This window comes from Pararge aegeria, chromosome 10, assembly GCF_905163445.1.
Source record: "Pararge aegeria chromosome 10, ilParAegt1.1, whole genome shotgun sequence".
NCBI classification, from domain to species: domain Eukaryota; kingdom Metazoa; phylum Arthropoda; class Insecta; order Lepidoptera; family Nymphalidae; genus Pararge; species Pararge aegeria.
The window spans coordinates 1542614-1614702 of NC_053189.1; the positions used below are offsets into that span (position 1 = coordinate 1542614).

At 36.1% G+C, this 72089-nt stretch overlaps 4 protein-coding genes across 4 annotated transcripts; 2 read left to right on the plus strand and 2 right to left on the minus strand.

The window, feature by feature from the left end:
• Positions 1-5130: 5130 nt before the first annotated feature.
• On the minus strand, positions 5131-21048 carry LOC120627087 (ras-related protein Rab-11A). The gene is made up of 6 exons (XM_039894932.1): positions 20724-21048; positions 20187-20308; positions 9842-10074; positions 8755-8870; positions 7626-7762; positions 5131-6949 (listed from the first exon to the last, which is right to left on the minus strand). The coding sequence occupies exons 1-5, from the start codon at positions 20761-20763 to the stop codon at positions 7632-7634; spliced, it is 642 nt and encodes a 213-aa protein (XP_039750866.1). The 5' UTR covers positions 20764-21048; the 3' UTR covers positions 5131-6949; positions 7626-7631.
• A 358-nt stretch (positions 21049-21406) lies between these two features.
• LOC120626798 (50S ribosomal protein L1) lies at positions 21407-27436 on the minus strand. Its single transcript, XM_039894546.1, has 8 exons — positions 27314-27436; positions 27188-27240; positions 26936-27066; positions 26188-26401; positions 24757-24924; positions 24021-24254; positions 22113-22210; positions 21407-21600 (listed from the first exon to the last, which is right to left on the minus strand). Exons 1-8 carry the CDS (start codon positions 27330-27332, stop codon positions 21468-21470), a joined length of 1050 nt encoding a protein of 349 aa, XP_039750480.1. The 5' UTR covers positions 27333-27436; the 3' UTR covers positions 21407-21467.
• Positions 27437-27758: 322 nt separating this feature from the next.
• Positions 27759-37458, plus strand: LOC120626926. The gene is made up of 11 exons (XM_039894733.1): positions 27759-28686; positions 29888-30021; positions 31207-31336; positions 31656-31821; positions 31921-32101; positions 32811-32928; positions 33619-33739; positions 34120-34239; positions 34853-35141; positions 35357-35474; positions 36284-37458. The coding sequence occupies exons 1-11, from the start codon at positions 27913-27915 to the stop codon at positions 36536-36538; spliced, it is 2406 nt and encodes an 801-aa protein (XP_039750667.1). The 5' UTR covers positions 27759-27912; the 3' UTR covers positions 36539-37458.
• Positions 37459-42309: 4851 nt separating this feature from the next.
• Positions 42310-50069, plus strand: LOC120626882 (mitochondrial pyruvate carrier 1). The gene is made up of 4 exons (XM_039894666.1): positions 42310-42422; positions 42840-42914; positions 43961-44061; positions 49218-50069. The coding sequence occupies exons 2-4, from the start codon at positions 42847-42849 to the stop codon at positions 49403-49405; spliced, it is 357 nt and encodes a 118-aa protein (XP_039750600.1). The 5' UTR covers positions 42310-42422; positions 42840-42846; the 3' UTR covers positions 49406-50069.
• Positions 50070-72089: the final 22020 nt, after the last annotated feature.

Here is a 72089-nt window from a genome sequence, read left to right on the forward strand (position 1 = left end):
TTGGAGCTGGATCTAGATATCCCAGGGACCTGGAATTTTCAGTCGAAGGAATCGTGCCACGGTTACGTTCAGATGCTCACTATGTTCGAAATTCAAAGTCCCGGCATACCATACTATCTGCCTATTTTGTAAAAGAGTATTTTATATAAGTTTAAATGAAAATCGAAATAATACTTCACAAGCTTGAGACGTACACAATGTACTGTCTCTGAGACTTATCTTTGAAACCGAAAACTTAGTTTTTGAGTAAACCTAAAGAAAGAAATCAGATACAGCCCTAACATCATATGCAAAATTAAAATCATGTGACTCCTGTCACTTTATCATAAGTAAACACTTAAAATGTTTTGAATTCGTTTGTATTAATATTTAAATAAGCTTCCTTTAATTTAATATTTTTACGGGGCGATTCCTTATGAAATATATTTTTTCGTAATTCTGTAACACGTTGTATAGATTAATTTTTCCTATAATGGATTACCAAAGTTTATTAATGAATTATGAATAAAAACACAAAGAAATTTACATTATATTTTATTATCTTTGTCTTTAATAAAGTAATTACAGATAGGCACTAAAAAAATAACCATGCATATGTAAGACCATAATACAAATAACATATTTCTTACGATACAACGAACAACGCGGTACATAACCTATGTCAGGAGTGATCAGTGATGCGATGAGACCAGGCTGAGTATTGCTTATTCTCGGCACAAGGCTCTTAGCTCTCCGAAACTAGCACTTATTAATATAACGCTTAAGGTTATTTTTACAATAAAGCAAAAAGGTGCGGTTTGTATTGGCATCCCATTTTATATCAAATCTGTCAGTAACTCCCAAACAAATATAGTTATAATTTATTTACTACCATAAATTGTATTCGTCCTAGGACGAACGTATGCATAATATTGTCCAGAAAATCAATATAATTGTTTTTTATTCATGATTTTGATATATAAGTAAAGCTTGGCATGTTAGATTTTATTAGTCTTTTGAAGTTACTGACGCTTTATTCCAGATCATTCACGATATACATACAAGACTTTCCTATCCCGACATTTCTCAAACTTGAACATGGACAAAAATTAAACGTTAAAAGCTCTAATAAAACGTACACGTGTGTTTTGTGTCACAATGTACGAAGGCACGTAATATCCGTAAAGAAAAAAATGTTTTTAAAAAAGCTATCCCTCTTTTACTTAACTCGTAACTACCAGCTAGTGTTATGCGAAAACAATTAATATTAATATTAGTTAGCGTAAGATCACAATAGAGACATTGCGCAGTTATTTTTTTACTACAAGGATTTGTAAACATTTTTATATGAACATGTGTTATTTAGCACTATGTTAATTAAACCTGACTTCGCATGGTGGACTTAATACATTTTGATGTAATAATTTTGTTCGTGCTGAAAAATATAGGGTTGTCACCGACCAGTCCCGAATTTTGCGTGCAAGTGACTCTAGCAAGTGTCGATAATTTTTAATACTGATGCAAGGCACATACGTTTCCATAGTGTCCGTCCACTTGTACAAGTTTTCAACAGTGTTGCAATCTAATACAAATAGGCCAGTCACCTACATTGGCTCTATTGAAACTTCAAATCTACCTGTTTTAGTGTGACAACACCAGTTCAAACTCTTTTTATTACAATCATTATAGTATTCTGTGTATAGAATAACGCACTCTATATATTTAAATATAAATAATGTAGGGCGATCAACACCAATCGAAAACGGTCGACGTGCCTCTGGGACATGCCTCTACACATTTTGTATGGAAATAATGTCTCTTCTGTGACCTTACGATTTTATGAAGCTGATTGATTTTTTTATATCTTACTTTTAAAACAGAATTATTGCTTTAGAATATGACTTTTTACAAATGCCATTGATAAATCCGTGGTGGATTTTTAAAAGTAAGTTTTACATAAGGTACCTAGAAGTAAAGTTAGTTTGTTTTTTTTTTAATTTTCGGCCCACATCCGTGCGCCTGCACCTTTTTTCACCAAACTTTGATGATAGCAATCATAATTGAATCACTTCAGATCAAGTACTACAACTTTCATAAGTTTAACAGAGTACATTTAATTAACGCTTACATATCCTTCTGTTATTCATTGATGCTGATAGCGTAAGCTTTTAAGCTTTCTTTTTATTGATGGACCAACACAGTCGCCTATAAACAGAGCAAACCTTCGCAGAGTATCCAAGGAACAATTCTGCAACGTGTAGCCGTGTTCACCAAACTGAGGCGTAGATGTTAAGCTTTGTGCCTTCATTCCGGAACACAACTATGCTACTTAAGAAAAATAGCGGCAGAAATAAGCAAGCCGGAACTTCCCCGGAAGAGCTGTCACAATAAGCTCTAATAAAACTAAAATTATTAGCATCGACTTACAGTATTTTTAGTCTTAACGTAAAGCAATAAAACTTAAATTTCATTGATGCGTTTATGGTCAGCATTAGATTACTCATTTCTGCGCTAACAAATCTTAATTTTGACAATGCAACTTATGAAAGTAGAAGTGCTGTATCGTAAAAGCAGCCAAACACAATTGCGTCACAAAGTTCGTTACGATTCCCAACAAGCACTAATAGTTATAACGCGATGGTAGCTCTATAATGACTACAGCGCCCTCCTGTAGGACGTTATTTCCATTATATAGTTGTAGCTTTATTGTTGATATTTGTGCTAGCGGGGATTGTTGGTCAATTGGTACAAATAATAATTACTTGATCCAATGCAATAATTTATTACTATTTGTAAAAAAAAAACAACATCTATATTGTCTGGCGTACTTTCTTTAGACCCACATTATAACATCGATCGATAACATAATATTCTCACGAACTGGCTAGTTTTAATTTAAACACTTTAATTAACTAAATAAATAGATATTATATATTGAATTATTCACTAAGTCGAAACAAAATATTTTTCTCTTAAATAACAAAAAAAAAATGTCATACATCCAACCTATTTTAATAGTGCCGATAAGGTGTCTTCGGGTTTCCAAATAATTAAGATATACGGTCTAATTACGTGTTCACTTTGTTATCATGACTTAACTTGATACACGAAAAAGTTTTTAACAGCTAAGAAAGATTCAAAGCACTTTTCCGTATACTAAAGGGAGGCGTCGATGGTAGGTGTACAGTTGATACTATTCCTAGCGAGGTGTTATGACAACAATTCTTTGTTAAGTTGTAGAAATAAAAACAAATAACGCACTATCAGTTTTAGCGGATGACGCCATTCGCATTTTATTGGCTGGTCCAGTGCGGTTGATATTATTCGGAAACACGTAGACACTTGTACTTTTAGTACGAAATTGCGATTCTCGTAAGGGAATGGTTTTCGAGTATCTAAACTGGCCTTAATGACTGTGCCATAACGGCGGGATAGAGTGTTTTTCATGTGCTTTCATTTAAAAGGTGATGTCGATTGGAATGTGACAAAACACTGCTTGCGTGAATTCCGACGTTTTGCCACCTTTATTTATAAGGGGTTTAATATTAGAGTAAAATTGACCGAACGCTAGACTATATCTGACATAATAAAGTTTAACTAATTAATGTTCAACTGTTGAGCATAGTTCTCCTCTACTCTGCAACAATGTCGATTGGAGGAGTTGAGAGTTCTATAACTCAACAGAAATCGAGTGACCCACTCTAAAACCAACATAAAAATAAGGCAATTAAGTGCATTTCACTTTGAACTATAATTGTCTTGATACTTGTAAACCTTAACCACTTACGAGTGCAAGATAAATAGCGCCATTAAAGAATAGATTAAGAAAAGGCGACCGGTGTATAGCTGTCTCTTTCACACGGTATGCGTGCGAATATTGTGCGAATGAGTTAGTAAGACATCGGCAGCCTTTAATAAATCTATTATTTGATGGTGCGGGTAATACTAGAGTACAAATAGGCATTATTAATCTAGATCGACTAGTAAAGGATATAGTTACACGGCTGTGTACAATAATTTCATCTGAAGCGTCGAAATAAATCAAGTGCATTGTTTTAGCTTCGATTCCGAACTACGTAAATTGCCTCTCCATATATAAATACAGATTTTATATTCTTGAGGAGAATTGGCTTTAAGATACTCTATACAAAGTTAAGGTTAACAGATTCCACAATCTTACGTACTTTAACGTGTATCGAAACACTAACATCGGAGTGAAATGGAATTTATATACTTTGTCTTAACATTCAAATTCGTGTACACCACAGCACACCATTTGCAACTCTAATACAATTATTATTAGGGCCATTTTACTTCGACGTTATATAAGTGTTTCAATATACGAAAAATACTTTAGAATAGTGAGTGTGGAAGTCCTAAAGAAATGGTATGATTTGTGGGTAATTTATGTTATTCTTTGATAAGTTTATAGTTTCTAGACCTTAATTTAAAGATCTTCACCAGATACTGACCAATTAAATACAATTTTTTTTTCTAAATCTTGTTAGTTTGCAATTAATTAACATTGTATAGAGTGCCTCATAACGTTCACCTTAAAGCCAGATTCACATTAGACTTACGTGTCGTGCCGTGACGCGTGGCTAGGTACAGTCGGTGTCAGCTCGCATAATTAAGTCTAATGTGCACGCTTCTTTACAAAATGTGTGAATAAATACGCCTTGGTACGAGATAAATTAACTCGCATCCGTAGGAATGGAACTTCTGACTATTGTTTTAAAGCTCAAGCTTGTCCACATTGCAAGCAAGTGCTTTTTGCACACGTTTATAAAATGTAATCTATAGTATACGAATTGCGACTCATATACTTGTGAAATTGAGTCCATTTTGCTATGTGGCATGTTTCAGTACGTGAAAGCGCCTCCGTGACGTTTGCGAGGATGCAAATCTATAACGTACCAGCACTACACGTAAGTTTTAGTCTGAATCCGACTTAACACAATCGTTTCGATACTAAACATTAATAATTACACAAAGCTATCTACATGAGCCACTCTTTACTGCTGCAGTGTTGCCAGCCAAACGTTGGAAATGTTTTATATTTATTATCTCCGGTAATACTGTCCCAACATCCGTGTAAATTTTTGGGTAATTATAACGCGTCACTGGAATACGTTCCACACAAGTCGAGCGTACGTAGCAAAGGCAGTATTGACCAATCAGATTATGGCGTTTTGACGCGATATTTTTATCACGATATATATATACTCTTTACTACTAAACAATATTTGAGTCTTAGATTTTAAAATAACTGCCTGTTATTGTTTAAAAAGTTAACAAGTTTTTATCGCAGGAAAAACTAAACCGAATTTACTGTTTTTTTTTTAGTTAGGCATCTACTTTATAAACCCGAAACTGAGTGCCTGTGGGTGAGATTTTTGCCTACGTTATCTTATTCGATCGTGTGTAAGTTAACTACACACGATCCCAGTATTGTAAGTAGATGGCGATCTTTTGATACCATTTAAATCGTAGTTAACATTCATGTGATAGAATTAGTAAACTTAGGTAAAAATTTCACACTAGGCACTCTCACAGATATTCAGTTGCCAACATTTGTATGCTTGCAATCGAGAAGTCGTTTTCGAGTATTAAACTCTGTATCGTCAAAGAAAAATGGACCTTATTTTGCAGGCATCTTTAGAGCTTTAGCACAATAGAAATAAGATCCATTTTACTCCGATGTTCAAGTATTCCATACTCCAAAACGACTCCTCGATTACTAGTTAGCAAATATTGTTCTAAGAGGCGTAAAATTTCGCGCCGCGTCGAATTTCCGCGTAAACGAATGGTAACTACTGGTATTTTAATAGTTCTGATTGGTTTTTTCCTGCAAGCTTTCGCTTCGTTGGTTCTGAAGTTTTATCGCAAAGTGCGATTTAAGACGAGTTATCACACAAAAAATTACACTCGAACCTGATTTTATAGAAGTTTCCAAGTTAAAAAAAAGTATGACATCTTAAAAAAGGCTTTCTTTTCGTCTGGAATCCAAGGCTACCTATATTGGATGAATATTCATAGAATATCAATATTCTATGAAATAAGATTACCGATATTGGGTTTGATAGAGGAAAATTTTGAAAAGAATTTATATTTTGGGGTGCGTGTACGTCTTCTTTGTTTTTTCGGATTTAAGTTGTTAGATCAGCACTTCAGATATATATATCATTAGGGCAATCCGACCGTATCAAGACTTGTATATTATTACAAAGATCCTTAATACAAGAACATAAAGTTTATAAACGCGTGTGAACTTAGCGTAGGATCTAACGTGTTTGTTTATCGCAAAAGGTACCTAGCATGCAAAAATGTAATTCCAGGAATAGACGAGCTTCGAAAAGTTTCTAGATATTTCCTTTTGTTCACATGTTTACGATTTCCAGGAAAATAATGTTCTAAGCGATATACATTGTTAGAAAAAGAGCATTAACCCCGAGCCCCTAATGGGACTCCGAGGACGACTTCGAAGTGAAGTAACAATACTGTATCCCAGTACAGTTTAATGTCCAGATATGCAATCACGATACGGTTACAGCGATAGAATCGGGCAGATGACACATATCTGGACCTGGCGTGGGATACAAACTACGTAACAGTTGTTAAGGAGGTTCGGTGTTAAAAAGGTGACTTTAGGACAGATGCTTTAGGGGATCATAAGTGGCAGATTGGTGAGGGCGGCAATTCCCCGCGGTCGCACTAGCTAGTGCCTCAGAAACTAACAAAAAGCCCCGGAAACGTTAATTTCCTTGTATAACAATATAAAACTGTGTAAATCTAGAAACTTCCATAAAACGAAACAGTACATTAGCGAATTCGTAACAAATGGTGGTACTCTCCGAGCCGGCAACGTGATATTTTTAGAGATTAGACCTTGTTTGTCTTGGGAATGATTCATTAACTTGCGTTTTGTATTCCGTTCATTTCTCCCTTGCGCTCCAAAATTAACTGGACTCTCTGGAAAAAAAAATTGATTTCATCAAAACAAAAAAAAACGTCAATATTATCATTTTAAACTATTGCCGGGTCTGCTCTCAGAATGAGAAGGGTTTTGGGCGGTAGTCCACCACGCTGTCCCAGTGCGGATTGGTGGACTCCACACACCTTTGACAGCATTATGGAAACTCTCAGGCATTGGGTTTCCTCATGATATTTTCCTTCAGCATAGAAGCAAGTGATATTTACACAGTTCAACGGGTTCATACCACGATAATATCATGGGATTTGTCGATATTTCGACCCAGTTGCATGGATCGTGGTCACGACGGGACTGCGGAGGTGCGAGATGTCGAGTTGGCTGTTACGGGCTGAATCTGACTACTCTTTCGTGTTATTTTTGTTGGTATTTCACGAACCGTTCGACACTTTTAAATTGAGAAGCTGTACGATACTTTCTTGTTTGGTGATATTTTAATTGCTTAAAACGCACATAACTTGGAAAAGTTGGAGGAACGCGCTGGGATTGGAACTCATCCCCCCGTGAGTGAAACCGAAGTCCTATACGCTGGCTATCATCGCTTCATTGGGCTAGTTTTCAAATAGTGCTATAGACTCGGTGACTCGAGCTGTCGAGTCGGCTGGGTGGGGGAGAGCACCTGCGTCACCCGTGGCGTCCGGCGGCGCGTACGCACCTGGCGCTACTGGCAGCACTGCTTGCGCACGGAGTCGGCGCCCGACGGCCGCACGTCGGCCGGCTCGGCGTCGGGCCGGATCACGTCGCCCTCGGGCGGGTCGCGCATCTGCTTCTGGGAGACGATCCTGTAGATCTCTGCGGACACGTGTTGGTTCAAGTTACAAATTAATACAAAAACTAATCTTAATTTATAATTATATTTGAGAAGGTCATTTGATTGAATGTTACAAGTTATAAAAGTAAACACAATTTTAAAAAACTGATTTCAAAACAAAAACAAACGCGGACGAAGTCGTGGGCAACAGCTAGTAGTAAATACAATTGACGGACAAAGCAGATTGCCCACCTGTTTAAAACCGGACATCTACAAACAGAGCGGCATTTCGGACGCAAAGAACACGTCTTGTAACGTGCCGCTCTGTGACCATCAGCCTGCTGGCTGCGGCCTAGGTGTTAAGGCGCAGGTGCCTGTATTTACACCGGCAATCACGCCGGAACGCCGTTTCAGACCGGAACAATGCTGCTTAGCGGCAGAAATAAGCATGATGGCAGTACTTCAACGGACGAGCTCTAAATAAAAACTGCATTTCGCTATTTTGAGGTGGTAACTTAGATTTGAAATTCAACATAGTGATTGGTATCCATATTGGGGCAATAGTGAAAAAGATGTAATCCACAATTTTGTGGGGGCTGCCATAGCTAAGAATACGCCCGAGTAATTCACCTTCCAATGAATAAAACATAATCAAAATCAGTCAATCCGTTAGGGACCTACGTTACAACAGACACATACGCACACACCCGCACACCCCCACACACGCGTACATGCACACACGCTCACACGTACGCACGCACGCACCCATATTATGTCTATTCTTAGACAATCTCAGACATACAGCCTCACGATGTTTTCTTTCACCGTTAGAGCAAGTGATATTTGAGAAATTAAATGCTTGAGGCGCACATAACTCCGAAAAGTTAAGACACGCTTTACGGGGATAGAGGGCCAAAGTTGTAGGCCATACAAAGTAGGTGTGGCTCCAAATTGGATCAATTACTTAAGCAACAAGGATAAAATGCGAGAGCTAACTATAGAGAGTACGGCAAGTACATAATAATATAATTACCGGTTAATATGTTCTGGAATGCCGGCTCCACGTTGGTGGAGTCGAGGGCGGACGTTTCAATAAAACTTAGCCCGTTCCGTTCCGCGAATGCCTTCGCCTCTTCTGTTGGGATTGACCTGCAACATTTACATACGTTCTAAGAAAGAAAATAGTTTTTTTCAAATTATGGGTGGAATTATATTCTTTTAGAAATTTAGTTATTAGTATAGTTATTATTGTAAACCTAAATATATTTTAACTTGGCCCGAAAGGGAAGCCTTGCTAAACACAGTGTGTATATTATTATTATTATACGTTTTATAGTCTAGTTTTCGTGTAAGTTACGGTATCATTGCCGGAGATTCTGAATACCCCGGAGCCAGAAAAAGCGGGGTCGCCGGGTACTAGACTAACTGACATTTTTACTCCCCATAAAAAGTTTTGTATGACCACCCTGGGCGGTCGGTGTCTGGCTACTGCTTGACACCGGTCTGCGCTATGCGTGCAATCTAGCTAGTTTGACGTGGTTTTTACTGGTCCGTCGCCAGAGGGTCGGGTACACCACGGGAAGTTGAAGTTGCTAATTTGGGAGGCTGAGTTGTACTAGCCTCTCCTTACGACCCTATCCTTTCCCTTACACCCTTTCACTCCCTAGGACACCCTTATTTTTAAATTCCACTGCAAGTTAGCCCTTGACTGCAATTTCACCTTGTGGTAAGTTATGACGCAGTCTAAGATGGCAGCGGGCTAACCTGTTAGGGAGTACGGTAACACACCCCTAATCGGTTTCAACGCGACATCACACCGAAACACTAAATCGCTTGGCGGCACGTCTTCGGCGGTACGGTGGTGACTAGCTTCGGGCCCAAATCCTCGCACCAGGCCATACCAAAGAAAATACAGAAATTTTCAATTTCCTAATAGCCTCTGCCGGTAATCAGAACCCGGACAGCTTACTTCAATTCGCAGCGCTGACCGTTGCGCCAGGGAGGAGAGAGTCAAAATCCCTACACCCCGCGACTATAGTCAAAGTCGAAGTCAAAAATATTTTTATTCAAGAAGGCCCATAGGTGGCACTTTTGATGCGTACGCAAGATAAGACCGTCACCTAAGGTGCCTGAGATCGCTCTTGTTGCCCACGAGCATGATGAGGATGTTCTGGTCGGCGTGGTCGCGCAGCTCGCGCAGCCAGCGCTCCACGTTCTCGTAGGAGAGGTGCTTGGCGATGTCGTACACCAGCAGCGCGCCCACCGCGCCGCGGTAGTACGCCGACGTGATGGCGCGGTAGCGCTCCTGCCCCGCCGTGTCCCATATCTGCGCCTTTATGGTTTTGCCGTCCACCTGCCGACAACAGAACGGTGCTTAAAAACCGAAAGATTTCGTACCAAGGTCCCGATATGACACACTACATACACATTTAGATCGATTATGAAAATTAAGCTTAATTTGCTATACTCGCGAACACACAGTCAGTCTTCACACTCCACAGCAACATCTTCGGCAATGTACGTACGTACGTACGTACGTACGTACAAACGCACGTTTCTTTCCAAAACCGGAGCATCCTCAGGAGATGTTGACTTTTCAATTATTAATTGTTAAGTTACTTAACAATTATTCATTGTAATGTCAACAATTGTAAAGTTAAGAAACCCCTTTTAAAATTAAAATTAGTACATTTGAAAACAGTCCTAGCACCATTATGTCATAATCATCATAACGCCAACCAGCGGACATCCACTGCAGGACCAGGTCTTTTGTAGGGATTTTCAAGTTCCATAATCTTGTGCAGATTGCGTCGAGCGGTCCCCTACGAAACAATAACGTAATAACCTTAATTTTCTTTTATTGTATTCTCTTTTCTATTATGTCTTGTCATTTGTGTATACTGTATTAGCAATAGTTTATGTTCTAGTTATTTAGTCTAGGTTAGTTGCGGAAATATTGTGTTAGTTCTCTGGTGTGAAAACTAACTGTTCGTTTCGATACCCATGGAAGAAAATTTCAAACAAATTTTGTCTTTTTTCATTTTCCATTGTTTAATGAAAACAATGAAAAAAAACAAAAATGAAAAGGTTTCTTTTTATATATGAAAATTACTGTATTCTCTCTTTGTGTAATATTTAAGTGTTGCGTTTCGCCCACAATCACGGCTTTAGACGACTGAAATTCATCGAGAATATTGCATGTGTCTATTTATAGGAATCTCGGTACTCTGTATCAATTAAACCTATTCTAATGCAAGCAAAAACAAACAGCGTGTTGTAGCTGTACTACCTATACTGCGAAAATATCGATCGATTTATCGTTCCTCGCCAAAGTCCAAATTAATGTAAGAGTATTCGCTAATGTAACAAATCATATCAACCCGTTACTGGCCCATTACAGAGCACGGGTCTCCTCCCACAATGAGAAGGGGTTAAGGCCGTAGTCCACCACCACGCTTGGCACTGCGGGTTGGTGGACAACGTAACAAATACAACTAATTAAAAATCCCGTCTTTTGAAGTCGGTGCGCAGAATCAAGCATAGGATACCCTCATTCTATTGTATAAAAGGAAAGCCTGGCCTGGTGGTAGTGAGGACTTCGGCCTCCCTTACGGGGTTACCGAGCACGCACCTCCAACTTTTCGAAGCTATGTGCTTTTTTAATTTAAGGAACTAACAATTATACCTTACCTTAGCGGTAAAGGAAATCGTGTCGAATTTAAATGAGTCGTGAGAAAATCTGAATGCCTGAGAGTTCTCTATAACTTTCTCAAAAAACGTGTTCGAAGTCTACCATCCCGCACTTGGCCAGCGTGGTGGACTACGGCCTAAATACCTCCTCATTCTGAGAGAAGACCCATGCCGTAGTGGGCCGGTTAATGGGTTTGATAATAATGATGATTCTTTCGTATTAATTGACGTTTCTCGTGTCGAAGTAGTGACGATATGAAAAAATCGAACTCTACAGGGTCATACGAATAATTTGGGGTCATTGCCACGCGCCATCCGCTATTTGTAGGTGCGATTTGAATTTTTGATCGGCAGGACTTACGTTTGATACCGCGTAGGTTTGTGTGGTCTTATACTCATGTTTGATGTTACGAATCTTTACTATGATGACACGGTTTAGTTCATCAATATCATTATCGGTCCAATACAAGGCATAGGTCTTGTTTGAAGGTTGAAGGGTTCAGGCCGTAGTCCACCACGTCGGCCAAGTACGGATTGGCCGACTTAACTCGCCTTTGACAACATTATGGAACTCTCCTAAGGTTGATTGCGAGCGAGCGAAGGTACCAAGCATAAAGGTTTTTACAAGATTACTACCATCACACAAAGCAGTATTAAATTAAAAACAGTTTTATATGACACTAGCGGACCCCAGCGCCATCTGTCGGGCTGATTTGGGAATCTAAACCATCCAGGGTGCCAGCTAAACGCATACCAAAAAATTCATTCAAAACGGTCCAGTCGTTTAGGAGGAGTTCAGTGACATACACACGCACACAAGAAAAATATATATATAAAGATTACGTGTTATCCTTGAAATAGGGATCATAATTCGCAAACAGGAACGTCAACTATAATAATATTGCTTTAAGCGATGATAGTAAGCCTTCAGTAATGATTCTATAAATTGTTAAAAAATCTAGTTCTTCTTGAATATTTGTATTCATGACTTATGTTACAATAAATTTAGAAAGTGGGTATTTAGGTAATTAAACTTTTGGTAACTATAACTTGACATGTTGCAGATATCTTATTAAATTGATTAGCAGTTTAACAAATGTGCTGATAGTTCTTATTCAACTAATAAATGGTTTCAAGAAATAATTAAAATTATATTTGATTCACAGGGTATTTTGATATCTATATATTTTTGGCCCGGTGCGGATTAGTGGACTCCAAACACCTTTGAGAACATTATGGAGCACTTTCAGGGATGCAGGTTTCCTCACGATGTTTTCCATCGCCGTCAGAATAATAAGTCACTACTAAAAGTTAGAAAATTTAATAAGTCTATTATAATATTAAAGAATTGCTAGGTCAATTTTAATGATAAATTATAACGGCAAGTTGTTAACAATTGCTACAGCAGAGCTCCGCGGCTTGGCACTACAAGTAACGGTCTCGCGATGCAAGGAAAGTTTGATCGATTACTAATATCATATTCATAAACTGTTGCGTTCAGTTATTGAGTTGTTTCCAACTATTGAAATACATACACACACAAAATTATTTCTGTGATCGAGTTGTCTTATAATATTTTGTTTGCATTGTACCGGGGCACTGAATCGCTTACACGACAAAATTGTCATCACCGTTATGTCGCTAGAGTGGTGACCAGCCCCGGCCGAAGCCTCCGGCCAGATCAGAACCCGGAACCTACAACGTAAAATTCACTGCTGCTCTAGGGAGGTCGAACTTGTAGAGGAATAAAATAGAAAAAAAAAGTCTTGGGTCCGGCGAGCGGCGTGCTGGATGCCGGACGTACTCATAAGTATCACATATGAAATATTATAAGCTTCACAGAGAAAAGTTTTTGCACTGAGAAATATTGTGAAAGGAACATTTCACGGTTACGGTTAAATCTGACGGCGAGATATCTGACGTCATCCAGTTAGATATCTATTGTATAAACAAGCTGCTTTGTGTATGCTAGTAATGGGATAGAGTCGTTAACAGACAACACGAAAGATTCTTTATACGTTGTATCAAGGTCAAACATTGTTCTATAAATTTAAAGTACGAAAAATTTAATATTAAAATCGTGATCTTTGAATTTTATAACTGCCCCGTATCACGACGGTTTTATTTCCGAGTTAGGCTTTTCGGGTTATTGTTAAGAAACACTCGGTACCAGCCCGTAGTACAAGTTAACTTTACTTTGGCGAGTGTGCTCAGGAACTTCATAATCTTGCTCCACCGGCACCATTCCAACACAGAACAGCGATACGCCGTGAACGATGGCATCCTTAGGTCGTTGACATTCAGTGTGTTATGTACTGCTTTTTGAACGCTTTTCCGGCATCGGTGTTCCTGCCACGTACAACCTGAATGCCTTCAAGGCAAGAGTGAATAGGAATTTTCTAAGCAAGCGAGCCTCAACTAAGATTGTATGATTGCTTTCCATCAGGCATTATAGTTGTCAAGCGCGAGCCTCTCTCTCTCTCATTAGTCGGTCCCTCATAACTGAGGATCGTGATCAGTGCTATGGCGAGTAATTGTCCTTGGCCAAATGTACCTACTGCCTTGTAGAAGTACGGGCACCGGTTTCTCTTAGTTGGTCTGACCACCGGGTTGGAGATCTGCCACGAGGACGTTTGCCTTCTACATATTAACTTTTGTTAATAGTGGTGTTCTCGTTTCCGCGTCGTATTATATGTCCCAAATATGTGTATATGTCCCAATGGATGTCCCACATGGTTCAATTTTGGGTCCCTTTCTATTTTTGGTGTATATAAATGATCTACCACACCATGTCAGTGAAACCTGTCACATTGTACTGTTTGCAGATGATACATCTCTAATTTTTATAACTGATAGAGGTAGATATAACTCTGACGATGTAGCCGTGCTATATCACATGTGTCGCTCTGGTTTACTGTCAACAATTTTCTTTTAAATGCAAAAAAAACGTAATGAATAAAAATGTAATGAATGTTAATAAAAATATAATAATAAATTGAGAATCACTAAAAATTCAAGATTCCACAGTTTTTCTGGGCATGACCATAGATTGTAAGCTTCAGTGGGGTACCCATATAGATACACTAGCAGGTAAACTAAGCTCGGCTGCCTACGCCTTCAGAAAAATTAGACAGATTACTGACTTAGAAACAGCAAGACTTGTTTACTTTGCCTACTTTCATAGTGATGTCTTACGGGATCTTATTATGGGGCAAAGCTGCTGATATTGACACTATATTCATATTGCAGAAAAGAGCTGTACGGTATAAACTTAAATCACGTGAATCCCTCTGTGAAAAATTAAAAGAAATAGGTATACTCACGGTAGCCTCACAATATATTTATAACAATATAGTATTTGTAAGACAACATGTTAGTCTTTATAAACCAAAAGTGGATATAAACAGTCGACTTAGAAGAAATGGTCAAAAATTAGTGACATCTGCATATCGTCTGCGAAAGGTGCAGAAGTCATTTGTGGGATTGGGTATACGCTTTCATAATATGACCTAAGGTAATTTTAGACCTACCAATGCATAAGTTTAAAGAATGTGTTAAAACACATTTATTACAGCGAGGTTATTATACAATTGATGAATTTCTAAATGACAAGGTTGCTTGGAAGCATCCGGCTCCGCTTTCATCTCTCACAAGATAGAAAAATGAATTTTGAAATCTAAAATGTAAATTGTTGATATTGGAAAAGAGCAACTGCTGAGTTTCTTGCCGGCATCTTCTCGGTAGAATCTGCCTTCCGAACCGGTGGTAGAGTCACTACACACAGACAGACTTGACGTTTCAAAAGTGCTTATATTAGGCCTACTTGAAATAAATTAATTTTGAATAACTAAGGATGCGCTGAAGGTTTATGGTAGAAGACGTGTTTAGAAAGACGAGTTTTCTCATTCATGCTTTGATCACATAGTACTCTACATGGTCTCTACATCGCCCGCCTGTGAAGCCTCCTTATGGGGCACATAGTTAGCCACCACGTTTGATAAACATAACTGGCAACACGCACTATTCGAAGACTCGACTATCTTCATTACGATTGTTAAAGCCGTCCAAATTGCATTGGAGCAGTTATGTCAGCTCAGCAGCATATTCTCTCAAGTTTGATAGAATGATTAGAACTTAATCATAGGGAATGCAAAAGTTGTTTTATAAGGTGTAAAACTGTAAATGTATCGAGAACAATGTAGAATCGTAATGAGGTCAGATTGGAGTTCTGGGACTAATTCCTGACGTCAAGCCATTCATTACGCCTAATAAAAGCATCTCGGCGAATGACCTTAGGATATTATCGCTATTCGTGGATTCGTAGAGATGTGGTTGGTACCTAGCTTTGTTGCAATAGATTATTATAAAAGTTACGTCAATTTGGAAAATACCAAGTTAATTTGAATTAAAATAATAATTTTGAAATAGTAATAAAAAAACAACTTTAAATTATGATCTAACGTCATGTATATCAGGTCAGGTATATCGCGAGAAAATAAATAGATTTACATTAACTTATTTAGTAAAAATATATCGCGCGAAATTATGACATGAGTGTATATTTCAATGATAGTTACGACTAGGTACGTACATATGTCATTTCACTGATTGATTTTCATGATATCCCTAGGAAATGTGAGATATCAATATCCCATGTACTATCTTCTTCTATTATAAATGCGATTGTATGGATGGATGCTGTCTGTGTGTATGTCACGCTAGAACGGACCTGGATGAAATTACTACAGAATACATATATAGAATACAGTTGATTATTCGTTCAAGCAAAATTGTACATAATTTTATAACAAATTATCAAATGTAATCTTTGAGATGTCACTCAATAAGTTCAAAGGTTATATAAAACGTAAGCTTCTAGAAAAATCCTATGATAATATTAAGTGTAACTTAAACTTGTTATGAATTGCTCTAACTTCATAGCTAAGACGTTATTATGGTGCTCTTCTTCTTACACCTACCAGTTTCGAACTCTCCTAGCTTTAGGTTTAAGTTAAAGAACGTAGTCGCGGGAAACTGCGAGTGTTATTATAAATGCAGAAGTGTATATTTGTTGTTTTTGTCCTTCTTTCGCGAAACAACGGATCGGTGTGTATACATTTTTTTTTTTTTAATTAATGCAACGTCATGGCACTCTGGTAAGAGTGTTCCGGCAAAGAATAAGAACAATAACTATTTGGATACAAGCTAAGTGTGTTACAAAATTTTTATTGCTCCCTACTTATATTCTATGGGGCAAAAAAACCTGCGTTCGTAGCAGGTGGCCTAGGCCTTAAGAGATATGCAGAATACAAAATCCACAAGTTTGTAGAGATAGTAAAACTAAATAAATTAAAAAAAATCTACTTTTGATGACTCATTGCAAAATGCCAGACTCATTTTATCTGGCTATAATTAGAACTATTCATCGCAAAAGTATGACTAAGGTTTGATTTTTTATTAGCAAATATGGGCCGCTTGATGATGGCAGATCAGAATACAGCTGTCACCACCCCTGAGGAATATAACGGGCAGCAGCGTCCTATGTGCTACTACTACAAGATACTGAGATCATACTGATAGCAGAGAGATACTGTCTGCCTAGCATAATTTTTTTTGGGTAAACCCTACTGTCGGGAGGTTTACAGTCCATCAGTAGACTGTTATTGGCCGTTCATTACGATCGTCCTGTCAACCACAATGCTAGATTTATTTATATGATGACATGCTTGTGGTTTACAGTAGTATGTTGCCCTAATTGTAACTAAGTTAAAAGTATGAAATTATATTTATTTAATTTATTATTTATTTAACTCTTTATTTGTACACCACAATGAAGTTAGTAAAATAAAAAAAACAATAGAAATACAAAGACAGAAGTAGAATACAAAAAGCGGCCTTATCGCTTAGTAGCGATCTCTGCCAGGCAACCTTTGGATTAGGACAAGATGAGAGAGAGAGGACAAGTGGTGTAAAAATTATACAAGGGGTTTAATGAATCCATAAACCCAAGCAGCCTAGTAACATCAGTTTCAAGTTTATAAATGCAGTATACCCCCTTCATATACGTAGAAACATTGCCAACGTTTGTCACTTACTTAACATTTTTAGAGGGTCAATAGATAGTCCAGAATTACTTACTAAGTTAGATTTTATTGTACCCTTGCATAAAAAGATTCTGCACATATCTTTAACAAAAACTAAAAACAGATTTAATTGGTTTGTAATCTGTGTCTCTCGACTTCTTAATTCTGTTTACAATGACCCCTAAATTGATTTATTTTATGGTAATATGAATAGTGTACATCGCAACCTATTAGATAAACTGGTACATGTTAGGCAAACTTAATCTGTTCTGTTATAGGTTTGCTGCATATTTGCTGGGTTCTACCAGGTACCTACCCTTGGTTATATAAAACTTATCTGTGGAAACCTGTTATTAGTTCTAAATCAACCAATTTGTTAACAATTTAGTAATTGCAATGGTTGGTTTTATAATTAAACAAAAATAAATAAATAACCATCAGCTCACTGCCTAGTAAAAATTTGTATGTATTGATCAATAATGCCTTTGTTAGGCCTACTTAAATAAAGAAATATTTGTTATTGACTTTTAAATTGTTTTCCATGTGGCAATATATTGAAATGCTTAATCGCTTGGGGCTATTTTTTCGCTGGTTGGCGAATATTTATGTAACTGCATCAAAATCTGCTTAGTAATTAGCTGGCACATGTAACACCACTAAGAATGTAAATAAAGGTATAATTACAACAAATTAAATCATTACTTCTATTAGTGATTCATAGATTAACATTATTAAATCAGATGTAGATAGCAGATTATCTTACATATAATAACTAATTGCATTGATTAGTATGGTAATAATGAATACATGTTAAATAATTATTGGCATATTCTATATACTGCGACACCAATCTATGAATAGACATTTTTCATTAATATAGCTATAAACAAGCTTTAGTTTAGTAAAATATATATAGCTATAAAAAGCCTTATTAGCTTACCTGTTTCTTTTTTATGGGAAAAGAAAGCTTTTATCTAAACTAAACAGGCAATCCTGCCATCTATGAGGTTTTAAATGAAGATCTTTCTAATTTGTTTATTTAAGAGATTAATGTACTGCAGCATCTAATCAAACACTAGGATACAATTAATTTATAAAAATAAATTTTATAACAATAAAATTAATACTGCCATGGATTAATATTTTAAATACACTTGGTTTCTTATGTTCGGCAAGTAGATAAACTGTTGGGAGAACAGTTTTTCCTTGCCACATGGAGAAAATGTATCCTGCCCATGCTAGCATTGCTGAGTGAAATATTGCCACTTTACACCCTTGTCCCAGCTTGTGAGGTACGCGGAGTAAACTTAAAACTAAAGATAGCTTAGCAACCTGTATTGAAGAAGTGTTGTGGAAGAAAGCAATTAATCACTCTTTTCTAGAGAAAGAAGGTCTGTGCCAAACAGTGGGATATCAAGAGCTGCCAATGTCAGTCTGATTAAGTTTAATTGTACATTATTTTTAAATGTTATTTATAAATAAGGCACTAAGGTTCAATTCACAATAAACAGGTACTAAGACAACATAGGTTATTGTCATTATCATAGGAAAAAAACTTTCATACTGTTAAACAATAACATTGTTGTCAAGTGAAACAAAGAGGTAGATTTCAAATTCCTCACATACTATGTGATTCACAGATAATAATGGCTGAAGAAGGTTAATACATGTTGGTTCACATTATCTTTTTTTATTAATTTAAAGACTAGCACTTGGCTGCCATTATACCTGATGGTATTTTATGATGCTTAAGGTCGAAGCTTTAAGCCATGCTTGCTTAGATGAATTTTGACATGAAGGTACTCTTAATATTTTAGATGTTGGGATTGGGTAAGCCAGATAAGTATTTTAGACATATTCTATTACAAATCCAATGCGGAGATCCTTCCCAGTGCTGGATTGATACTGGAACTGAGCTGAGATCTCTGGAAGACCAGTGCGAAGTGTGTAGAGTCCATTTGGGACCACATACATTATTTACTGACAATAGAAGGCACAATGTATACATTTGGCATTGGAGTTCATGGAAATGTGGGCATATAAAGTGTAAGAGAAATTTGCCATTTTTTCTGGGCAGGTTCTTCTATATGTTAACATATATAAGCCACAAAGGCAGGTTTTTTATAACAAAGTTACAAACTATCACCTCAGTGTGGTTATTATATAGTTTTACACATTACGTTAATTTGAACCTACTAAAACAAATCAAAATTGACAAAGTACAGGCAATAACAAGTAAATATTAAATAGATTGTAAAACTTATAATAATATTAAACTTTTATGGTAAAAAAAAGGCTTTAAACAACTGGAATTATGCAGCTATCTGTTCCATAATCCCATTGCCTTCATCTAATTTCTGTAATGCGCTGAATGATTAGTAAGTACTCTTGCCAAATCTTTGTATAGCTGCCTATAGGCTGCTCACAAACAATCAATGCAATATTATTAACAATATGCCGAAAGTTGTCAATAATATGAGTGTGTTTACACTAAAGCTTTAGAATGATCAAACAGCAAGCAAGCAATCATCATATTGTTGCTGATAAAGTTCAAAAGAGGTGCTGGTCTTTTAAGATTTAAGTTCAAACTCAAAAAGACTTTCTAGCATATTGTTGAATTTCTAACAATACAATAACTTTAAGTATGCACACTAAAACACTTAATTATTAAGGTGAGCCAGATGTACTGTACCTCTATACTCCTTGTTGCAAACTCCACCCCTATTGTAGATTTTGATTCTAAATTAAATTCATTTCTAGTAAAACGTGATAGGAGACTACTCTTTCCCACACCAGAATCGCCAATCAAAACAACTGAAACAAAGAGATTTACTTGAGACCAAAGTATGTCGTAAATAATAACAAAACATTACTACGAGATCACTTTATATTAGTTTTTGACAAATGTATTGAACGAAGATGATTGACGAAGGTGACTCATGAGGTATTTGAAAATCGATCATCAGTCACAATCAGCTGATATGAAACAAAGCGAAACTTTCACATAGCTCTACTTATAAACCTAAAGTTTGTTTATATCGTGAAATAAACTTGCTACGATTAAGTTCTCATTGAAAATATGTGAAAAATTCGTAACCCAAGTCAATAAACTACGTCATTCCAAACGAAACAATAGTAAACGTACAATCGTAAAATTTAATAACATATCAACTCCCAATTATTTATTTAATTTATCAGCACATTTAGCAGATATAAGGGCAAAACTTACCTTTGAATAAATAATCGTATTCGTCCTCTCTTGTACCCATTTTGATTAGGTATTCTAGTTGTTCGTTCGACGTCAAAATCGGTCAACTAACAATGTCAAGATATTCTTATGATAAACAAAAATAATTGTACACAAAAATATCACAGGCTTTTTCAACACACCACAGCTCACAAAATATCACTTTAACTATCGGATTAATTGAAAAAAGACGGGTTAAAAACTAAATTAAATCCTAAATTGTCACTGGGACAAGATGGCGGATTATTTTACGCCCCTGTTTTACGTTCAGAAATCAAATGTTTTTGTTATCTTTGTCCAATACGTTCGGATCCACGCAGAAATCATAAAATTATCTCTAACTATAACCAGTATCTATTTATTTTAATATATTTTATTTTTATTATTTTAGCCATATACATGGTATTTTAAATCAGATTTAGTTACAAAGTCACTAAATGCGCTTGGCTTTATACACTAATTTAATAGAGAACGGAACTTCAGATAAAAGATTTCATTCGTTTAGAAACAATGAATAACTACAACCTACAATAGTAGCCTAGTGGATAAGCAGTCGTCATCTTTATAAACGTCACTCCGGTTCTAAATGTTGCCACAGGTTGTTAAAATGTTCCCTACGTCATCATTTGCTTTTCAGAATTATATTTTGTAATAAAACTAAGAACATAACTGTATAACTTTATTACAACTACTCTTATAGCACAAATTATTACTTTAATATACATGCTAGGCTTTTGCGGCGGCGGCTTCGTCTTCATCGTCACTGTCTTCTTGCACTTCATTAGACAGAGTACGATCTACGTGGACGAAGGGATCAATCTTTAACTTCTCGGAAGATGGTGGGCTTACTATGAGACACCTGAAAAAATAAAGAAGCATTTTGACTCACGTTAGAAATTGCGTGATTTCTTAAAGTTGGAATCACAATGAAGTTACATGTTATAATTGGATTAAATATCCAACTTCTATAAATACAAGTAGTTATATAATGTTAGATAAAAGCACAACACTGTATGTTTATGTGCTTTAACTCAATGAATAATAATAGTTTAGTAAAGAATATAATTTCATACATACTAAAACATAATTTAAAATTATTTAAAATTCAGAAACTTTAAAATTACTAATATCTAATTTATAATTTCAAACAGCTTTAAACATTTTAATCTGAGCGAAAATTGTAGTTATATGTATTTTTCTTCCTTATCAATAGGTAGGTATATTCAAAATTAAATTTATATAAAATGGGCAATTGTCATGCTATTTAAATATTTTTTTTTAGTCTAAAATTTATTACAAAATAAAAACTAATTTTTTTATAATTTATTTGGAACGTTAAATCTCAGGTACACTATATAGAGTATATAATACCTGGTAATAAATAATCCATCCCTCTTTGGCCTTACTGACTGAATATCCTTTAGTAAGGAGTCAATATTTTCTGCTACTTGCTTTGCTTCCATATTTAGCTGAAACAAAATAAAACCATTTGGAATAGGTATTTTTTATATGGATTTGTTTTTAAGTTTGTTAGTTGATACGCTAATCTTTGCACAAAACCAAATTTTTTACGCGGGACATGCGACGCGGTGGGTTGTAGGAAAGAATAGATTATAAAAATTAAATTTGTATGGAATAAATTTTCTTATCAGAAGTTGCACGCGGACGCAGTCCCGAGGAACCACTAGTTATTATTAAAATTATCATGTACAGTTATTTGATCTGATATCTGATTGCAATAGGAAAGTAATTTTTTTTCTCTTGACTATCCTGCACTTGGCAATGTGGTTCTTTTATATTAGTAATACATTTTCAGATGGTAAGTGGTGATGCAGCCTAAGGTGGAGCGCGCTTGCCTAGAAGATGCCTATTCACTCTTGAGTTAAGTCGTTTATTTCTCTCCGTATTCATTCTCTTCTATTCTCTTCTCGAGCGGGTGAAGATCATTATCTACACCCATGTACACCCAACAATAGAATATCATCATAGTAAATAAAAGCTGTATTTGACAGTTCAAGAATAGGAGTGCTCCGATCGTCACCAAACTTTTCAGGATTACTCGCCAGGTCAATCCGGAGATTCCCTGAAAGTTTCATTGAAATCGGTCTAGCCGTTTCGGAGTCTATACGGAACATACCCACACACTTTCTTTTATATATATATATAGATAGATAGAATACCGAAAGGCAGGCAACCTTGTGACCATGCTCCAAACTCTGAAGTTTTTCATTGGCTAGGTCACCGATGAGCCTTCTAGCTCGGCGGTCCACTGAATCGAAGGCATCAAGATGATATTTGGCAAAAGATTTAAAATAAATTTAATTTTATAATGTAACGTATGTACACCCGGTTTGGGAGCAGCCATTTAAATAATAAGACGAATTTCTAAAACAAAAGTAGGACATTGTATATAAGGGAAACCGCAGGGTGATTACGTATCTCGCGACAGGCTTGCGACAGGCGTAATTCTTGCGATCACTGCTGTCAAACGTCACATTTCCATACAATAAATAAACAAAAGTGACGTTTGACAGCAGTGATTGCAAGATTTACGCCTGACGCAAGCCTGTCGCGAGATACGTAATCACCCTGCCGATTTTATTTGGGATGCTCAATATAGAAAAAAAACATTTACTGAATAAAAGAATTTAACGGGTACATAACACGATAATATTTTCGATTTGTCGATATTTCGACCCAGTTGCATGGATCGTTCGTCGTCTTCAATCGTTATACTCCACACCTCCACATCTTCTGAGGATGCTCCGGTTTCGTTGCGAAACGTGAGAGGGTACATTGCTGAAGATCTGTTTGGTGTGGAGTATGAGGATTGAAGAATTTTTTCTAATGACAATGTGAGATGGTGATAACAAAAAGAACACCCGGCTAAGTTTGTTGTGGGCTTCTTCTTAGACCAGGGCGCGATTGGAACCCTCGTAGCTTTAGTTTTAAGTTTACGATTGTAGTTATCGCCATCACTACTCACTGCTATGTACACATTTTGTATACAATAACGCATCAAAAGTGCCATCTATGTGCCTATTTGAATAAAGAAATATTTGACTTTGACTTTGATTTGAAATTATAAATTACACCATACAGATTCTCCTGCTTTTTGCGGACTATAGCAAAATAAGCTTATTTTTCATAATATATCATGGATTTCCGCAAAGTAACGCCTGCTTCTATCCAATAGGATATTTTTTCTAGCGAGGAGTCGCATTTACGGGCGTTGCGTACAACGGCCTAGGAAGACCAAAGAGGATATTTTGTACTTACCCGTCCAATAGGGACCTCTGTAAAGCCAAAGTTCTGCTGATGCTCATCCCTGATAACTTTATACGGAACCCCTGCTGCAAACTTTTTCACCAGCTCGCATATATTGGCGTCTAGGGTTCCACTGCGAACATTAGGGAACCTCCTCTTCATCAGACCACGGATTGGTACCAAGTCGGTTAGGATGTTGGGATGGGCTATTACATAGTCGTAGTCGCTAAATTTGATTTCGCCTTCCTAGTTATAAAAAAAATGTACATTATTATTTTTCTATCATTTATTGATTTTCATTTTTTTTTTTAATTCTTAACAATGCTTAAAAAAATATAAAACACTATTAAAAATGTATCCACCCCCGCTCTCGGGGCTCATGAATGCCGAAGCAACCGCCGTTTCAAGGACTACTGCCTTCTGTATCCTACCCTTGCTCCAACAACCAAGCAAAAGCTTCTTAAGATGTTGGTCGAAGCTTTTCGCGAGAAGACCATTGACTGAAACGACGAACGGAACAATAACGCTGAGCAAGGTCCAAGTATATAGATACTTTTCCCTTTTCAGCTTTACCACTGGGCTATACCGCTTAAAGTGCATATTGATTTGCTTAAAACGCACATAACGCTACACACTAACGTATATGCTAATCCTTACCACTAGGCTATCATCCCTGTAATATGAACACACGCTGAAACGTACGCGTACGAATAATCTAACGCAGGATGGAAAAGTAAATAAATATTACCTGAATCTTCTTAACCAATTCAGTACTGCCAACAGTCGTGGCACCGGCCTCAGCGACCTGTTTGATCAGCTCCGGCCCCTTGCAGAATGCTAGAATCGTGCGCTCCTCATCGCGGGGAAAATAGTGAGGAAGTAATGCAAGTCGTTGGATGTTTTCCACAAAACGATTCTGTAAAAGTTAAACATTTACTCTATTATCACTGTGACGGGACGGATGCACATGCAGATACGGGACGGAAGTAAAAGCAACGGTCATAAAAACATTTCTCTTATTCTTGATAGAAAAATCCAATAACTAAGACTATACCAGGGCAGTAGTCAGTAGACTCTAAAGTTTTGGAACACTGTCGCAATGTTGCCTGTTATAAGTTAGTTATTATATTGTATTTTTTTTATTGACGATAGTTATTATCTTGTGGTGGAAATGCTTTAGTACTTGGAACCGAATATGCTAATCTGCAGTCGAACGTTAAATAAATAAATAAATATACTACGACAATACACACATCGCCATCTAGTCCCAAATCAAGCGTAGCTTGTGAAATGAGTACTAAGATAACTGATTAATATTTTTATGAATAATATACATAAATACTTATAATATACAGATAAACACCCAGACTCTGAAAAACATTCATGTTCATCACACAAACATTTTCCAGTTGTGGGAATCGAACCCACAGCATTGGACTCAGAAAACAGGATCGCTGCCGACTTCGCCAAGCGGCACATGAGGATGGTTCTGTCGAGTAATAACTATAAGTATTGGCGCTGGAAATTCATTTTGGAAAACGTAACTAGAAACAATGTTGACATAAACACTGGTTGACAGTCGGTTGGCGCAGTGGGCAGCAACCCTGCTTTTTTCGTCTATGTGTGATGAACATGAATGTTTGTCAGTGTTTGGGTGGATAAAATCAGAAATGTGGAGATCCGTAGAAGAACCAGAGTTACCGACATAGACATCAACGAGTCGCGAAGCTGAAGTTACAATGGGCGGGGCACATAGTTCCGAGGAGGGATAGACGTTGGGGTCTGGTCACTGGTAAACGCAGCGTTGGTCGACCCCCGACGAGGTCGACGGACGACATTAGGCGCGTCACATGTAGCCGCTGGATTCAAGCGGCACAATACTGTGGAATTTGGAACTCCCTACAAAATACCTATATCCAGCAGTGGACGTCTATCGGTTGATATGATGATGATGAATGAAAGTTTATTCATTCATTCATTCATTCAATCATACTCTAAAGGTTCTTCTAATGTTAGTGTATACAAAAATCTGAATTGATTCTATGAAATAGTTCTTAAGCATTCTACTAAGATTCAATTTGATTCTTGTTTATGGCTATCCTACTAAGATAGATATAACCTCATAACAAGTTACATGTCATCATAGCAATTCAGTCTATTGCGTGAAAAAGAATTTTACCTTTTTAGCAGCTTCCATATTGATTGACACTTGTGCATAAACATATGCATTAGTATCATTGTACATTGTCGGGTGGTGAGTTTCCTGGTGTGCCTTCACAGCATCCTCTGCAGTGTACACCACCCACTGATAATAGCGCATTGGGAACACATCATCGTTAGATATCAACTTATAGGACATGTCTTGGTGCTTGTTAATGTTAACTTTGGCTACCCTGAAATTTTTATTGTTTTGATCAGCTGTTCATCTACATACAATAGTAATAAATAAATTTTTACCATACTTTCATCTGCTATTCAACAGAATATACTGGGCTTGGTTGCTAGTGATTGTAGTTATGTTAAGTAGCCTATAACATTTCTAAAGAATAGGGCAATAAAAAGCAGAAAAACTTTTAAAATCTAACTGTGAACTACTTTATTATGTGCATTATTATAGTATATATAACTATGTGTATATGAAATGCTATGTTATGTGTATTATTATAATATATATAACTATGTGTAATATTAGTATATAGAAAGGTTGTGTCAGAACTGCTGTCACATTGGCTTTGAGAGTAAGAGAATAAAGAATGCACCTGTGTTTGTGCCCACAGCTTTTCATTATAATATCTCCCATCGCAATTTCAAACAACAGTTTATATAGAACATATAAAGTTCATGTTTCAATGCTTTTATTTGAGTTTAATGTTAAAAGTTGAGTAGCTATTTTATGTGAACACCATAAAAATAATATCATGACTTACTTATCTTTTCCCCTTTGGTTGTGCGGAATGAACCCAACTTTAGTTATTTCAACTTTCACCTTTTTGGCTCGCGCCTTAGCTCTAGTCCCTTTACGAGCAGCATAAAATACTGAGCCTGTGTTAATGGATCTCTAAAAAAAAATATTTTGATACAATTTATTATACTTACTATATTTCACAATCAAAAAGTATTAAGATTTTCGTAGAGCAATATTGAGATGAAAAGTTAAGAATACATCAATCTTTACTTACAATAATCGTAAAATTTTGTTTTTGGAAGGATAAAGTCGTATTTATGAAGGAACCTGAAAAAAGAAATTTCGGTTAATTTATCACAGAAGTGGAATCATTAACATAAAACATCACCTTTAAACTTACGGAACAATGTTCCAGCCATGGTGAGGTGTTAAGTATTATTTTTATATTAATTTGTTATTTATTTACACTGCTTTAGCTATCGCTTTTAGAAAGTAAGGTTATGCAGTAGATGAAAAGTTTTTTTTATTTACTTTTGATTTTGACAACCACCATCAATAACAGTTGTTTATGGTTATAAAAACTGACAGTAAATTTTCCCCGAAACAATGGAAAAAAAAACTTCGTTTATAAAAGTTGTTATTTATTTAAATGCATAAAAAATATGCCACTCTTATTACTTATACAATACGTATGTATAGCAATACTAAATTCATTAATTTCAGTTGAGGCACAATTTTACGATGTCTTACCATAGCATAGCGTTTATATTCTCATTTTTCTGGATCATTTAATCTATGCTTGTTCTGTCTTCTTGTTCTTTGTGTAATTCGACTATAGACAATCGTAATCAGTGCCGCTCAATACTGTCAAATCAAAACAATTTTCGGTTACAATTCACGATGTGGGCGAAACAAATTAAAAAATATTAAATTACCTAACTGTGCACTGTTATATGCAGCTTTAACTTAATTTGTAATGATCGTAGTGTATGGGCAACAATGGAGAAAATTAATTGTTTAATATTATTAGTTTCATTGGGTGTGTTATTGTGGGGTGTGGCCGGACAATATGAATGGCAAATACGCGATTCTTTCGACGAGATTCGGGGCAAAATGGACAAAGTTTCAACAGATAACTGCTATATCAGCCATCTAGATGATCTCTTTTTGCCAGAAGATTCGGTCTCCCACCATCCCGATGTAAAAGAGATAAACATTAACCCTGTCTTCCCGAACAGAACCGCTATGTTGCATTTACACAACATGGCCATGACCAGAGCGTTTTTCTGGAGTTACATTTTACAGTCAAGGTTTATAAGGCCGGCTATAAACGATACCTATGATCCAGGTATGATGTATTATTTCCTATCATCTGTAGCGGATGTATCTTCGAACCCGTATATAAACGCTAGTTCGTTATATTTCTCGCCGAATATGTCGTACACATCGTCGTATCGAGGGTTCTTCAATAAGACAATGCCGAGATTTGCACCAAGAGCTTTACGAGCAGATGATTTTAATGATCCCGTACATTTACAAAAGATATCAACATTAAACACTTTCTACGTAGAAGATCAAGGTGCTTACGAACCTGACAGCCTGTCCAAAGATTATACTTCAGATTTTTATCGCATTAATGAGTGGTATTCACTATGGCTGCCTGATAAAGTTGAGAAGCGTCATGATACCAAAACAACATACCAAGTTGAAATCAGATATGCCAATAATACTAATGAGACATTCACATTCCACGGACCACCAGGAAACGATGAGGTTTGTATAAAACTATTAATACTTATAGATTTATACATAATAATATTGTTGTTAAATGTTATTTTAAGTTGTAATGTATATTAGGTCCTGGCTCTTGTGAGATTATAAGTTTTAATGTATATTAATTAGGTCCTGGCCCCTTTAGGAATATTCTTGTCTGATTTTCTAGGGTGAAAATTATCCTATGCCAATATAAAAGCTATGTATAATGTATTTCATAAGGAGTACTGCAGTGATTGAAACCAACAAAGTTAACAATCAAATAAACATATCTATGCATTTTTAATATTGGTCAGAAGAAATCCTGGCCGGAAAAGAATATCATGGCTCAAAATGGCTACGACAATGGTTTGGAAATTGCACCAATTCATTATATAGAGCAGTGGTGATAGCGCTAATGATTGCCAACCTTTGTAAGGAGACTGCACCCTAGGAAGAAGAAGGTCAAAAAGATACCAGGACTTCTGAGATTAAAGTTACAGCCTGAAGCATCCCAAATACATACTATTAGGAATGTTTGTAGCTCTGGTTTTAAATTGACATTTTAATTTTTACCTCAAGATAGATTAAGAAGTGTATGAATGTTGAGATGTCTGTAAAATTGTTTAAATGTAGTAATAGATCTTTGTGTGAGCTTGTCCGGGAAAGTATTATCACTACGCTGATTTTTGCTGCTAAGCAGCATTGTTGCAATTCTGTTTGCAGTTTGTAGGGCGTTCTGGTCGGTGTAGTTACAGGCTTATGAGGCTTAACACCTACACCTCAAATTGATGGAGACAGGGCGGCATTTTGCAGGGCGTGTTCCTTGCCTGTGAAGTGTTGCTCTGTTTATAGGATGTTTTTCCACTTACTATCAATAATAAATAATGTATTGTTGGAATGTGTTATATTTTTAATAGTGTGCTGTTGATTTAAATTGTTAAACTGTTAATTTATACAACAAACTTGGGGGAAGGGTGTGTCATATATAAGTATCTATCTTTGTTTACCTTTTCTTAACAAAAGTAAAACCAAGATGGTAGTTTAATTATTATTTATTACATGTACACATACTGTCAAGTTTTGCTACCTAGCTCAATAAACGTGTTACTATGCAATATTGTATTATTTATACATAATAGTATGTTAATTATGACTGTAAATAGTGTACAGCTCTTTAAATAAAGGATCATTGAGTTAAAGTTAAATTATTTGTTTACAGACACCAGGACCTGTCAACTGGACAAAACCTTATTTTGATTGTGGCAGATTGAACAAGTGGCTTGTGGCAGCTGTTTCTCCCGTTGCAGATATCTATCCTAGACACACACAGTTCAGACACATTGAATATCCCACGTAAGTTATAATGTCCAGTTGTAGAAAAAAGTTGTTTAAAACCTGTAAAGACTAGGAGGCACTTATTTAGGATTATCATTGTTGCTGTAGCTTGTTTAAATTCAAATTCAAATTTAAAAATCTTTTATTCATGTAGACCTTATTAGAGGCACTTATGAAGCGTTCATACATATAACATGTTACACTAATGTGAGTGATGGTGATAACTGCATTGTTCTTAACGCACCCTGGTCTAAGAAGAGCCCACAAAAAACTCAGCCAGGTTTTTTTATTATACATGTAATTCTTAATATTATAATAGGATTTTTCTATTATAAAAACTTTAAACTTATTGAGAGACATCTCAAGGATTTCATCTGGTAATTTGTTATATAAAGATATACAATCCCTTAAAAGAATTACTAATTTTATGCAGCCTAGTAAACTGTAAAACTAGTCAAAAAACCTAAATTTACTTCTTGCTAAGCAAAAATTTCCTTTTGGTATTTTCAGTCTTCCTAAGAAACAACAAACACTGAAAGTGCAAACTGATTACAGGCAAAATCATAACATACAGTATACATTATATATAATGTAAAAAGTAATCATATATTTTATTAATTAATAGTTATTGCAAGCTTTAACCTATTCCATAGTCCTAAAAATATATGGCAAAATGATGATAACTGTTGATTGGCTCAGTGGGCAGCAACCCAGCTTCCAGTGTCCAAGGCTGTGAGTTCAATTCCCACAGGTGGAAAATGTTTGTGTATGAACATAACTGTTTTTCAGTGTCTGGGTGTTTATCTGAATATTATAAATCTTAATGTATTATGTACCCATAACAGAAGCTATGCTTACTTTGGTGCTAGATCGTTATGTGTGTATAGTCACAGTATATATATATATATATATATATATATATTGCATAGATTAAGTAACTGTGAGTTTGATTAAGTGACTGTGTGAGCTGTTGCCCATAACTTGTAATGGAATATATTGGTTTTTAAAAAAATCTGCAAGGACCATTAGCTTTTTGGCTTTTTGTGTTAATCCAAAGTATAATCAACTCCATTCAAAGTTTCATTCAAATTGGTTTAGTAGTTTTGGCGTGATCAAATAACAAGCATCCATCCATACTTACAAACTTTCGCATTTATAATATTAGAAGGATGCATTTGTTTAAGTGTTAACTGAAATCAACAGATACACAGCAGCAGTTGTAATGGAGATGGACTACGACAGGATAGACATAAACCAATGCCCTCCCAGTGAGGGCAACGACAAACCAAATAGATTTGCCTCCACAGCAAGGTGTAAAGAAGAAACCACTGAGGTATGAATAATTATTGCAAGTTTATTTTTCAGTTATTGTTTGAAAAACTGGGTTATCAAAATTGTATGTACTTTGCATACAATTTTGCAACACATGCTGGCAGCCCTATATTTAATATTTAATATTTTTTTAACAATATACTGGACACAAGTTAGAAAATACCAAGGGTTGTAGCCCTTTGTATTTTCTAACTTGTGTCACCATGAATACAATCTTCGTAAAAATAATGGCTTAAAATATTTTTCTAAACACTAAAATAGTTCATCATAAAATAAGTAAGAAACAATAGACTTTAGTTGAGGATTATTTATATTTCTAGTGCGAACCAATCCACGGCTGGGGTTTCCGACGTGGTGGCTACCAGTGTCGCTGCAGACCTGGATTCCGCCTGCCGAGCATCGTACGGCGACCGTACTTAGGAGAGATCATCGAGAGAGCCACATCCGATCAGTACTACAATAACTTTGACTGCTCAAAGATTGGGTGTAAGTGATTAAGTCCTTTTACGAACACTGCACCTCTAACCGCGGGTGTCGTACGAGGCTAAGTTTCTGGTATTACAATATTTTTGTGATTATTTCCAGGGATTCAACGCCTGCCTGTGCAATGGGAGAAAGCGCACCCGTTTATCCGTGCGATCTACGCCGACCGCTACTACCAGTATGTGAACTCGACCAGCGGCCCGGCCTCACTGCACACTGAACGAGTCAACATTTACGAAGTACTGAACTTCATCCGAGGAGTGCAACCACATAACTGTTCCGAGTGAGTTCATCTTCTGTCACAAGAACTAAATAGAGTTCACTAACCTAACACTTTTTTTAATAATAATAATTTATTCACAAGAATGTAGGTACATTGAGATTTTATAATACAAAATAGAATCCAGTACATTCTACCAGTTGGTTTATGAGATTTAATTAAGGAAGTACATAACAATATTATGTTTTAAATAGGTTTTGATTGTCTCCCCTAACTCTTCGTATCAAATTAAATTCGTTACATTGACAGGGAGTCTCACTAGTAGAAGTGTTTCATAAGTATAGAGGCAAGGTAGGGGGAGAACATTATACTTGTTAAATAGAGGTCTACAAGTCTCTAATGATCGATGCTTCAAAAAAATGGTAATAGGTTAGTGGTCTGGATTCCTGCTTCCATTACGGAGACTAAACTCGATTCCCAGCACGCGCCTCTGAACTGTCGGAGTTATGTATGTTTTAAGGTATATATATATTAAAATACTTTAAGTAGCTTATTGTTTTGAAACCTGGCTAAGTTGTTTGCTCTTCTTAGACCAGGGCGCGTTTTTGAACCCTCGTAGCTTTAGTAAGTATTAAGATAACGCATGCAGTTATCACCATCACCTAACATTAGTTAACATGTTAAATGTATGAACGCTACATAAGTGCCTGTGATAAGGTCTACATGAATAAAACATTTTTAATTAAAAAAAAAAACTGTATATTTGTGGCAGATATAACCCAACGGATTTGTTCCTGAACGGCGACATCGCATACGGTGCTGAGGAACAGTTCGAGAATCAAGCGAAAATGGCGGTGCGACTCGCCAACTTTATTAGTGCATTCTTGCAGGTATGTGCCTACTTTTATAATAATTAGTAGCCATTTTCACATTGTGATCCTTACTAGACTAAATTCTTAAAGACATCGTCATATTAGTATCTCACTTCTGACGTCGGGAATTACGAAGTACTGTTGAAGGGTGCATAGTATATTTCATGAGGAATCACCCTGTAAAAATATTATTTTAAAAGAATCATATTTATCTTTTCATGCGAATGAATTCAAAACATTCAAAGTGGCAACCTTATTGAAGATAAAAGACCGACACGCGCACAGTACTTAAGCTACGCGACGCGTACCTAATAAAGTGTCAGGAGTCACTCGATTTTAATTTTGTACGTGATATTAGGGCTGTATCGGATTTCTTTCAGTTAATAACTTATGGCAGTGGTTTACTCAAAAACTATTAGGTTTCGGTTTCACTGATATGTCTCAGAGACTGTAAATAATGTACCTCAAAAGTCTCTGAAGTATTATTTCGGTTGAATTTGAATTTGAATTTAAGTTGTAGAAATATACCAAGTATGTCACGGCTAACGGCAACGGGTTCGCGTCGCTATTCTCATACGTTTATTTACGACAGACGCGATTTATCCCGTTGCCAGGTCTTAATTCGGAATTTGGATATCCCACTTCTGATGTCGGTTTTTATCTTTACCTATATAATATCGCTTGTTATTTGAATGTGTCGTTGTGTAGGTATCGGATCCTAAGGAGGTGTTCAGTGGCACGCGCGTAGCAGATAAACCCCTCACTGAAGATCAGATGTTGGGGGAGACGCTCGCCTTAATTCTTGGCGATTCAAAGATTTGGTCTGCTGGTAAGACTTGTTTTTTTATAATACTATTTAATGGACAACTTTTCACTAATAAGAGTCCTCCAAATACGTCGCGTATATTCAGGTTTTTTATTTCCCGTGGGAACTGTTTTCGATCCATCTCCTTTCTGCCATTGAACTGCAACGAAACGCTTTGCTTTTTCCTTTCTTATGATTACTGGACTCCACACACCTTTGAAAAAATTGAGGCATGCAGGTTTCCTCACGATGTTTCCCTTCACCTAAAAGTCAGAGGTATGTGCTGGGAATCGGACAAACCTCCCCCCCCCCCCCCCAAGTTAAACCCGAAGTCCCACTGGGCTATCATCGCTTATGATCGGTGAGGTGCATAGTTACATTCAAACAATAACAATTTGTTTCAGGTACATACTGGGACAGGAATAAGTTCACCAATCGCACATTCTTTGCGCCTTTTGCATACAAGACAGAGTTGAACACAAGGAAGTTCAAATTGGAGGACATGGCAAGGATCAATAACACTGGTAATTAGACAACGATATTTTTGTTATAACATGTATAAACAAGATTACTTTTGTCATTACTATATGGTTACTATACTATCGCTTTTTTAAGTTATAAAGACAAAATTCGTCATGCTTATTTCTGCCGCTAAGCAGCATTGTTGCATTGCTGGGTTCCAGTCTGAAGAAGGGTCTGCACACACACTGATGTAATTACAGGCATTTAATGCTTAACACCTACGCCTCAAATTTATGGCCACTTTGCAATATTATGTATCCCTCTTATATACACGGAGCAAATAGTATTAAATATTTTTTTTTTTTTTGTTTTAATTTAATAATTATCATTATTCATTGTAATTTTGCATTTAATTTTTATTTTTTATTTTGTCTTTTAATTTTATATTTTTGACATGCCATTTGAATAAATTTATACTGTAATTTAAATTTTTAATTTGATATTGTATATTAAGTAATACTAATTGTTGTTTTAAATGTATTAATATGGGCTTTGCCTGAAATAAAGATGTTATTATTATTATTATTATATCCTGCAAAGTGTTGCTCTAGTCATAGGCAATGTATTATATTACCACCACTTATTATAAAAAAAGTAATAATTTGATATTCTCAGATGAAGCCTACACAAACAAACCTTGGTTCCAATTCCTAAAACAAAGATGGTCGACCAACTTCGACAGCCTCGAGAAGTTTTTCCTAAAAATGAAGATACGTGACGATGAAATGGGAAGATATCTGAAGCATTACGAACGGTACCCGACGTTCTATAGAGCTGCGAGCATTCAACATGGCCACTGGACTCAGCCGTATTACGACTGCAAGGGGCATTTGAAACAGTGGGTTATCACTTACGCAGCTCCGTTCTTCGGATGGGATAACGTTAAAGTCAAATTGGAGTTTAAGTGAGTGAACGTGACTGTTTTTTACGATTTTTTTGAGCTTTTGTAGACCTAGGCTTGAAAATTAAATAAAACTTTTCGGGTCCATCAGGATTTTTATATTTGTATATACCATCGGGTATATACAAATATAAAAATCTCTAAAACATTAAAAAAAATAAAATTATAAGCAATCAATTATCATTCATGATGACATTAGTATGAATATGTTGTTTCAGGGGCGTCGTAGCAGTTACAATGTCGCTGATGTCTCTCGATCTGAACCAGTGTCCGGACAAATACTATATACCTAACGCCTTCAAAAGCACCGATAAATGCGATAGGAGCTCTTCATATGTGAGTATAGTATTTATTTACATATTATATAATCCGCATATATATTGTGTATAAATTTTCACCTTTTTACCTTTTGTTGTATTACCTATTATATAATAAATGGCTGTTAACCTGTCAGTCAACTAACAATTCTAGGAAGCCTCAGACATCATTAACTGACTATCTCACTTCTGATATTGGATTTCGAAATTATTGTGAAATAGTTATTTTAATATATAGGGTTAAATGAAAAATACCAGAGAGCTCTTGGCCTTGTAGTTCCTATAATCAAACTAACAACTTTTGTTCTACGACTTTTCAAAATTCAGTATTAATTTATTTCATACAAAAAAAATTATAAATCATGTTATTTCTGAAAAATGACATTTCACTGTGGCGTCGCGTAGTTGGGACCTATATATAGATTTCTTTTGAAAGCCGGTTTGCGCAGTGGGTAGCCACCCTGCTTTCTGCATCTAAGATCGTGGGTTCGATTCCCATAACTGGAAAAATGTTTGTGTGATGAATATGAATGTATTTCAGTGTCTGGGTGTTTATCTGTATATTACAAGTATTTATGTGTATTATATACATAAAAATATTCATCAGGTATCTTAGTACCCATAACACATATTCACATTCACACCCTATCTTCCACATACCATACCATACCACCATTGACCATACCATGGTACAATAGAAAATATTTCGTGCTTACAAAATGGTGTAGTAATATTAAAATGGTATGATTAAAATATAAATGCTAGCAAAAAATGAATAATTTGTAAAATAAAAACAACCAATTTATCGTGGTAATTATTTTTCCACAGTGTGTACCAATTCAAGGTCGCGGATTCGATTCCGGCGGCTACAAATGCGAGTGCCTCCAAGGCTACGAGTACCCGTTCGAGGACCTCATCACGTACTACGATGGGCAGATCGTCGAGGCCGAGTTCCAGAACATCATAGAAGACAAACAGACACGCATAGACATGTTCAAGTGTAGGCTGGCGGGCGCCTCCTCCATACAGTGTAGTGTGGTTGTATTACTAGCATTAATGATGTTTCTTTGGAAGTTCAGGTAATATTAGTATAAAAGATATTGCAGAAAAGAATATTAGATCTTTCTATGGATTATAATTGAATCGGTAGTCGGTATGATTTAAATTAGACAAAACTAAATCGATATTTATAGAACACAAAAACTGTTTGTAGCGATGAATAATCCAGCTCATCTATATAATATGAAACCACCTGTCGTCCTGGTATACGCCCACTTGAGCATAGCTGGGCAGCTATGCTCAAGTCTAAGCATTTATCATCCTTAGCTTTAATTACGTCCCACTAATGGGCATAACCTTCTCGCAAGAGAGAAAGTTTTGTAGTAAAGACCCACCACACTGCTCCAATGCTGGTTGGTGGTCTTTAATGATTATCACGTATTGGTGATTGTAACCAGGACCATTTTCTTAACATGCTTTTCGAGGCAGGAACACCTCAATTTTCCTAACCTTGGGTTAGAACTGAAAGTTTCAGTTTTGCCTGGTTTTGCAGACTTTAATAATTTAAGCTTAATTTACATTGTATATGATGGAATTCCAAAAAGTAACGCCGGCTGCTATACAAAGTATTATATAATCACTAAACCAACTTGTACAGGCTAAAAATAAATTATGAAATTTAGGCAACATAAAAATAGATTAAAATGATTATAGGAACTTTGCAGCTCTAAAATATATCAACATTTTGATAACTCTAAATAACAGCAATGAAACTGCCTCAGTTTTCCATTCCGCTATAACGTCATAGAGTATACAAATTATGCTAAGAATATATAGGTACTTATTTTAGCTAATTAAACAGATATCACGAAATACTGAAGGTAAAATGTACCAAAACAACTTACTAGTTGTTTACTATCATACTTTAATAAGTATGACAGTAAACAACTAGTAAGTAGTAGATAATATACTATCATATAGTCATACTTTTTATACATAATATACTATCATATAGTATGATAGTATATTATGTATAAAAAGTAGTTTAAAGGGAGTTTTAAGGAATTATATATAATCTATATTTCTATATATATACTTATATTATATATATTAGCTATAAGAGGAAAGATTTCTTTGTTTATTTGTGTATACCGAATAAGCTCCGAAAGTACCAGACAGATTTTCACAATTTTCTCACCAAAAGAATAAAATAAACTTTGAAATAAATTGGAGATCGTTCTAAAGTGGCAATTTTTTATTGATGTTACATAAATATTATGTATAACATGTTTAAAGTACTTATTGTTTCTTACAAAATAGTCTTCAAGGCAATATGTCTATCACAGCTAAGTCGCATTAACAGCTTTTATTTTTTTTTAATGTTATTACATTGAGTAGTTTAGTTGCCCTCTTATACTCTTGTACACCACATAAATCAGGAGACACCCTCGAAATATCCTTTATGACAAGAAAAAAGGTTCCAGTCCGTCCGGACAGGAGACTTAGATTATATGACTATATTACTATATAATATTATATAAGATTGACGCACAGGTGGAAATAATATACAAACAATAAACTGGGGTCAACTTTTCCTAAAAATTATATCCCCTCATTATATCCCCTGACAGGGGATAAATTTACGCTAAATCACTGAAACATGGAATAGGAGAAGTTTACCCCCGTTTATTAATACACATATGTTATATGGATATTATTTATATCCTTTGGGATATAATTATCTCTTGCCCATGCTAGCCGTGCTGAAGATATAATTTTTCTCTCCTGCCTTGTTTTGTTTTCGCTAGCCGTGCGAGACGATTTAATAACGATCGACAATACTTCCCGTAGGACACAGATTCAATCTCATCGCTGGCGAAGACGATGTCCCTGATTTTTTAAATTTATACAAGTGGTATTCGTTGGGCTCTACTCGCAACTTATTAGTCAGTTTTTGCTTAATGGGATGAAACCCTACAGAATCCTTAGTCATGAGCTAGTTTGTGTGAGCGGTGCAAATTTTGGAGTGCATTGGACACGAGGACGCCGCAAGATTGATAAATTTAGGGCTTTTCCAGGAAGTTGGCACTTTTCTCATTATAATAATAAAAATAAAGGAAAATAATGAAATATATATTCAAAATAGGCCTTATCAATAAGAGCTTTAAAACGTAGTTTAAAGGACGTTTCTCAAATAACTTTTAACAATTTCGTTTATAACTAATGCAGCTATAACATATTATATTTTATCCATCCATATTTTCTTGTTACGTTTGCTTGGTTAAGGTAATTTCTATTTCTTTAAAGTTTCCTGCTCAAGTTCTTCGAGCTATAATCTATTATTTATCTAAATTTTTATAAGAATTTCATTACATTTTGGTTTTAATGAATTAAAAAAATCACCAAAACAAGATGCATCTATGTAACAATCATTATATAATTTCTATTATAGAATTACAGTATGAAATATCAGTCTATAACCACTAGAGTTTATCGACATAAAAAATAAAAATATTAATTATAAAAAACTTTGGTATATTTTACAATAATAATATAAATGAGAACAGAGTAATAAGAGACACTCTATTTTCTCTAGTTTCCTATTTCTTTTTATGTTAAATTGTAACAATTTGTACCAAAAATAATAATAAAAAAGATATTTTCACCACACTGTATCAAAAGAATCGTGTCTGATCTTAGTTTTCGCGCAGCTTTGATATGATATATATTATGATATATGTGTTTATTCTCAGATTGCTTTTATGAATCTCTTTTACATATAAATAAATTTGTTATTTTTTTTAATCAATTTAGAACATCATTTAATTATATACCTCCTTTAGTCTACTTAATATTATTATAGTCAATTTACATTTTGGTGTAGTTATATGTAATGTATTTTTGAATCTCAATTTTTTTTTACATTTTTGCATTTAATTTTAACGTGTGTTAATTTTTGTTAGATATGATATTAATAATTGAATTATTTTCTATTTTAGAACTGGTACGAATAATTATGTGTACTTTACTGTATAATTAAAATAAAACTATTTTAAGTGATTGACTTAAATTCTTGTATACTTGAATTAAAAAAATGAGAATAGGACTTGATAAAAATGTAACATCCAATATTTATATGTGAGACATTGAGTCCTATCTATATATTTTTAATTTTGTGTAGCATTAGAAACGTTAGGAATAGTGTTAAGTAAAAAACATTCATTGTTTTTTTATATTTTTATAATAATGCTGGTTGACTAACATATATTGTAATTTTTTAATTTGACCAACGCATGTTACCTGTACACTAACAGAGTGGATACAACGTCGTCATGAAATTTTTTAACCATGTTTGAATACGTTGATATGGCATAGTGAATACTTTAAAAGGACGCTCAATTACCCGTTTCACTGTGTTTTCAAGCTGTATGTTTCCATAATATTAATGAAAGATATTTGCATTTCCAAAACTTGAACTATAGGATAATTACAACTCTGTAGTTTAATTCTTAAGTGATATGCAGGTATGTGTCCACTCTGCGATTTCGCCCGTCCAACGGCATCAGCCAATGTTTACGGCGTTGGACATACGATGTACGTTAAGTATGCATACGCTTGCTAATCCATCCTAATAGGACCAAGAAGTTCGCATCCTCTGATCTGTTGACGCACCTTGATAAGTCATATTTTTTACTTATTCTTTGTGTATTATGTCGTAGAATAATAGGGAAACATCAGATTCTTGCGAAAAACTTGTTGAACGGATATCATCCGTAGATAAGTTCCACGGATGATTTAATAACGCAATAAAACTTTAGTCAGCATCAATATTTATGTTCTAACCGAACCTTACTTTAGGTTTGGATAACTAAGTTAAGAAAGATGATGATGAAAAAGCATGACTCATTGTCACGTTCTTCCTGACTTGAGCGTGCGAGCGAGAGCGCGGAACAAGCGATAGAGAGGCAAAATCGGCTTCAGCATTCGGCTTATGACGCATCTATCTCTCTTCTACTCGCACGTAAAATTATCGTCCGTATACTGACTTTACAGACAACTAACTTCTTTTTAGTTGTCTAAATATCTTTGCTATCGTCCCAGTCCCAGTCCAGGTTTTTTCGCAAATAGTCTTATTCTCCTATTATACTTTGGCACCTTATCATCGCTATTATTGTAAGTTAATAAAGAACGTAGTTAACTTTAAGTAAAGACTAATAGTTATTGTAACATTCCAAAGTACTGTAATTGTTTACACTGTGCTGCCGTCCATTTTGTGCCTTTTGTAGTTTTGTAATTAAATCCCACGTGAATTATGTTGCGTTTTATTTAATTACTTATTAAGTACATTTCTTCGTGCATGCTGAAATAAAAATAAGGGTTTAGTGTTATATAGCTGAGTTGCTGTGATAGCCTAGTGGGTAAGGATTCGGCTTACATTTCATGGGCCACGTGTAACTTTTCGGAGCTATGTTTTAGTTTAAGCAATTAAAATGCATTCCTCAGAGTTTTCCATATTTTTTTCGTTAGTGAGAACGTTAGTGGACTGTTAATAGGTTGATGATGACGATAAGGATGTTATAATGGAAGTAGAATCTAGTAGCCTAGAGACGGGCGCGGTGGCGTGCAAATTTATCCAATCACAAGGCTCCTGGTGCGTTTTTTTATTGGTCGTTATCAAACGCTTTGGCATTCGTTTAAATGTACACTTGAAACTTTGGATACATAAATAAGGCAATGTTTTATTTAAGAAGATTCAAACATTTTCAAAATCAATGAAAAAGCGAAACGATAATAATAGTTTAAGCGCTGCAATTAGATTGGAGCATCAGTGGATCGCTAAGCTTTTCTCTCTCCTATTAGAAAGGCTTATTATGAGTTCCATTACTTGATGTCGACGACAAAAGATTGTTTTATTTTTTGCAAATGTTGGCAAGTGATGATGCAGCCTAAGATGGAAGCGGGCGAGCCTCTGAGGGGTTTGAATGCTGTTGTGTAATTGTCAGTATATAGCCACGGAGCTCCCTACCAGACCAGACAGAGAAATACATAAATAATAAATTCCGAAGTTGCCCCTACCAACACGGCACCTCCAACTTATAAAACAACTGCGCTACGGAGGTCATAGTAAGTTTAAGTAAAGTAGGCATTTTGCGCTAAGGAAGCTCAAACTACCGGCCAACATATTCAAGCTTCGTGGTACATACTTGAGATGTACTCATCAATATCTACTAATTTTTATTAATATAGTTTTCCTTACTTGTAATTCGTTATTATAACGCTTCGTATATAATAAAGTGCTCCGACTAGTGAAATGTATAAAGTAAGGTAAATAAGCATGTAAATGACTACTAAAGTGCGAATAAAACCCATTATGGGCTCTTAAGAACATCCTTAGACTATGTCATTTTATTTGCTCAGATTATATGGCTATAGGCTATTTTTTTCTTAATTGGTCCTTGCTTTTTTTATTTTTACATAGTTATTTTGTAACTAGAGCGAGCAATTTTAAAATGAAGTTTTATTCTGGCATTTTATCTCTGGTGTGACGTTATTGTTTCCTAAACTTGATTAAAACAACTTTAAATCCGCCATTTTCAATCTTATCACTAGTGATACAAAGTCTATCCTAGCCAAATGTGTGGGCTAATGTGTGGCAGCACATTTTTTTTTAAATTACCGTCAGATAAGTCTGAGAGTTTAGTTCAAACACAATACATAATTAAAAAATCATTATGCATTTTCATCTCAATTTTCATCAAAGACCTGCGTCACAGACTCATTATCCCTCTTTTGTCAAGTTGCACTTGACATTTGATTAATCAAAGTTGACAATTGACATTGGCAGTGACATTTAATCAGTGCTGAAGTGGCGCTGAATTAAATTGTGGGGATTGGGGACGTAGAACATATCAAACGTAAAAAACGTTTGATAAATAGATAAGATTAATTAAAGAGTAATATTTAAAAGGTAACGCGAATAATAAATTAGGCCTGATGTGACTTTTCTAATAATATCTTCCGATAACAATGATAACCTTAACCTTGACATCTATTAGAAAAAGTGAACACGTAATGATCCAAGGAAAATAATAAATAATTGAGTTCTCTGTGATAATTTTAAGAAAACCATTTGCATATGAATGCCTAGTGCGATTCCTGTAGTGTTATGTAACAGTTTAGAATATAGATTCTATTTGCTTAATTAAAAAATGTTATTATTACAGACTAATTTATTGAAATATTAATTATTTTAATTATTCATCACTTAAAATTCTATTTATATTTGGTATAGTTCAAATAACTGTTGTGTTGGTTAATTTGGTAGTCTTCTAATACAGGTTTGCGTTGTGTGTGTGTGGTTATACTATAAACTTGAATTTTCCAGATACAAAATGAGTGCATTGGCGAAAAAGCTTTTTGATCAGCTGAAAAGCAAAGAATTCAGAGAGTATTTAATGAGGTAAAAAACAATTTCTTTACTGTATGAAATAAAAAAAGTAAAATTGGTAGTTACAGACAGTGGATGCAATTTTTTTTCAAGATTATGAATTAAAATTTGCATAGACAATGCAACAGGTATTCAACTACTATTTGGGATACAGCCCTTTTCATAATTATCCAGTTGGACGCTGTATTGTTATAAAAATATTAATTAAGCTCATAACAAATAACAGGACATGTTTATTTTTGTATAATTATCACAAGAATATTCACATAGAGCAGTTTTGTTTATTGCAGGCTCTATTTATACAAAGATGAATTGGGATGCCTTGCTTAGGCAAACTAGTTTTATGCTGAATTAGTTTTAAGTTGACAAAATTACGTACTTACACCTATCACCTAATAATGATAAATCAAAATTGGAAACACTCCATGAGTGGCTGTGGTAGCTTTAAAAATAATAATAATTAAGATTAGTCTACAATTTTAGATAAAAATGTATGCAATTACTCGCAACTAACTAAATAACTTCTGAGATCATGCTCATTAAAGCACACGTGGCAAAATGTTTGGAAAAATGCTTGTTTTCATCAAGGTCATCAACATTTTCAACCTATTAATGACGCACTAGGTTGTACTGGTTTAGGCTGTAGTCCATGATGGCTTGCTGGCCAAGTGAATATTTGTAGACTTAACTCGCCTTTACTGCCTTCCAAACCGGCGGTAGAGTCACTACAAAAAGACTGACTTGATGTTTCAAAAGAGCTTATAAATTAGGCTTAGGTACTTGAAATAAATGAATTATGGAGAACTCTTAGACATGCAGGTTGCCTCATTTTTTCTTTCATGTTTATAGCAAGGGTATATTTTAGTTGCTTGAATTAGAAACACATAACTATAAAAAGTTATTGCTGCATACTGGCGATCGAACTAAGTCCACCCTAAAAGGACGGCAGACGCTTTAATAACTAGGCTATAACCATTTCAGTAGTAGCCATTAAATTATATTTTTAATTCCCATAAGTTTTATTATTGTGTGATATTAAAAAGTTATTTACATTGCAGCACACATTTCTGGGGTCCAGTGGCTAATTGGGGCATACCTCTAGCAGCTATTGCTGACACCAGGAAGGACCCGAGTTTTATTAGCGGAAAAATGACAGTTGGTATGATATTTATTTTTACTTGTGTAATTTTAAAAGCTGATTTTTCAATCAACTAATAATCTCTGAGGGAATAATTTTGATGTTTTGACAGTTGCTGCATGTGAAATGCAATCTGCAATCTCAGACTACAAAGGGCTAAACTGTTAGTGGAATGGCAGCATATTAAATACGTACAAACAGCATTGTTCACATTTGATTGTAAACGCTTTATACTTTCAGTTCTGCAAAGGTTTAATGCTTATCAGATATGGGCTAGCTGAATCCATTGAATTTGAATTGTATGTAAACAAAAAAATGTAGACGAATTTATAGATTTTATTTATTAATTAGTTGACGGTAATATTATGGCTTCTTAAAGAAATAACTATCTTACAACAAAAACTATAAAACACCACATTACTAAAACAAGAGTACTTGAATGGTATCATTAATAGATGTGGCAGAACGTTGGAATAGATATATAATTTATATATAGTAGCTCGTCATCGTTCCGGAACGAATAATAGCATGGCAGCACGTCGTTCACGGCAGGGATCAGACTGGAGAAAATTCAGAAATTATAATTCCCAAATTACCCCTACTGGGTTTCGAATTAGCGACCTCCCCTTATAAGACCACAGCGCCCACATCTGCACCAAAAATAAATAAAATAAAATAAAGAATTTTGAAATTTGTGAGATGGCGATAACAAAAAAAAAAATTAAAACACCCGGCTAAGTTTGTTGTGGGCTTCTTAGACCGGGACGCGTTTGGAACCCTCGTAGCTTTAGTTTTAAGTTTACGAATGTGGTTATCGCCATCATCTCACTACCGTGTAATTCTTATGTACGCATCAAAAGTGCCACCTGTGGGCCTACTTGAATAAAGATATTTTTGACTTTGACTTTGACTTTGAATAAAATACATTCTCCTTATGGAAGTTAGTTGAAGATAACTTGCAAGATTATTCATTATAGATCATTGCAAGGTGACCTTACCTCATAGTAATTTATACAATGTACTTCACAAACTGAATGTATCAATACATTGAAGTAATCGTGTCAATAAGTGGTATTAATATTCATTATCCTTTGCCACTTAGTGACTGGTTGCCACTGCTTGGATAAACCCTGTTAGCTCAGTACAAGATTTCTTCATCATCATCAATAAATTTCTGCGTTATATTAAACGTCGTAATTTTGTATTTGATCACAGTATATCTGCAACTGAAATTACTTTAGAAAAAAGACGCGATTTAAGAGATCAAATGTTGTTATATAAAATAATACATAATTTAGTTGACTCCCCACTTCTTCGAAGTAATATCGATTTTGCATGTCGTAGGTTAAATGCAAGGCGTAAACCACCCTTTGCGTGGGCTAGATGGAAGACAAGGTATTCGGCAAATAACTTTTTATCTCGTGCGTGCAATGCTTTTAACAACAAATATTGTGAGACGGACATTTTTCATGTCAAAATTGGCATTTTTAGGAAATTTATTATGACAAAATAAGTACTATAGCTTTAAAGTTTTTGTTTTTCATTTTTGTTTTAATTAAATAATTATTTTTTTCTTTTTTTGTATAATAATTGCTTGCTAGGTACTTATTCCTAAGCAATTGTGGTTGATGTTATCGTATTATATGTATAACCAAGTTGTGGAAACTTCATTGGTTTATGTGATACAAAAATACGGCATTACTTTTATGTGTAATAATACTGTTTGTTTCCCTTGAAAAGCTAATAAATAAATAAAATGTCAACCAATCGACGGCCACTGCTGGACATAGTCTTCTGTAGGAAGTTCCAAATACCACGGTCTCGTGCCGTTTGGGTCCAGCAGCTACCTGCGATTCGCTTGATGTCACCCTTCCACCTCGTCGGGGGTCTACCAACGCTGCGTTTACCGACTCGAGGTTGCCATTGCCCCGCCCAGCACATAACATGATTTGTTATTAATACTGAATTTTGTTAAGTTATAGAACAAAAGCTGTTAGTTTTCATGATAGGTGTAGTTCCTATCAGGCCGAGACCTTTATGCAGAGCTAGCACGGGCAGGAGACAAAAATATACCTATCCCCCGATTATATCCCCTGACAGGGGATATAATTAACGTGTCCACCTGCAAAACACGGAAATATGGAATAGGAGAAGTTTACCCCCGTTTATTATTTAATACACATGTATTATTTTCACATTTTCCCATTGTCTTCTGCCCATGCTAGCGGTGCAGTGCCACTTTAGCTTCGCGACTCTTTGAGCTATGTCGGTAACTCTGGTTCTTCTTCGGATCTCCCCATTACTGATTTGATCACGTAGCGATACTCCAAGCATACTCTCTCTATCGAGTAGATTTTGTATATCAACTATTTTCTGGCAAACGGTCATCTGAAGTACTCGTTTGAGAGTTGCAAATCATGTATTTGTTAACCCGATACCCGATGTTATATCAAAAGTCCGAGCTAAAGAATTGTAGGCAACTTTAATGCGATGCAAATACCATTGCATTGCCTCCCATTTGTTCAAGTATTTCTGCAACGTGTACAAAAAAATTCGAAATAATATTGAACTTATATATTCTCCGTGGCATATATTCTATTGACGGCTGGCTGGTACAGTGGGCAGCGACCCAGCTTTCTGACCCTTAGGCCTCGATTCGATTCCCACAGCTGGAAAATGTTTGTTTGATGAACATGAATGTTTTTCAGTGTCTGGGCGTTTATCTTTATATTATAAGTATTTATGTTAACTATTCATAAAAATATTTATCAGTCATCTCAGTGCACATAACACAAGATACGCTTACCTTGGGGCTAGATGGCTATGTGTATTGTCACAGTATATTTATTTATTCTGATCTGCCTTCACCACACGGCACCGTGGTTTATAAAAACTTGCAAATAAAAATGACAGAATTAAACTAAGTAGTAGGCACAATTGATATATACAGTAGCTAAGACGAACTTGAGATTTAAGTAGCACTTGAGCTACTAACTACTTCCCAGTCTGATAAATGATAATAAAATTAATTATTATACAATAAGTATTGCCTCGGCGTGTACTTTTGAGATAAGAAAACAGAGATCGTTACACTTTGTTAAATATTGCGTAAAGGTGAAAAATAACTATATTATACTAATACTACATTTTAGCGAATCTTTGTTACTGTCAACATACCTATTAAGGAATTTATAATTTCCGACTTTTCTGGTCTGCTGGCTGGCTTGGTAGATTTAGTGATTCGGTAGGATACCATATACCAATATTAACCTTCTAGCGTATGTGCTTAATATAACTACCAAATTCCCAACAGGTTAGCCCGCTACCTTCTTAGATTGCATCATCACTAGCCAAGACGAAAACAAGGTTGCAATTTTGTCGAAATCGGCATAGCTTTGAGCCTACAGATTACTATGGATACGTGAAGCCATAGATAGGTAATACAGGCATTTTGTATATAAAATAAATAAATAATAAATACACTACGACGATAGACACATCGCTATCTAGCCCAAAAGTAAGCGTAGCTTGTGTTATGGGTACTAAGATGACTTATGACATATAAACACCCAGATACTGAAAAACATTCATGCTCATCACACAAACATTTTCCAGTAGTGGGAATCGAACCTACGGCCTTTGACTCAGAAAGCAAGGTCGCTGCAAACTGCGCCAATCGGCTGTCATATATTACCGTGTACTTTCGCAGGATAAAAAGTATCCTATTTCCAAATTTAGAATGCAAGCTATACAAGGTCCAATAAAAAATACCAGGACAGGTAGCATGGGCAGGAGTTATGTCTGTAAAGTGACATTACACTGTGAAACAATACACACGCGATCGGCGAAACAGTCACCATAGTCCAGTGTCCCTGTGGCCAAACCGCTGCGAGCAGTTCAGATATACGCGGTGCTAATGTTGAAGATGCACATTAACAAAGACAAACACAGAGCCCTTTTACATTACAGAGTAGTAACAAGTAGAGGGACTTTGTCAAATATTTAATATTTCACGAACTATCGAGTTAAAACAAAGTCGTAGAACAAAAGTTTTTAGTTTTAATGTAAAAAATTATAGGCCGAGAGCTTTTTCGTTTATTTTATTTAACCCTGTATAGATACTGTAGGTACAAAATCACACGAGCAGAGCTGTAAAATTCATATCATTGAAGAAATCTTAGTTAGCTGATAACCGAAATAAACTGGTATAAAGCGATAAAATGTGGTAGATAAAAGTATTTAAGATTTATAGTTCCTTCGTAAACTCTTATCTCTATACGCAATAATAGTTTATCGAACTATCTGTGTACTCTGGTATTTTAACATTTATAAAGGGCTCATGCCAAAAATCTTCGCGTTTATCACGGTATTTTACAATTGTCGTGCAAACCGTTTGTTTTGTTGGGATAACTATTTTCTACGTGGAAGATATGGAGATCGATTTTGCGTGCAAAATAAACTTCTATTTCTTGTTAAATCTCCAATGGGAATGTGCTATTTTTTCCAGACTTTGTAATTTTCCGTCCTTTCGACTAACATAATGGCAAACATCAATTTGATTGGTTGCTTAGTTAAGGCGATGAGGACGGAAACATTACAAAGACACTTTCGCATATATACATTACTGGTCCCTCGCGACTTAATCCGTGTTTAAGTCGACCTTAAAATATTTTAAAGGGGATCAACTTTGAAATACATGCCTTGGCGTGCACTTCATGCAAGCACAAAAGCACTGCCTACCTTAAAATGTTTAAATGTGTCATATAAGACAAGAATTTTTCCATTTTATGCCATCTTTCTTTATGAATACCGTGGTCAAGAACCCCGTGCACGACACTGCATACATGGCAGCTGATGGGGTACGCCACCTATGGGCCTACTTGAATAAAGATATTTTTCACTTCGACTTTGATGTCGCAATGGGCGTGGCATATAGCTCGGAGGACGGATGAACGTTGGGGTCCCAAGGGGTCGAACTGGTAAGCGCAGCGTTGGTCGACCCCCAACGAGGTGGACAGACGACATCAAGCGAGTCGCAGGAAACTGCTGGACGCAAGTGGCACAAGACCGTGTTATTTGGAACCCTACAAAATACCTATGTCCAGCAGTTGACGTCTACCGGTTGATATGATGAAGACTAGGTTCCGGGCCTAACGTTTGCTGTAACTGTGTTCCAGCACTTTCGCTGTACTCCGTGATGTTCATGCGCTTCGCGTGGCGCGTGCAGCCGCGCAACCTGTTGCTGTTCGCGTGCCACTTCACCAACACGTGCGCGCAGCTCACGCAGGGCGCTCGCTTCGTCAACTACTACTACGTGCAGGGCGAGCCAAAGAAAGAGGCCGAGGCAGCCGTTGACACCAAGTGATTGATGGCTGTGCGATTAGTATAAGATTTTGAACTCTCGCAATCGTGCAGTCGCTATCGAGTAACCGAACACTGTAACGTCACAGCAGAATGGACCTAATTTCACTCGCGTTAGAGTCGCAAATTCTGTAAGACCGTTTCTTCTAGCTGTAGCGAGCGAGTTTCAGCTTTAACAATGTGTATAAATTACATTTCACTTTGACGTTACAGAATATCGACCTTCGATTAGGAGCGTACATATCTTGTACTAAGAATACTGATGTTCCGACGCGACAAACTTCTAGTGCGCTATGTATGTATTTTCTTGTCCTACTCCCACGTTATAAAAGTGAACATGAATGTCGTATCGCGCATTTTAAGCCTGCTGGTGCTAAGTAATCATGCAGTCTTAATATAGCGGGCTAACCTGTTAGGAGTATGGCATTTATATTAAATCCATGCCTCTAAATGGTTTTGCACGCAACAGAGTACCGGATTCCCCAGACGTGTTTGTCTATGGTAAATAGATTGTATAAGCTTTATACTTTCAGTTTTGCATAGGTTTCCTTAGCGGATATGATAACGAATAAAAACGAGCTGAAATAATTTAATTTCCAATTTGACGATGTCGGAGTGAACTAGAAGTTTGCCGCTCTTTAGTATGTAAATAAAAAAATGTAGACGAATTTATAGATTTTAATAATTGGGCAGTTGACGGGAATATTATGGCTTTTTAAAGAAATAACCATGTTACAATGAAAACTATATAGCGCCATGTTACTAATACAAGAGTACTTAAATGGTATCATTATGGTCGTGGCATAACGTTGGAATAGTTACGCAGTGTTTTTTCACGCTCTGGCATTTGAAAGGTACTGTCAGTTGAGGTGTGACTAAACACTGCGTAGCTATTTCGACGTTACGCTTCGTTTATTAAAAGCCAGTGGAACAAGGTATCTTTAGGTAAAGAGCATATGGAGCGGACAAATGCCGCGGGTGTGAACATATCGTGAAGTTGGTGAATGTCACGTTCAAATTCAAATCAAAAATCATTTATTTTGAGTAAGTTTAATATATAAGCACTGTTTGTAGTGACTACCACCGAAGAAGATTCCGGCAAGAAACTCAGCAGTTGCTCTTTTCCAACATCAAATTTTACAATTTAACATTAATTTTTTATCTTGTTGAAAAGGAAGGCTTCCAAGCAACCTTGTAATTAAAAAGTCCATCAATTGTATAGTAACCTCGCTGTTTTTTCACAAAGTTTAAACTTATGCTTTAATTTATCGAAAGCCATGAATACACGAAGGGACGTAAGCATTAGCCTTTAAACTTCTCCATATGACAACTGCCCAATGTGTTCAAATGGCTGCAACGCTTATAACTTTTAAGTAAACGTTTTAGTGCCATGATATTCATACCAAAGATTTACGTTGTAGATATGGCCTCAATACGAAACTTTTATTCAAGTAGAGGTTTGCTGACTCGCAATCGAGGTAAGTTTTTGCGCATCAAACTCTTTACGGTCAGAGTAAAATGGGCTTAATGTCACTCGTTTTAAAATCGCAAATCGACAAGCGTGGCCTTCGTGTCGTCGTGGCGTTGACGCGATTAAGGTTAAAAAACTATAATTTAAAACAACAACAAAAAAATTGCGTCTTAAAAGCATGAAAATAAGGTTAAATTTCAATCGTATTATTTAAAGCAAAAGTTTAATAACCGTTAGTTGCTGTTAGGAAAATTTTGAAATCAAATCAAACCAAGTCTTATAATAAAGGGCAAAAGATTACATTTCAATTGTAGTATTTGAAACATAAGAACATTTGAACTTAAAGCCTAAACGGAAACAGCATTCATTTACCAGTGCTTTACGATGCTTGTTCTTATTCAGCACTTAAAAGAAGTGCTTTTCGCTTAAACGTCCACATCTAGTTGTAAATCATTGAACACGCTTACCAATGGGGAGCCTTCACGGGTATACAGTAGTAGTAGCACAGAGGACGCTGCTTCTCTTCTCCGTTTTATTCCCCTAGTCGCCTCGTACGACACCCGCGGGAAGAGATGTGACAAACTGTATTTCGATCTGCCGTCACCACACGGCCACAGTGTAGTTAAATTAAGGCCATATCTAAAATTTTAACTCTTTGGTCCATATCATATTAATTGTCAACATAGTTGGCTATATATCTATAGATCTAGGAATTTTATATTTGCATAAAATTAGCACAAATCTGTTATCAATTATATATAATTTGAAGCGGTGATAGCGCATTGGGTACGAGCTCTACTTCACTTTCGGGACGCCGGGTTCGAATCCCAGCGCGCACCTCTAACTTTTCTAAGTTATGTGCGTTTTAAGTAATTAAAATAAAACTTGCTTCATCGTGAGGAAACCTGCACGCCTCAGAGTCCTACATAATGTTCGGAGGCGTGTGGATTCCACCAATCCGCATGGGGCCAGCGTGGTGGACTACGGCCTTAATCCCTTTTCATTGTGGAAGGAGACCCGTCCTCTGTAGGGGGCGGGTAATAGGTTGTTGTGATGATGACGATATATAATTTTAAGCTCAAAGAGTGTACGTACGAAATATTATTTGTTATTATAGAAAAATTGACCGTTCTGTGATCTGTGTATGTAAAGAAACTATGGAGGGTAGAGGTAAGGAGAGTCATCTTATATGGGAGAAAAGTTGAAAAAGTGTCCAGTTGTTGCGCTAAATAACAGTTCAAAAATCCTCCACAATGGCGCTGGTGGATGCACAGGGTATGGTATGAATGTAGCAATCGTAGATGAATTGAAGTATGCCGAGTTAAAAAATTTAATGTCATTATCGACTAAAGTAGTTAATTATTGAGAATTTCAACAACTTACGTTGTACAAAATAATGTGTTAAATATAACCTTACTTCCTTGTATCTCCATACTTCCTTGTTTATTTTTCAAGCCTACTCTAACAATATTTATATTTGGCGCTTCTTTTAAGAGTTACCCTGATGCAAATGTGGCGCCATCCTAATTTAATACATTTTGACGACACTTTTTCATATACACAGATGACTCTCCTTACCTCTACCCTCCATAAAAGAAACGAAACGAATTCTTGTGGCCAAAAGTTTCAAACTACGGCTTCAAAAGCAACGTTAATAAATAATTGTTATTCCTGTCTTTTTATAATCACCAATAGTCTATAACAGTCCACCGCTGGACAAAAGGCCTCTCCCAAAGGGAGGGTTTGCCCATAATTACCCGGGCATATGGCATATGACAGTCTATATATGCAGTATGTGCTATATCTATATATATATGGCCGCTGCTGCCCTTTCTCCGTTATATGATGAAATCCAATATACCTTTTTATAATAAAATACAAAAAAAAAGTTACGATCATTTTCTAGATCTTAAGTATTGAACTCTGTATTCGAAAATTAATTCAGTTGCAATCGTGCAAATGTCGTATAGTATTGTCCAACGAACTCATCTGGGACGGGTCAGTGGTGCTGTTATCACATGCAAAAAGTCATGAAAATCGTCATATGTTGTCATTAGTTCTAATTTTGGCTACGGGGTTGGATAAGTTAATGGAAAAGTCCCTCAAACCTATCCGCCTTTCACGGCTACCATGGGCAGGAGACATTTATCTCCCCGGGGATAGGATAAAAATGTATCTTCTCACAGCTTTATGAACTCTCAGAGCACTGGCGCACAAGTGTAAATAATATCCAAATAATATATGTGTAATAATAAAAGCTTCGACCAACATCTCAAGAAGCTTTCGCTTGGTTGTTGGATCAAGGGTCGGATACAGAAGGCAGTAGTCCTTGAAACGGCGCGTATTGTGAGGAGGTTTCTCACTCTGGAGCCCTGACCACCGGTTGCTTGGGCATTCAAAAGCCCCGCAAGCGGAGGGTGGAAGTTTTTTTTTTTTTTTTATAAATTTTTAATAGTGTTTTTTAATTTATTCTTAAGCATTGTTAATAATTTAAAAAAAAAAAAGAAAAATAATAAATGATAGAATACAAACAACGGGAGTAAACTTCTCCTATTCCATGTTCCCGTGATTTAGCAGGTGACACACTATCACATGCGAAACTTCAGTGGAGGATGAATGGTTGCAAAGGTTGTCAGTAGGTTGTCTTGAGCTCGAATTTTAATTTCTAGGCCGGATAAGTTTCTAAGAATTAATTTAAAATGCATATTAAAATTTTCGGAACCGACAGGATTCGAACTTGCGACTCTCTGGCAATCGCAGCCTGAGCGTTTTAACCACCAAGCTACGGCTGTTCTATGCCGAAATTAGTAAACGCCTTTTTATATCAGTCTTATAGCGACTGTAGCGCCATCTAGTAGGAAACAGTGCGGTTTAGATCTACTTTATCAAAGGTCCATATAACAATGAGATATGTTTTAAACAAGACATTGTTTTATAAGAATAGTCCCACAAACTTATCTCTGGCTTTTTAGTGATGTTATCAGATGCAAAATGACAGCGACTAGAAAACTAATTAACCATTTAAACATCGTGTCAAGTAGTTACAATACCAGATAAGTTAACTATAACTTCACGGGTAAGATCTTTAAGCGCTGACATGTGATAGGTAAATATAAAATAATATCTCATTAGTGTTATGACACTAGTGTGGTCTAGTGTAGCGTTGTGGCCAAGGGTAATGTATGACATCGCTGTGCATGTACAAATATATTTTTTGAATTTTTAATATTTATTATGATCATATTAATTAATTATACTCTGTTGATCTGTTTCCTATTTGTTTTATTTTATCATATTACTAGCTGTCCCGGCGAACTTCGTACCGCGGTTCTTTTTATTTTTTTAAAGAATTTTATATTTGAATACTTATTAGTTATTATACTATTCCGTGCTAACCAAAAAATCAAATATAAAAATTGGTCCAGCCGTTCTTGAGTTATAAATAGTGTAACTAACACAACTTCCTTTTATATAATATGTAGATGTACAACTATATATATACCTATAGCTACTATGAGCTGTGGCAATACTGATTTATTTTGGTCTGATATTAGCCTACTTATATGATAATTATTTATAACATTACATGAGTTTAATACTTTTGTCTTCTTGTCTGTTTGAACGCGCTTACCTCTGGAACTACCAGCCTTGAGGCTACATAACGAAGCAGTCGCGGAGACCCGTTAATTCTTATATATATCTATTAATATAAGAAAGTTTGTCTCGCAAAATAAAAGGTAGGATAACCAAAGAAACAATTTTGTATGCCAATTGCCATACAAAATTACCTATTTCGTTTTATAAATAGCGTTCATTTTGTGGTGGGGTAAGTTCAACTTCTAGCGTTCTAGTTATTTATTGATTTTAGTTTTTCAATATTAATTTCAGTGTAATAACCATGGTAGGTAGGTAGTGGCGTGCACTTTACACATGCGCAAAAGCACTGCATACCCATATTTTTTGAATATAACTCGTATTGGAGGGGAATTTTACCAGTGTATGCCAAGCACCTGATTTATGCATACCCTGCTCAAAAACCACTGCAGGTAGGTACCTATTATTAATGTATATGAATAAAAATAATCTGCCGAAATGTATGTACGTGAGATACGCCTATAGATATAACTTCAGAACTACTGCACCAAATTAGGTACTTTTTTTTTCAACGTCGTTATTGTCAGGTCAAGATTTGACTAAAAAAAGAACCTGGTATCTGTAGCTGAGACTGACGGATACCAAATAACTTCCAAAGAGTATCCATCCAACGTTGCTTACTACCAGGCCATTTGTGATAGGGAATTAAAAGAATAAAAGGTAGGTAAGGTAAAACTGGTGATTGGTAATGTTTACTTGACTCAAGTTTCAAACCGAATAGATATATTATTCGCACTCAGCTCAGTTTGTTGAAATATGCTGAAAGAAGTTGCATTGCTATCAAAACCAAAAATATCTAACTAACAATCTATCTTATCTTAACTATCTGTATAGTTACAGATTACTGACACAGTTGTATCAGCAATCTGTAAAATTTTTTCGTTAGGTAGCAGATTTATTGGGAAAATCTTTTGGTTTGGTAGCTGATAAACCTATTGAGAAGATTGTCAAAGTGGTGTCCCGTAGTTTATGCGGGGGGCAAAACTAAGACTATAAGACAGGGACTGCGACAATAACTATAGGCACTGAAATCTACTATACTATACCTATCAAATAAATATATATACTACGACAATACACACATCGCCATCTAGCCCCAAAGTAAGCGCAGCTGGTTTTACGGGTACTAAGATGACTGATAAATAGTTTTATGAATAATATACATAAATAATCATAATGTACAAATAAACACTCATGTTCATCGCACAAATATTTTTCACATGTGGGAATCGAACCCACAGCCTTGACTCAGATAGCGGGTCGCTGCCCACTGCGCCCATGGGCCGTCAAACAGTACAAGTAGTATAACAGTATGACAGATATTCTGAATACAGGTTGACTCGATTCGATCTTAGACTGTAGGTCGGTATGTGAAGTGTCTCTTAACATGTCAGATCTTAACAACTAACTCACAAATACATTCAAAACTGCTGTAGGAACAATAATGTATCATAAGTATTTATAGAGGGAATAGAGCTTAACGTCCGTAGATGTAGAGTTAACAAGACAGAGCTAATAAACTTGGGCACTCTGGCCCTAATAGCCTTTTGGCTATTGTGGCCTGCGTGCATTGCCCCGATGGTATCCGAACACGCATCTTTTCATTCTTCATCTTTCATTGTTTGTATACCATCATCGGGCCACACTAACATTGCATTTCATTTAGGAAAAAAGCGATGTTTTTGTTATGTTAAGATGAAACGTGGCAACCCTAAGATAAGGTAGTATGTGTATCCTCTTTGAAATTCAATGACAAAGAGGATACACACACTAAGTTTACAAATCAAAAAAACAAGTCAGATAAAAACTCAAAAGAGGCGATCTGAAATATAAAAATGTCATATACACGGAGACAAAATGGAGACGCAAATAATTTTTATATAAAATATGCAAGCTTAGATAAAAGAGCTACTATAGTATTGTGCAAGACACAATATAGTGATGTGGGGTTAGATTTACAATACTTTTTTATATCGAAAGGTTCCAACATCTGTGATGTTGGTATATCTCCCGTTTATCAAAAAATCGTGGATAATCGTTATTTCTAAAACACCAAAAAAAATTGTATGAACAGTAGCAACCCTAGAGAGCCTTTATAAGTGGAAGCACGCACTAGTAAGTACATAATATGTACCTACCTAGTGTTTTCACTTCATCTATCCAACAAACCATGTCAGCTGAAAGCGTTTGAAAGCGACCTGAGATTCTCAAATCTCACAAACACTCGTACTTACACAATGAAGACGGTACGCTTTGTTCATGTTCCTGAACGTTCAATGTTCGCATTGTCTGCGAAACGTCGCCAAGTTGGCGGGAAATAGAGGTGTCCCGCGTAAACTTTCGTGCGCAATAGACAAGTAATGTTTATACTAATGTGGATTACAATTTATGCAGGTACATTTAAATTAGGAAATATTGAATTATTCTCGTCTTTAAGGTTTTGCAATGCATACTCATTCGGTTTAAAAATTAACTGCCGATGACATTTTACCCAACTGTTTCTGTGACTATTTTCAGCAACATAATTAAAAACATCCGACAACTCGACGTAAGGAAAACGTTCATAGATACTAGGAGATTTTTTTAGAGCTTAGGCCACGCTTATATAAGTATTTGTGTAATTTTTATATCTAGTTTTCTTATGTCCGAAAGGTTGGAAGTGGAAGGTGTCACGACCCTCAGCAATGAAGAACACGACGTAGAGAGAGAGAGAGAGAGAGAGAGAGAGAGAGAGAGAGATGAAAACCGAAATAATACTTCACTATTATTTATTGCACTACATACCTCTTTTCTATATTGTCCTTTTACGCCTTTGGCTACCTGGAATAAATAGCTATCTGGCGATAAGGCCAACAAATTGTACCCCCTTGGTTTATGTTTATATCTCTGTAACGTTAAATGCATCTTTCTATTATAGTAATATTGTTTCTTTAAAATATAAATATAACCTAAAATAAACGATTTAAAACTAAATAAAATCTAAAACGTCCTCGAAACCACCGCAGCGAGGCACAGTTCCTAAGATGCTGGCAGCATTGCCCCTTTGGATGGCCAAACTTTTAATTCGTTGGCCAAGGTAACTGCCCGCTCTAGGATCACCGGTAGACTCGATAACCCTTTTCGATAATTCTTTGAAAAGCGCTTTTGCCTCCTGACCCCACGGTTCTAAAGTCTCTACTCCAAAAGGCACAAAAATGAAGCTGCTATCCAGGTTTTCATATTTACGCCTCTTGGCCTGCTAGCAGCCGCACCTACCTTCTCTGTAACTACTTATTTCTTTGGTGTATGAAAGTTTTGTGTTTGGTGTATAATTTATTCATTGTTTAAATTCTTTGTTTCAGGGCGACACGATGTAATGCTCGGTTTATAGGCGATGGTTTTCCAATTTTCATTAATTTTTACTATTAAACAAAGGCCACGTGCCAAAAACACTGCAAAAATCCGCGTTCTTGGGTTTTGACGACTACCTTATCTGCTATTGTACCTTTTGTAAAGAATCTTAGTGGAATAACGTAAAAAGAGGTAATTTTTTTCTTTTATTCCTTAACAACATTAATTTAAATCTTGCCTGCGAAAATGTAATGAGACAAAGATAGCGCTAAAGGTAAGTATAGCAGCTAAACTGAGCTAAGCAGTTTGTCACAGTTGACATACGTACTTGACGTTTCAAAAGTGCTTTTAAAGTCCGCCTATTTGAAATAAATAAATTCTGAATTAAGAATTTTGTTGAATTTTCTGATAAATACCCTGTTCTGATCGCTTCTAATTAAATTCCTACCACTGTGTTAATGGAGCTAGGCTTGTTTGTAAAAAAAAGTTTCAGAATAACATTATTTGTTCTCTTTTTGTTTGGCTGTAGAAAGTGAAATAAAAACATTATTTCGAACAAAAACAGGCGGAAAGAGTCCCATTAACCCGAAGATATCGGAAACGCTGTCACGTGCCCTGCTTTATTAATACGAGGACGTTCGCAAATAAATCGGGAGTACTATATTTAGGGTTGTCACCACATTTTTACAAAAAAAAAATCTTAACTTATTATCTATAAGTACAGATTACTTACTATAAAACTGTAACGGGTCAAATTCTGTACATTGAAGATATTTAGTAAACTTTTTGGATGACACTCTATAATTGATACAGAAGCCGAACCCGTATTTTTAATATCCGTCTGCCTGTCTTTCTATACCTTTCGCGACGCGCATAACGTCGAATCTACTGAATTAATTTCAATATTAGATGATTTAAGTACTACTACGAGCCTTACGAGCCAGGTCAAAGAATATTTTTTATGTTGAAATCGCGTACAGTTTTCTCGGGAGAGAAGAGGCAAGTTGAGCACGACTTTAAATCATAGGTCCATCGAATGTTGGTAAATCGATTTAAAACAAAAAAGCCTTGCTTTAAGTCTTTTTGAAAAAGGTTGAAAAGCTATGCTTATTTCTGCCGCCAAGGAGCAATGCTGTTTTCCGGTCTTAAGGGCATGGTTGCCGGTGTAATTACAGGTATATTATAGGTACAGGTTAACCTAAGCCTCAGGTTGATGGACACATGGCGTCACTTTGTAGGTTGTTCCATGCGAAGTGTTGTCCAGTTTATAGGCGATCTTCCACTTAATATCAGGCCATTTTTTATATTATTATTGTTATAAAAAAAAAATCTTTCATACAAACTTCTAACCTTCCATGAAGCAACCCTGACGATAGTGGCATGATAAGTTCCCATCATTCGCCGCTTCCGTCGCGCGTATCTATATAATATATATGTACATTATACATGCAGTAAACAAACGTATTAAGAGTTCGCATTACCGATCCCTATATTTTTATTATAATAGTTTTTGCTACGGCTATCAAAACTTTGCTCTCTGGTGAACCGCTCGAGTGAAACCTTCGCAATATATATTTTGCGTACAAATGTACGTTTTGTGTGCGACCAATCACAACAGGCGTCTTTTTTAGCAAGTCCTTTTATTGGTCGCACAGAGGACGCCACCGCAGACGCAGCCAGACCAGCTCGGCTTTCGATTTACTAATTATTAATAACAGTATAATAAAGATTAAATATATTTAATACTTCATTATTTACGTTGTCCAAAATAGTGCTATTATTTTCAAGGGGTTATAGTTCTAGTTACAGTGTGAAGAGAGCAGAACTCTTCTTCATCATCATTAGAAATGATCACTTAAACCAATAGAAGTCCACTGCTATACTCATATAATAGGTCATTTTCTAGATTATTTCCAGCGGCTTCAAGGGACTCGTTCGATGTCGTCTGCCCACCTCGTTGGAGCCGACCATCTGCGTTTATCTGTGCGGGGTCGCAATTCAAGAACCTTGGAACCCCAACGTCCTTTGGTTTTCCGAGCTATGTGCCCCGCCCATTTCCACTTTAGCTTTACAACTTGCTGAGAAATGTCCGTAACTCTGGTTCTTCTCTTTTCTGATTGGATCACGTCCAACATAGCTCTTTCCCGCGTTGAATGACTCTAAACCTTCTTTCTAGGCCCATATTAAGCGACCACGTTTCAGATCCGTACGTTATCACTGGCAATACGCACTGTTCGAAAACAATGGTCCTCAGGGATTTTGGACGAAAAGATTTCGCGAAGTTTCCCGAACGTTCCAAGTTGGTTCCGAGGACAACTTTTAGATGCGTCAATTTAGATCATTCAACTTACTAATTGTTTTATGGATGGTTTTATAAATATAGGATGTCCCGTGACAGTGAAGCCCAATGCAATAACAATCGTTTCATCGTGATGTCGAGATGAATCCTGAAGATTGAACTCGACATCACGATGAATCGTTGTCACAAAAACCCTTCGTACCCGAAGTACGGCTTCGGCTTTGACTATCATCGCCAATATTAGTTTCGCAACAGTACTCCTCGAACGTATCTCCGTATAAATTGACGCGTTAACGCTCGATTGAGCGGCGAGTGCGATCCGACGGCTTCCGGCCTGGCGCCGCCACGCCTCCGTCCGGACTCCGGATTCCGGACGGGCTCGTTCCGGACAATCGCGCCCCAGACGCGTTCACTATAAATGCCTCCAACAAATTTACTGTTTTACGTCATTTCGATTACATGCTCGTTTTGTATTAAAGAAGCTGTGAATAACGACATTTATAGCCTGATTAATAAGTCAAATATGCCAGGGTACTGTAACACAGAACTGAGGAGGTGACAAATTGCCCGCAACGACGCGACGTACTTTTTAGTCATTGTGTGTTTAATTTTTTCTCTTCTTATTCATAATTATTTGCATGTTGTTGTAAGAATTTATTGTGGTCAATAAAGCTAAATATTATTATTATTAAACTGAAATATTCTTTATACGCAAATTGGGCGTTTTAATATGTGCATTACATAAAAAATGTGGTTTATTTTAGTGAGAGACTTTCAACTTTGAACTAAAGCTACGTGGGTTCTAAATGCGTCGTGTTGGCCAAACATGCGCGCTACGATGTGATTATTTCTAAACGTTTTTTCTAAACAGATAGGAGAGATAGATATAACTCTCTGGTGCCTGATGACGAGCATGCTAGACCTACTGCTCCAAGAAGCCTAACTTAAAGTGGTTTAACTATTGATTTAATATGTTACTACAGAGTTAAACTAAGTAGGGGTGATTCCCACATAACCTCCGTCCTGCCCAGGGTCGGAGGTAGCAGTAAAGCTTTCCCACCCACCACGCCAAAAAAAAGGGTAAACTCAGTCCCTCGAAAAACATTGCTTAGCTTTAAAATGATAATGATAAGGTTTAACCATTCTGAAGCTTTGCCATCTTTATTTTCAAGGCCCTAAATCTGCATCTCGAATGACAGTGAAAATACGAACACTTTGGTCAATCACTAGTGCTAGTTGCGTTTCGCACTTTCATTTTGGCGTTTGTTTTGACGTAACACCGAGCAATTGTAAATAAAGAGGATGTTCGTATTCTCATTGGCAGTCGGAACCCGTCCTCGCCCAATCCCGCTGACAAAAGATAGATTAGCGAAGATATGCGCCGCCTTCCCGTGCTTTTAATAATTCAACAGGGACACAGACGCGATATTGAATATTTTTTTAAAGAACGCTGGTCTAACTATGACATCTTTAGCTTTCTGTCTGTCGCCTGTCATGTGGTACTAAGCGGTGCTAGTGATAAGGACCTCATCCATTTTTTATAGTATGTAATAAACAGGAGGACAGACTGCACTTTTATGGTCAATTTGTCCTCGTGAGGGGACAGAGCAGAGAGACGTATAGGAACAATCCCTTTCGAAAGGTATATCTTTTATTTTCTTCTTTATATTTATATCACATCACTTACCAGATGACATTGCAGTCAAGGGCTAACTTTTGATGTATAAAAAAAACTTCTGGCTCCATAACTTTTGCAGCTTTTTTTATTTATAACGGATTATAACCTTGATATCGAAATTGAAAAACCACTGGGATTAAATTAAGAACCATAATATCTCTGACTAAAAGTGTAGGTCCTGTATCTGAGAAATTAATAATTGTTTTTGAATATGGCAACATTTCAAGGTACATAATGTACCTCAAAATTTCTTATTCCATAATTTTTATAAAATTAATAAACCAGTTTATGTTATAAATTAGATTGTTGCCATCATAAGATGACAAAATAAGTCAAGAAATTAATTTAAATTTGCTTTACATTAAGATTACTGAGTAGTAAGATCGGGAGCGGAAAATTGCCCAATTAACGATTTGCAATCTCCAATCTACATCAACAATTTTATCTTCATTGGAATCACATCCGTGGGGAGTCGCGACGGAGTCAGGCGTAATCGTCGGTTTGCCTCGTCGACTCCGACTTGCTTGATTATGATTTAATTCCGTCCAGCCAGTGCCTTGCTTACTTGCTAATTTATAATGATGGTTTCTGCCTACAAATCTTATATTGAACCGATATAATTAATTTATTATTACTCCTAAAGATCGTATCGTATATACCGATCATAATCAACATTATCGACTCATTACCGGTCCACCACATGGCCCGGGTCTCAGAATAAAGGTCACCACATTGGTAGACTACACGAAAACGATTCCATAGAGCGCCTTGTGGTGCAGGGTAAGGTGGAAGGCACTATAGCACGCAGAAGGTCGCCCATGCGATGGTTTGGTCAAGTCAAATCCGCTGTGGCCCCTTGCATGAGTGCACCAGGCTGTCTGCCAGTACGGAAAAATGGCTAAATCTTGTGAAACAAATAACATCAGCTCCAAACAGCGTCAATTCATGATGAACACGACCACTCCGACAAGAGTGTAACGACAAAGAAAGAGACACTTTACACGCTTTTGAGAACGTTATGGCGAACTTTTAGGCATACATGTTCCTCGCGATGTTTTCTTTCACCGTCAAAGGAAGTGATATTTTAAAAACTCACATCCGAACTATTTAGAAGCGCTCGAACTTTCTCCCTCAGTTCGTTCAGTAACTAGTTCAAACAAAAAAAAATCGACCTGTTCAATAATTATTATTTCTTAGTACATTAAAGTTTTTCCACCTCTTCGTACAGGAAATCTAAATTTAAACGTCACACATTCTGGTTTCGTGTGTTGCGATACGAGTGTTATAGATAATTGGGTCCAGAACCATGTGACATTAATTGACCAGACGATTTTAGCTATAATATTCTCCTTTGCCGAGTAGATAACTCCTTTTTTCGAAAAGACAATCTTCTTTCGAACGATTCTATCCAACGATGGATCGTTGGATATAGGTGTTTTCATTGGAGTTCCAAATGCACGGTCTTGTGCTGTGTAGGTCCAGCCGCTCCCTCAGTTTTTTTATTTAATCATAAAAATCAACAGCGTTAAAAAAAGTAAAAAACTAATACAAAATGTAAGTGTTCAAGTAATACAGCCAATTACAGTTTTTCTTACAATAATGACAAAATAAAAAAATATCTGCGATCAGAAAAAGTTACTAAAAATGTATCCGTCAATCTGTGTTCTTTAAGATTTTACAAGGTGTCGCTTGCTTAAAAGTGATTTTATAGTTTCAGAAAGGTCTACATATATCTGATAAAAACTTAATTATGTCATTTTATTATATTCTTTACGATTCCGTTCTATTCCGCTTATTCCGTTCTATTCTATTCTTATCCACTCTACTCCATTCTATTATATTGTATAGTATTGTATTCTATTATTTTCTAATTGTTTCAATCCACGAGCTTAAAACAGTTTGAACATATCCCTGCGCTCTCCTTCCAAGATCCTGGAGCCTCCCAATAGGCAAAAATGGCCGCCATCGAGAAGGTTTTAATCATTGGAAAACACTTTCCATTATTTCACTACAAGATACTTGACTGTGATCTCACCTGGTAAAATATGATGCAGTTTTAGTTGGCAGTGGGCTAACCCGTTAGAGGTATGTCAGTTATACTAAACCCAGTCCTGAAATGAAACCTATTCGGTTCCTACGAGACATCGTTCCGGAACATAAATAGCCACGAATCAAATAAGCCACGGCCAAAGCCTCCACCAGACCAGACCAGACCAGAGAAAATTCAGAAATTGTAAAGATATAACCCGGGACTTAACACCTATAAGACAACAGCGCACATTACTGCACCACTTCGTAAAAACCTGTTGGAGGTTAAAAGTATATTTTTTTAACAGATTTTCAGGTAAAAAAAAATATCAGCCATTCAAATCTTTTGTCCGAAGAAACTTATTGTCCTTGTTTTTGCAGTAAGCTGAAACGGACATCCGCCAGGGTAATACACTAGAAATAAAGATATTTTTTATTGCGAGCTCCTCCATCCGCCGCGATCTCGCTGACAAAAGATAGATTAGTAAAGACACGGCCGCGTCGCGTGATTTTAATAATTCAACAGCTCTCCACTTTTTCGCTTATTCCTCGCTGGATGATTTTGCCTGAAATATTGAGTGAAATGATCTGGAAATACTTGAAAGGCTTTGTAGGTTTTGTAGTTAGTATGTTGGGCTACAGTTCTTGATAGATTCCTAATGTTGTGGCAATGTAAAAAAAAAATATGGCAGTAGTGTCACATACATATTTTGGGAAGGTACGCAGTGATTTTACGCATTACGAAAATACATGCGTGAGATCACAAATGCGAAACTGTGTTTGTATGTTTGTTTGTTTGTCCTTCCTTAACGCCCTAACTAAGCAACACATCAACTAGATTTTTTCTATAGATGTAGTAGAAAGGAGAGAGTAACAAAGACTCCTTTTTGTCCCACGAAAACAAACGGAAAACCGCAATAAACGCGTACGAAGATCGTGGGCAACAGCTAGTATATGTATTACTCTTATTTACCTTCATCACATAATCTGGTCCCACAGGTGGACACTGGTCAGTTACAGGAATATCCAAATACACTTTTATTGGACACAACAGAAAAATATTGGATAGTAGCAGGCGTAGCTTTGCGGAATTCCATGATGTACAGAAAATATTTATAAGGAGTAAAGTTAACATAGTACCGTATAAAATAATAAAAAAATATAAAACAATTCCAGAAAAATCTAAAAACATATATATAACTATATCCATACCCTTAAAATATTAATTGATCAAAAAACTTATTTATTTATTTATTTAGAGAAATACAAAGTCTGGATTAGTATACAAAAGGATACCTAATCGCTTAGAAGCGATCTCTGCCTGGCAACCTTAGGGTTAGGAGTACACTAGAACTTAACTAATTATGCAACCAACCCAGTTTTGAAATCAGTTAACTCTAACAGGTTTTATATTAATTCTACTACTTGACTAAAAATATTTCGTATATAATTCTAATATGTAAAATGCAAATAATTTAATTGGAATCTGTAGTAGTGAATATTCTAGCTTCATCCAACATTGGTTGAGATGATGATGATTCCCAAAATGAATATTCATCCATTTTGGATAGCGAAATCCTATCTACGAGATTTAAATCAAATATTTTGGGAGTCGCCCGGAGCTCGGAGCCGCTTGTTAAAAGTTCCGCAATTAACACGGAGCTTCAAGATAGATGTATTATTCGAGACAAAAATTTCGTCTAGTTAACGAAAAAGCTTTGTGGATTGTTGAAAGTTTTCCGCGTAGTTGTTGGATAGCAACACATCCTGTTTGGAATGCGGAATTTGGGGAATGCTTCAAGCGGGGATAACTAGGTCAGTAACAATGGTATTTTTTAGTTTAATTTTATACTTGCCTTCTTCCAAGTACCTAGCACGTTCAAAAAAATTGAGAAATTAAGTATTGCGATACCTTCGTTGAATTAAAATGACTGACTTGTCTTCTTAAACATCCAATATCGTAATGACATTGTCCACACATTGAACTAAGTTTCTTTCATCCTATAATCTTATCCCTTTAATCTTGGAATTGAGTACGCAGGTATATTTTTAAACCCTTTACAGGCCCACGAGGGCACGGGTCTGCTGTCACAATGATATGGGGTTAAGGCTGTAGTCCACCACGCTGGCCCAGTGCGGTTTGGTGGCCTCCACACACCTTTTGAGAATATTATAGAGAACTTTCAGGCATGCAGGCTACCTTCCTCCATAGGAGGTTATAACAATCATTCTTTGAATAATAAATAACTAATCACGGCCTCACTGGAACCTTCAATGCCTGAATTTTTAATATCGGGCTTACATTTCAATCTTCATTTCTCCTAGGGATGGAGAACACATTATGGTGCAGATAGAGAGCTAATTTCGTCATTAAACCAAAGCAAAATCAAGTAAAATAAAATGTATTTATAAATATGTAATAATAAGTTCTTAACAAATAAAAGTCGCTACATATCCAGTCAGGGAACCCCAACGTACAAAATTTTGTTAAATTTACGTAACTGAAAATGAAATTGCAGAAATTCATCAAATTAATAAAATAAATTTCTCAACAGCGACTTTTTAAATGTACTCTTAAACTTTTGATGCGGTAGTACGGCTTATGATTTTGGAATTGCATTAAATATCTGCAAAAAAATTGCATTAAAAATAGCCTTACCCACTAGGCTTTTACCGCCTATCTCACTTACTATGGCGTCTCGGGTTCTATGTCGTGATTTTCCCTTTTGAGCCTTACTTGATTAAAGAAAGACCCAGTGGCATGCATAGAAGGTATGAACAGGGTATGCTCTAAGCGAACCGATGGAGATAATCTCCAGAACGAGTTATAAAAACTTAAGGAAAGGCATAATAAGATGCCTTCTCTTAAATTTTTATAACTCGTTCGATTTCTTCATTTTACATTATCTGCATACGCTGTGCATACCCTCTATGCACGCCACGGAAAGACTCCTAAGAAACTAAACCTTAACCAAGATGACCTTGACGGTAAAGTTACTGTGTAAGTACAAACCGTTTACTAACCGTTTACCAATTGGACCTCGATGGAATGTGACGTCTCTCCCACTTCCCGGCTCACTAAGACAATACTAACACAGCATACCCAGAGTTTTTCATAAACATTTAAGTTTCAAACCTAAATATTCTTAATGCTGCTTGCATCGCAGTGACACCATCGACGCCAGGTCCAATCCTTTAGTAAACGGGTTGTACAATCAATTTGGCAACACTATAAGGCTGACTAGAACGAAATTTGCTGTAAAATATATCGATATCGAGTTGGGGTGCATTTCAAGCAATTATGTCTCGAGAGCTTGCGAAACTGTCGCCTCGGTTAAGCCACCCATTAACACTGTCCGAGAGAATTTGCAGCTTTCAATAAACACGACGTACGTTTGCACCCCAGTCCCCACTCGACACATTTCCATATCGTCGTCGATAGCGCAATACCGCAGCTAACATTGGATGGAGGGAGTGAACTTTGCGGATCGGTGAAACATCTATTGGCGCACCTTGACAGTAGAACCTATTCGAATGCCATCACGGCACACGGCATGACGCTCTCTCATGCAGTCATGCCCCCGCTGCATCCCGGCATATTTACTTCTTCTGTATTTATATTCTGTAATCATTATGTCTATATTATTCATTATAATTAAAAGTAAGTAAAACAGTAAGTATGTTGTACGAAACTTTATCTTTTTCAACCCCCGACGCAAACAGAACGAGGTATTACACGTTTGAAGTGCCTGCGTGTATAGGTGCGTGTGTGTGTGTGTTTTTATTTGAAAGATGTAGCCCGGGGTTTGCCTAGCTATGATTGATGAAAATGAGTCCAACATGGCCGCCGCCACAAAGTAGCGGATTATATTTTTTCACAACTCCCTCAATCTGAGTAATAAATGGAAGGGCTTGACTAGTAGAATAATTTACAGTATGACAAATATCAAATCTAAGAGGGCGAATTACAATTTCTTTTACAACTTCCTCAATATGGTTATTAAAATAAGAAAGGGCTTGACTAGTAGAATAATGTACACTATATAGAAAGACTAGTTTGGTTTTTAAATTTTAATTTATTTACTATATTTATCTTTACTACATATTTCTTTAGAATAAACCATTAAATGTTTTTTTTTTTTAAATATCGTTTGTAGATTTCCAGAATGCGTGTGTGTATAGTATTGACTACTCCAACAAATATCCAAAACCAACACGATTTATTCACTCAAATTTGACGAGACGAGAGATTGAACGAGAACTTTTTGGTATCAATGTCTGGAATAATAATAAAATTTATGGAATGAAAGAAAAAGAAAAGTGAAAAAGTTGAAATATGTTCAATCAAAGCTCCATAACCTTATCTATTCAATTTTCTCGCACTAAACAGTCCGAGTTACAAAAATTTTACTACGTGGTGTTTAAATTATCGAACCAATCGTCTCTGGCTCTGTAGTAGGATGAAACGAGTCAATGATATAAGCATATGCGTAGCGCAAACGTTAGTGGGAGCGAATATCCATGCAGCGCCATCTATCGCCGGCGCGCCGCACTCCTGACGTGGTCCGTTGTTCTCTCCTGTTGTCAGGTTTTTTTGGGCGTTTTTTGCATCGGTCTTGTCAGTTGGCATTTAATTAGTCTGCCTTACTCAATAAGCAGTTTTTTTATGTTTCCATAATTCCACTTATTTTCCGGCAAATTACAAATACAAATAAATAAATCACATTTTTTTATTTGAAAGCTTTCAAAGTTTTTAATATAGTTACGTAAGAGAATGTCAATACTCATGTAAAACATTGTATGAAAACTTAAATTGGATGTGTGATTGTATTTAAAAATTGATTTTCAAAATTCCATTGAATTATTTAATACCTTACATACGTACAGCAGTGATAACCTAATGTTGAGAGCTTCGGCCACCCGTTCGGGGGAACCGAGTTCGATCCCGGCAAGTACCTTTAACTTTTCAGAGTTATGTGCGTTTTTCGTTTACTTTCACTATCACTTGCTTTAACGGTGAAGAAAAACGACGCCTAACCTGCACGTTCTAAAAGGCGTGTGAAGTCTACCAAATCGTACTGGGCAGGTTGGTGGATTACGGCCTAACTCATTCTAAAATGTGTGTATGTGTCGTGAGGGAACTTATTATTATATATTTATTAACTAGCGACGGGCGAATGGCGCAGTGGGCAGCGAACCTGCTTTCTGATCCATGGCTGTGGGTTCGATTCCCGAATGAAAAATATTTGTGTGATGAACATGATTTATGTGTACTTTTATTCACAAAAATATTTATCAGCTATTTTAGCACCCATAACATAAGCTACGCTTACTATGGGGTTAGATGGCGATGTGTGTATTGTCGTAGTATATTTATTTATTTTCCTTTGTACAATATTAAGAGCTTTAAATATTTGGCATATGATATGCATGGAGTAGCTTCTCCCGGTCTAGGACTCTAGGTCACAAGGTCTATAACACAAGAAATTGTATCGTGAATAAGAAATATTTCTTGTAGTTTACTATTAAAATTTATTATATCCAAATAAAAACGTTTTAAATGAAACAATCATAACAAAAGCAATCAAGCTTTCGCCATTTTTTTTCATTTTCTTATTGTGGTTAAAACTACGGGTTGTGTTTAATTAATTCCATTTTAATTCCAGACAGATTTGCCTGCTTCTAGCGGACTAAGAATAGAAATGGACTTTTAAAACGCTACGCGACCTAATGTAGCTAGGCAATAATCCGTAATATTAAGTTATAGTTTTTCTTTAACTTGAATTAAATAGTAAATATCTAATACAACATTGCCTCATTCATTCAAATACTTAAACAATTTGCCATTTGACGGGATCGCGTGTTTGCAGTGTGCTTCCGTCTTTAAGCTTCTTGCGAAAGGATGAAAAGCGGATTTGAATAAGCAACCACGTTGCTGCACTGCAGATGAAGAGATAAGGCTAAATGGTATTCAATTAATTTAAGTATGGACGGACCAGTGAAGAACGAGGAGTGTTCTACAAATATATCTTTCGCCTTTTTTTAGTTTTGGTAAATTTTCTGGTCTGGTGTGATGGAAGGCTAGTTACCACTTTACCGACGTTCCGGCAGGCGATACAGCGTTCGTGTACGATTAGGGTATGGGTATAACTAACCCCTAACAAGTTTGTCAGGTTTCCTTGAATGCAATGCAAAGTGCAGCGCTCTTTATAGGCAAAGGTTTCCATCAGGTGGGTTATCTTCTTGAACAATAAATCTGGTTACCAGGTTTTAATTTTAAATGTAAAAATTAGATTGATCTAATAATTATTTAAATAGTAATAGAATTATAACGGAATCAATAAATTTTAGTATATTATACAACTAGTTTGGTAGATTGGATTTTACCGTCGAGGCGGTATCAAGCGACAAATCGAGAGTGTAATGAGCAATGTACCATACGCGTTTTATACGGCGTTTTTATCACACTTGCGAGTAATAAAAAAAGGCTAAAATATGTTCTCTGACAATAACTAAACATTTTTGTTGTTTTTCCACTGTATGAAAGTTACGTCGGTCGCACTCTAGATTTTGGTGCCAATAATAGGCTATTCACTCGCGATTCGTGCCTCGTTTATTATTCCCAATAGAGTGAAATCTTCTATTACTCTGCTTTCTAAGTTTAACTGGACATTTTAAATTATTAATAGTCAACCACAAAGCGATAAAAAAATTACTAAATCTTGTTTTAGATTTTCATTAAGAAAATAATCAATTTTTAGGCTCGCTTTATTTCTGGAATATTCTCGGAATAAAGAATTAATGGCTGGCTTTAAAGCTGGTATATCGGATGAATTCAGTATTCTCTGTTGTTGCTCTTTCACTGACTTTGGTGTACGAACAACAAATAAAGTATAAAGGAGAATACCTAAGCGTGCTTTGTTAATCTCAGCAAGACCTCGCTCTGCTACGTTTTAAAAGACCTACGAGTATGTCTGCATACCGAGCATGAGCCGGTATGGACGCATTCAGCTGTTGGAATTTTAAAATGTTCGAGGCGGACCAAAAATCTAAACTGAACCAACAACCGAAAAAGCGTGCGAAAAGAGTGACGTGTGAACTTTTTACGTTATTCGATCACGCCGTCAGTCATTCCGTTGTTCGCAGTGCGGACCGGGACTGGCTTTTTCAGCTCAGCTTTTATTCTGCCACGGTCTCGAGTAAGATAATATTTTTCCTTTGGTAAGCTAGTAGATTAGCTCAAAAAGCGGTGATAGCCTAGTGGGTAAGGCTTCGGCTTTGCTTTCGTGGAGACCGATTTCGACACTTTTACGACACGAACTTTTCGGAGTTTTATGAGTTTTTAATTTAAGCAATCGTTATCGTCACGTGCTTTCGCGGTGAAGGACGACATCGTGAGGAAACTGGCATTTTTTTTATTCCACTATAAGTGAGGCCTTAACTGCAATCTCACCTGGTGGTAAGTGGTGTTGCAGTCTATGAAAGGCTTACCAGTATGGCCGTTATATTAATCCATAGCCCGCTAATTAGTTTCTATGAGACATCGTTCAGCAACGCTAAATCTGGCATCTGAGAGTTCTCCATAACGATCTAAACTGCGTGTGAAGTCTACGCCCTAATTCCTTCTCATTGTGAGAGGAGTTACTCTTATTTTAACATTTCCGCGGAAGTAATTTCCTATCGGTATTTAAAAGTCGTCTGAAGGACTAGTATCTCTTTTTGAGTGATGCCATTTGAAGTATATTTATTATTGTTTGTAAATTATTAAAAACTACTACACCCACCCTGGATGGTTTAGATAGACAAATCAGAACGACAGCTGGCGTTAGGGTCAGCTAGTATTTATTTATATTATGAATATTTTATATTTAAATATTACGTATATTTAAACTATCTATGTAGGTATTTTTATGTATACATTTTAGTATTTATGTATATATATCAACACTCTCGGCAGTATCCCGTTCTCTTGCTGTAATTCCTGTCAACTTTTGTAAGGTTGCCTGTAAGAGATTGCTTGCAGCAAAAAGGCCGCCTTTGCATGTCCACATTGTTTACTGTATACTCATTACTGTTTCTTTTCCTGTATGTTATACGTGCAATAAAGTGTTTCTTCTTCTTCTTCATTTCCACCTTATACTATTTTTAAATTAAACGTGCGTGGTACATTGCCGAAGATCTGTTTGGTGTGGAGTATAAGGATTGAAGAAATTATAAATTACATCATA

What these genes read in the sequence shown, in the direction of transcription:
- LOC120627087 (XM_039894932.1), bottom strand. Translation starts at nt 20,763, where the DNA reads ATGGGTACAAGAGAGGACGAATACGATTATTTATTCAAAG. An exon ending in AGCGATCTCAGGCACCTTAG is followed by an intron (nt 8,871 to 9,841) that starts GTGACGGTCTTA and finishes TAAATGTTGCAG; the next exon opens with GTCAATCCCAACAGAAGAGG. An exon ending in ATTCCAGAACATATTAACCG is followed by an intron (nt 7,763 to 8,754) that starts GTAATTATATTA and finishes ACGTGTCCGCAG; the next exon opens with AGATCTACAGGATCGTCTCC.
- LOC120626926 (XM_039894733.1), top strand. Translation starts at nt 27,913, where the DNA reads ATGGAGAAAATTAATTGTTTAATATTATTAGTTTCATTGGGTGTGTTA. An exon ending in CAACCACATAACTGTTCCGA is followed by an intron (nt 32,102 to 32,810) that starts GTGAGTTCATCT and finishes TATTTGTGGCAG; the next exon opens with ATATAACCCAACGGATTTGT. An exon ending in AAAGTCAAATTGGAGTTTAA is followed by an intron (nt 35,142 to 35,356) that starts GTGAGTGAACGT and finishes ATGTTGTTTCAG; the next exon opens with GGGCGTCGTAGCAGTTACAA.
- LOC120626798 (XM_039894546.1), bottom strand. An exon ending in ATATGGAAGCTGCTAAAAAG is followed by an intron (nt 24,925 to 26,187) that starts GTAAAATTCTTT and finishes TAACTTTTACAG; the next exon opens with AATCGTTTTGTGGAAAACAT. An exon ending in CAGAGGTCCCTATTGGACGG is followed by an intron (nt 22,211 to 24,020) that starts GTAAGTACAAAA and finishes ATTTTGTTTCAG; the next exon opens with CTAAATATGGAAGCAAAGCA.
- LOC120626882 (XM_039894666.1), top strand. Translation starts at nt 42,847, where the DNA reads ATGAGTGCATTGGCGAAAAAGCTTTTTGATCAGCTGAAAAGCAAAGAA. An exon ending in TTCAGAGAGTATTTAATGAG is followed by an intron (nt 42,915 to 43,960) that starts GTAAAAAACAAT and finishes TTTACATTGCAG; the next exon opens with CACACATTTCTGGGGTCCAG. An exon ending in TAGCGGAAAAATGACAGTTG is followed by an intron (nt 44,062 to 49,217) that starts GTATGATATTTA and finishes ACTGTGTTCCAG; the next exon opens with CACTTTCGCTGTACTCCGTG.